This window comes from Adiantum capillus-veneris, chromosome 22, assembly GCF_014529385.1.
Source record: "Adiantum capillus-veneris isolate H3 chromosome 22, ASM1452938v2, whole genome shotgun sequence".
Taxonomy (NCBI): Eukaryota; Viridiplantae; Streptophyta; class Polypodiopsida; order Polypodiales; family Pteridaceae; genus Adiantum; species Adiantum capillus-veneris.
In genome coordinates, this window is record NC_140952.1 from 129,101,735 (window position 1) to 129,173,823 (window position 72,089).

Sequence of the window (72,089 nt, forward strand, 5' to 3'; positions counted from 1 at the left end):
GAAGGAAAATGCAGTTGCAGATGGTCTTAGCCGGAAATCGTTTCTCGGAGCTATCTCTATTCCGAATAACCCTATCTTGGATAGAATCAAATAAGCATCTTTACTAGATCCAGAATACCAGCATATAGTATCTCTAGTCCAGCAGAATAAGATGCCTGAAGCTAAAGATTACTCTCTTATGGGAGGATGTCTTTACTACAGACATAGACTCTGTGTACCCAGAGATCCGGCCTTAAAGAAGGCCATTTTGTATGAAGCTCACGATAGCCCTACATCCGGACATCCAGGCTATGCTAAGACTCTTCACACTATCAGGAGGAGTTATTTTTGGTCTGGGATGAAAGGAGACATACTTCGCTATGTGAGGCAATGTCTTTCTTGTCAGTGGATAAAGGCCGAAAGAATCAAGTTACCAGGGCAACTTCAACCTCTTGACATACCCCAGATGAAATGGGAATGCATCAGTATGGATTTTGTTACAGGATTACCTTCTACAGGAGGTTATGATTCTATTTTCGTGGTTGTTGATATGCTCACAAAAGTGGCTCATCTAATACCCGTATAGACAACCTTTACTACTTTAGATGTTAGTCGGGTATTCATCAAGGAGATTTTTAGGTTACATGGTCTGCCCAAGCGTATCGTCAATGATAGAGATGCCAAGTTTACATCAAAATTTTGGACTTCTCTTTTCCAATCTATTGGGTCACAATTAGCCTTCAGTACAGCGTATCATCCGCAGACAGATGGGCAAACTGAGAGAGTTAATCAAGTCATCGAGGACATTCTCAGAGCCTATTGTTCACAAGAGCCAAAGAAGTGGTTACAATATCTACCTTTGGTGGAGTATGCTTATAATTCTGCCGAACACAGAAGCATTGGAATGTCACCTTTCAAAGCTCTTTATGGACAGGACTGCTTAGCACCACTGAACTTCTTAGATCCAACCATCAGGGGAGAAGCCTCTAGAAAGATGTTAGAAGATATGGAAGCACAGACTAGAGCTATTCGCCAGGACATTCAAGCCGCTCAGGATAGACAGAAGCACTATGCAGATAAGAACCGTTCAGAAAGAACTTTCAAAGAAGGGGATAAGGTTTTTCTACGAGTCCGACCAAAGAAAAGCAACTTTTCACTAGGCAGATATAAGAAGCTAAGCCCAAGGTATTGTGGGCCATTCGAGATCATTAAGGTTGTGAGTGACCAAGCTTACAAGCTAAAGTTACCTGCAAACTTGAAGGTTCATGATGTATTCCACGTCAGCTTACTCAAACCCTATATTCCTAACCCTGATCAATTCTTGGACTCAGATCAGATAGTCATGCCAGCACAAGGAGTTCTCGAGCTCCAACCTGACTACATATTGGAAACAAGGGAAAGAAAGTTACGCAACAGAACTATCACGGAGCATCTGGTAAAGTGGAAGGATTACCCTGAAGAAGATGCAACTTGGGAGGACGAACCAACGCTCATAAAAGATTACCCAAACACATTCTTGAGATGAGGATATCTCAAATTTTTCACTTTGGGGAGGTTGTAAGGTCTCTGACCCCGATCAAAAGAGCACCATTGTACCATGAAATGAACATAATGGAAAAAGTTACTATTTTTAGCAGTTTTCCAACTTCTGTCAGTGCCATGATGTTTAGAATGTTTTAAAGCTTCGAAATATGAATTAAAATAATTTTTGTAAAAAAATTCCAAAAATAGCAAGTTTTTGGTCACCCGACCCGTCCAGTTTTGATCGTCTCGAAAAACTGCACCCATATCCCGAATTCAAAAAAAATGCATTTTCGGACCTCGGGGGTTGCTAAATATGGCAAGTACTCGGTCCAGTACGTCTTAGTTAGAGCTTCGTATAGCAATTTACGGCATCAAAATCTGACTCGTATGACCCGTTTTAGCCAAAAATCAATTTTTCCAAAAATTGAGCAGGGAGGCACCGGAGCCGGGGACTGTGTGGGAACAGGTCCCAGGCCACTCCATATAAGCTTTAGCAGCCAGGGGGCGCCCTCTTGCCTTGTGGGAGTCCTGGGAAAGCTGCCAAGCCAGTAACTAAGTCTCACAGTCAGTTAAACTAGCCAACCTGACACTTGGTGAGTAGGGAACTATGCTTAACTGGAGAAGCTTCCAGATGCATTTAGCAACCTAGATCGATTTTCAGCCTGTAGGAGCCTATTTAAAGACCTGCACACACACACACACACACACACACACACACACACACACTTATGCTCATACACACACACACACACCTACACACACTGGGAAGGTGCTGCCGGTTCACACACCTTTTGAAGGAGAAGCAAGGAGGAAGGTGCTGCCGAATTCTCATCTCAAGAAGCTCGATTAGATCAGAAAATCGAGAAGATTATCAGCCCTTAATCACGATAACCACGGTTTAATTAATGCTATTTGTAAATTCCTTTCTCTACCATCTAAATTCCTTGTCTATTATGCTTATTCTTAGTCGTAATTCTCTATAATTACTCTTTAAATTCTCTTTAACCATATTCTATTATGTAATCATCATTCCATAGCTGAATTATCAGCCATTCATCATTCTCGATTAATGATTAGTGTATAATTATTAGAATTTTCTCTCTCTAGGCGGCATAGAAATTAGTCGATAAGCTAGTAATTGTGTAGATTTAAGAGAATCACTTTTTCTATCACCCATTAATACTATAACTAAATTAAATTCATTTCCTTTATGCATTAAGGTGTAAGTAAGGAAAAATTAATCTATTATTAAGTCTCTACGAGTTGACTTTCCTCACACATATGCATAAGATAAATCTGCATCATCTAGTTGCTAGGAAAGAGATTAATCATACTTAATTCATCTCTTTGATAATTCCATCAGTGAAATCCCACTATTCTTAATCACGTAAGTCGAGTAATCTTTAGAGCAGGTTCCCATAGGAATATGTATCATCCATAATGATTGTTGTATGGAAAAATCTAAACCTCTCATGTAGCAGGCATTGTTTGATGTTGCTAATCTATCACTTGGCTTGTTATGACGCTTGCGAACATTAGCTCTTTTATCCAAGTTAATTATTTAAAGTAGTGAGTTTAAAATGGCCCCGGTTAAGAGGACTCGCTTTGGTGGAGCCCACGACCACAAGGCAGGAACGAGCAAGGTGAACGGGAAGGGAAAAGCTCCCATAGACGACAATTACCGGCCATCTCACGGGCCATCGACGAAGAAATGGAAGAGGTAGGTCATAACTTCATTCAAGTTGTTTAATTTAACATTGCACACGTTTAGTTATGAATGAACATATCCCCAAACATGTTGGAGAAATCCGACGGAAACCTCGGCATTGAATTCATCGTACATTAAGTTCTAAAGTAGGAAGGAAATGATTGATGGGTATGCTGGTTGCAATAGGAAAGAATGTCTGCTAGGGAAAATTTAGCTCGACATGGTCATTTTATTTCCAATGTTGAATCAGTCTTGACCCCCCTACTGATCACAGGGGGCAGAGTTCCTCGTTAAGGACTCTTGAATCCACGACTTGCTTTTTATGCGGTGGATACCCACGACTTGCTTTCTATGCGGTGGGAACCCACGTCTTGCTTTCTATGCGGTGGGAGTGTCCATGACGTGCTTTCTATGCGGTGGACATACCTAGTTGTATGGGCAGCTAGGCGACAACGGGGGGAGTGAACTCTCGCTGGAGGGGGGATGTTGTACCTCCAGAACATTGGAATTTTAATGAATAACTTTGAGTAGAATTTTTACTAGAATTCTGTCTTGGTGCTGTTTGCAATTTTGGTTAAAGGGCTGTCTTAACGAACAATGTGATTCGGAATTAAACAAGGAATGTTTATGTTGAACAACCTTTGTGGTAGTAATTAGGTCACGCATGAAAGTGTGAGTGTGGGGGGTGGAAAGTGGGGACTTGGCTCGGGTTGCCAATGCCTACGAGATGGGTGGTCCCGATTGGTTGGGAACTCTCTGTCCCCATAGTGCTTACTTGATATTAGTAATTACTCATTGCCCCTAGAGCGGTGAAATCTCGAGGATACGTGCCTCTGAAACATGGGGAAAAAGGCACTCGGGGTTTCTCTCCTCTTGGAAGGTGGGTCTTAGGATTTCTAGATAGTTTAAGTAGGACGCGATTTCTGGGCGGGCAATTTCTGGCGAGCAATTTCTGGCGATTTCTGGGCGGGCAATTTCTGGCGAGCGCTTTTTAAGAATCGGGCGAGCGGATTCCCAAAAGAAGGGAAAATCTACCCATCTCTCTCTCTCTCTCTCTCTCTCTCTCTCTCTCTCTCTCTCTCTCTCTCTCTCTCTCACTAAAATTTGATTGTCATTTCACAACCAACTTACATTCAAACAAAAAACACCTTCGAATCATTCAATACACTATTAATAAGAGAAATTTCCTTACACACAATTACGGTCTATTTCAAATAGCAAACCCCAAATCTATGAGTTCCATTGTATCCAAAGTAAATACATATGGGGGTTGATACATCATGGGTGACGTGGAGGAAAGAAGGGCGGTGGGGGGCCATATCCTCTGGGAGGAAACAAAGGTCGTGCCAACGGGGGCAGTGCACCAAATGGTGGGGGAACTACTCCAAATGGCAAAGGGTGTGAAATATTATGGGGGGGGGGGGGGGGGGGGGGGGGGGGGGGGGGGGGCTGCAGGTAGTGAAAGAGGCAATGGATCAACCCCGGGTGGGGGGCCTCAGATGTGGAGGCAATGAATGCACTGGGAGACGGTCCAGTTGCACGCCATGCCAAAAATGGGGCTGTGAAAGTGGGATATGGTGCTGCTACTGCCCCGCCCTGACTGGTGAGTGGTGTCTGGAACGGTGGGTCAAGCGGATGAAGCTGCTTGGACACCTACTACGGTTGCTCAGTTACCTGATCTCTGACACTCCTATGAAACATCAATGTCAAGCCTAAATCGGAAGGTAGACGCTGAGCTGGATCCAAACAAGCACTGAAAACTGCCCAATCCTTCTCACAACTGATGCAATGTCTACGTAGTAGGATACATTGTGCTGCCAATGTCCTAACTCCTGCAAAACAATCCAACACAGCATCTCCCATGTCTGTGAAGGTACCTAGTAGCCATCTACACAAAAAAAGTTACCTTAAGATTTATTATACCTATAATTTTATAGGAACAATAAAAACAGCTAACAAAAAAGTTATACCACCTGGCAAATGCTGGACTCCTCTCAACACCTCTACGAAAAGGCCAGCCCATACGATCAAGCGTCCACTGTGTGGAATATGATCCTGGTAGCTTCTCCCACAACATGTCGTCATCTGCAGAGAAGCCACGTACATTTGCTGCAATCTCTCCATCCGCTCGATCGTACCTCGGAAGCCGACACCCACCAGTTCTAGGGGGTGAAAAAATGGCTAGCAACAAAGTACCAACCTGCGGGGAGCAAGTAAAACATTATTTTTTGACCCACGAACATCGAAGTTACTATTCATTATCAAAACAAAAAAACAACATACCCCCTCTAAATAGTCCTGAACAGTCGTACAACTAGCCTCCGGTAGCCGTAAGTACAATATCCTCAACAGCTGGAAACCAGCTCCCTTGCCTTCGAAGTGACGATGGAAAGATGTTCTGCACAACATGTCGCCACAATCATGCCATCCACCAAAAGAAACTCGGATGCCAGAAGGAATGCAGCATCCACAAGGTCACTATCTCATTGGTTCCATATAGGAACCCCACCCGTGCTAGGTGCATGTGGCCTAGTGTGTAAGGGAAAGGCCATGTACACCAAACGTACGCCACCCAATCTCAAGCTGGGGTTCATCTGCCCTGTGCCTGATAGAGAGCCCAAGAATCTACATAGTGACTGCATAGAACTGCATGCAGTTTTTGTTAGCACTATAAGTGTGCACATAACTATGATTGTAAATAAGCGTGGCTTACCTGTCATTGCACAACACATCTGGAATAGCTTTTGCCAACTCTTTGGCACTAGCATGCACTGCAAGGTGGCATGGCTCTACATGCATATCTGTATATATCAACATAAGATCAAATATATCTTTCAAGCAATGCTAAAGAGAACAACACAACATTAAGCATTTTCACGTACCTGGATGGTTATCTCCCACAACTCTGGCCATGTCTGATAAGTCCTCTGCAGCCCTACCATGTGATGGTGAACATGGAGGGGACTCCTGGATACCCCCCACTGGTCTGGGAGTGAATGATAGTGTCGGTACACTGTGACTCTTAGCACCAAGGCTATGAGCACTATCGCTGACTTCTACAGAATACTCCACAACCACATGCTCGCTCTCACTGTCGCTAGAAACTACAGCCCTCTTCTTTCTCTTCCCACGTTGCTTGTCAGCTTGTTGTGCTTGCGAGTCTTTCCTTGAGATCTGTTTCTTCCTCTCTGGTTTCTTTGATGTGTTTGGAGATAGAGCATCCTCTATCACAACTGCTTTCTTCCGTGACGCACTATGCTCCGCTAATAATTAAAAGAAGAAGAGTTATTGAGCCCATATTCTATTGCTTCATGGCAAAGGTAAAAACTACATAGAGGCATACCTATGTATAGCTCTTCCTCTTCGGGTGGGTACTCCTTGTCCGGGTAGTCCAACCACCAAGGACACTTGAGCCACGCTCCCTTTGGCCGCAAGTCATCTATCCACTCGTCAGGATATAAGCCCGTCTCCTCTCTCTCCGACCTGCACCATGCATCATTGGGGTGCTCGGGAATGGGAAAGACAAGAGCATCTCTCCACCATCTACAAGACAGGCCACAAAGTTTTCATTTGCATAGAACAAGATTATTGTATCCTACTACAGTCTTAATTTGTCATTTAAAGATGTCGAACCTGTACAACAAGCGTCGTGCCATACAAGCAAAATGGGGTTGCTCTTCGGGTTCATGTGTGGATTTGATCCGAGCACTCCACTTCTTGAAGGCCTTCTCAAAGTGCTTGCGTTTGTATGTCAATAATGTGTGGGCAAGCGTGCAACCATGCCTACCTTCAGCCTTCTCATGTTGGATACCAACATCATGATTCTCGGCCTCCATTTTCTCGGCCATCTCAAGCACTCTCCTAGAGCAGTAAATAATAAGTCACAAGTTACATAACAAACTGCTAGCTGGTGCAAATGTTTGAGAAATCTAACCTTTCCAACTGCCACCAGTACACGTGATATCGAAGACACTGGATCCAGGCCTTCTCCGTCAAACCGATGCCCTTCTCCTTCAAGGATGCATCACCGGCTTGGAGCAAATCAAGCAATCGGCACTTCCTATCAAAGGAAACGCGAGACTTATTTTTTATTGTTACATAATAAATAAAGAAATATATCCAATGATTTAAACGACAATTACTTACTCTATTGGGCTAATGCGTGCGCGCGCTACCTCTGCCACTCTCGAGGGTGTCATTTTCGTGGTCTTCTCGCCCCAACCAGTAAATGAAATACATTTTTGGAAGAAATCGCTGCCATTTTCTGGATTTGCAATGGTGGCTATCTCTATCCCTTTGCGCGTAAAGTATTGCTCCGTTTGAGAAAGCGCTAGATTGATGCTTTCCTCGTAAGCGTCAGGTGCCAACTCGTAGTCAAAACTCCCTTTTGATGGCAGCCCTTCCGTTTTACTACTAAACATATGATCGAACTCTTCCTATTATTTTCAAAAGACATATAATAAAATTTCGTAATCAAAACATATTCTCATATACAATTGGTTTGAAGTATACCTTCCAAAGTAGTTGCGCAAGGACAGCCATTGGCAATTTTAGCCACTTAGACTTATTTGGACCTCTAAAATTCAAAGCCCTTTCGGCTGCCCAACGCGCTCTTTCAGGGAATTTTTGCAGAAGTGATGTAGGGTCCGCCAACCCTAGCTTTCTCATCATGAAAATATCATGAGCAGTTGTATGAGGCACTGAAACCCTCGTGGCCCTGTTTAACAATAGATTATAATTTATATAGTTTACAAGTAAGATGCATTTAAATTAGCAAAAAAACAAAGGGCTCACCTATTGATCATATCCAAAACCAATAGAAACTCCGTTGCCTCATGTGGCTAAAAGTCAACTAGAACGCACTCCACCTTTAGCGCTTTCTCAATTGGAATGTCATTCTCGTTCATCCACCGCATCCATGCCTCCAATCGGTGATTACCATCCCAAACCACAAAGTACCTCTCGACCATGTGACTAAGCTCCGGGATTTGGCGAAGCTCTTCGTCCAAATCATATGACATTGCAAGATCCCTCGCAGCGTGACCACGGCGAGTAAATTGTTTGTGATCCTCCCCAGGAATTCGTTCACTAACAATAAATCTTGCCATCGTTGGTTGGTAACTTTTGTTTGCAATAAACATTTGCAAATCGGTCACATGGTCATCATGCGTGCAGATGGCGGGGTTTGAGAGAAGTCGACAAAGAGGCAATCGTGGAAGTTTTCCATCGTATGGTACTCTGTGAGAATCCACCCAACCCAAAGAAATGTGTTTGTCGACAACATTTCCAAACACTTCGTCTTTGACATTCTCAATAGCAGTACCTGTTTCCACAAGATGACTGGGTCCGGCGCTTGATTGTGATGTCCCAGCCACTCCAGTTACAATGGATACAATACGATCCAAAGAACTGAATGCCTGAGATGGTTGGGTATCCTGTGTGCCTAACGGAGGGACTTCTTGTGAGGTAGTAACATCCACCTCATCAATTGCACCAGTATTTTTTGTTTGGTTTCTTGTTCTCATGGTTGCAAGAAAGAAGAATAATGTATAAGAAATAGATATAGGATGATTTATGAGAATTTGTAGGTTGGAAGTTTGAGATGTGAACTTGAGAGAGAGAGAGAGAGAGAGAGAGAGCCAGAGAGAGATCTGTGTAGCACAAGAGAATAGAGAAGAAGAAAAATGAAGAAGAGAAGGTCACTTTATAAAGCTTTTAATTTTTTATTAATTTTAATTTTAATTAAATTTTTTTTATGACTGTGTGTGTGAGAGAAAGAAATGTGTCTCTATGTGTGTGTTTTGCCATGTCCGTGTGTGTGTGTGCGTGTGCTTTTGTGTGTACGTGTAGTGTGTGTGTGTATGTGTATATGTATATGCAGCGTGTGTGCGTGTGTGCAGCGTATGCGCGCGTGCGCGTGCAGTGTGTGTGTGTGCGTGCGTGCGTGTGTGCGTGCAGTGTGTGTGTGCGCGTGCACATGCGTGTGTGCGTGTGTGTGGACGCACACACACACACTGCACGCAGGCGCACGTGTGTGTACGCCACACACACACACGCTGCACTGAGGCGTGTGTGTGTGGTGCACACACGCACGCCAGCGTGTGTGTGCGCGCGCGTTTAAGTTGGTGTGTGTGTTCACACACACACACACGTTTTTTTGCGTGTGTGTGTGTGTGTGGACACACACACACGTGGACACGCAACGCAGGTGGCCGTTGCATGTCCACGTGGTCTGGCCACGTGTACCGTCCCCAACCGACGGTACATGTGGCTCGTCACGTGGTCACCCGCACTGCCACGGAGGCAGTAAGTAACGTGGCCACGTGTACTGTCGCTGGGCGATAGTACACGTGGCACGACACGTGGTGCCATAAGAGGCGCCACGTGTACTGCCACCAACGACAGTACACGTGGCAGGACACGTGGCCACGTTACTGCCTCCGTGGCAGGGCACGTGACCACGTGGAGAGCCACTTGTACCGTCGGTTGGCGACGGTACACGTGGCCAGACCACGTGGACACGCAACGGCCACCTGCGTTGCGTGTCCACGTGGACGCGCGTGGGCCTGCGGGGCCTCTGTCTCTGGCCAACGCGTGGCCAAAGGCAGAGGCGCCCATGGACGCCCACGCGCCCACGGCCAGCGCGTGGGCCATGGGCGAGTCCGCTCCTCCCTTTCCCCCCTCATCCAGCCCCCACCTCCGCTCTGCGCCCACCCCCCCCCCCCCCCCCCCCAACCCAACCTCCGGGCCCCGCCTGTGCCCCCGCCTCCGCTCTTGCGTCCACGCCCCCCCCCCCCCCCCCCCCCCCCCCCCCCCCCCGCCCAAACCCAACCTGCGGCCTCCGCCCGCCCCCACCTCCGCTCTGCGCCCACGGGCCCCCCCGCAACCCATCCTGCGGCCCCATCCCTGCCCCCGCCTCTGCTCCTGCGCCACGGCCCTCCCCCCCCCCAAACATGCGCCCCCCCCCCCCCCCCCCCCCCCCTCCCCCCCCCCCCCCCCCCCCCCCCCCCCCCCCCCCCCCCCCCCCCCCCCCCCCCCCAAACCCAACCTGCGGCCTCCGCCCCCCGCCCCCCAAGTTTTCCAACTAGTAGATGGATTTCATAAATAAAGCTGCCTAACTTTGTCTAGCATACCTAATTAAAATTGGGCTCAAAATTGGAGACACCTACTACATGCCGTTTCCCCTCTTTTCTCCTTCAAAGGCAAAACAAGCATCTCCACATATTCGTATCAAAAGAAATGCAAAAATCGTTTGGGGCACATACTACAGAGAATCATTTTCTCAAATTTTGTAGAGATAAAACAAAGCTTACACTGCGTACTCAATCAAGAGGACATTCACATTGGCAACGGTTAACATGACTTCAACAAACTTTTTTGGGTGGGTTGTAACTCTACTGATTTTGGTGGAATTATGAACCCTTCTCTTCTACGCCTGCCTCTTTCTAGGCGAATGCAACAACAAAAGGACCATCTTGCGTTAGTGCCTTGCTTTCGTCCACGCAAAACGCTCCAGCCCATGATCACATACACAGTCACAAACAATTTTTTTTAAAAAAATTGTCATATTTTTTAATATTAATATTTTAATTTGATAAAATAATATTAATTTTAAATTTATAACGGCTACTTATTAGACGTGAGTATATAATCAATTTGTTTTAGCTTATATAATGTGATCTTGTGCTTAATTATTTGCTTAGCATATTATTATGGCTTGCTCTTTATATTTCTTGGGTAAAGAGTTTTTCTTATCCTTTTTACAATGGTAAATTCATAATATCTGAATATTTCTTTAGAATTAATTTTCCAATGCAATTTACAACTTTAGATGGTGTCATCGAAGTAGGTGATATGAAATGAATTTGCCTCTTGAGAGGACTCTCAACAATTTGGGTGAATTCATCTATGTATTGGATGAGCAGCTTTCACGTAAATACAAAGTCAACGTATCTCATCAAACACAGTATGCCGGCTCACCTAGCATGATTCCTATTTCCATTGTGGATAGTCCGTCAAAGATACAATTCGGTCCCGAAGGAGTTAATAGATCTATGTACCCCCCTCGAGTTTTGCCCTTAAAAGCTTCAAAAGGAGTACAAGACAAAAGCTCTTACAGGCCGAGAAAAGGGCACATTGACAAAGCTGTTAATGCAAATCAAAGTAGTGGAACAAGTTACAGAGATTCCAAGGTCTTACAATGGCGATCTCGTTCCAGAATTTCCACCTACCATGGGAAAGTTGCACATGGATGCAATGGAGCATAAGTATGTCCTCATTTGTGGTCGAAGCCTACTACATCCAATATTGTATTTTCAAGTGTAGTGCGTCTTAGTCATTGCATAGGATCTCTCAAGTGCATGAATGAACAATGTGTCCGCTTGGTTAATTACCATATTCCCAATACAAGTCATTTCAACGGGTACATACAAAAAGCAACTGGACCTGGGGAATATTGTAAGATTGGAGATAAGAGCCTTACATGCCATTTTTGTAAGGCAATTGCTTTTTGTATTGCAACATGTGATTGTGTAGTATACTATGTCATGCCATCCGATGAGATTGCCACTAGAGTCATGATTCATCGTGGCACACATCGACATGATGTGCGCAGCGGCACATCCAAAACACTAACGGACAACACCAAGCTGATGGTGCAAAGGATTTTTACTGTTGACCCACACGCAGGAGCCAGGAAGGTTCAAATGTGTTTGGCAAAAGAAATTATAAGTACAACACTTCTTCGCAACAACACCAATGAAGGTATTTTAGGCGAGCAACAGTTATTTGCAATCGCTGAGGAGTTGGGCCTGTTGGTGTAAGATAACTGGTATGAGCATTTCGTAGATTCTTATTTCGATGCAAAACTCTATGCTAAATTATTTTTTAATTTAAACACTTTTAACATTGGCAGGTTTCGGAGGTCAGTATCTATTTTACGTAGAGGGGTTGACAAAGAATCTTTTGGCATTGATGCACTCCTAAAACTGAAGCGAGACTGTACATATGAGTTTTTCCATGGAAGCCGGTTTCCTGGTCAAGGTATGGAGGGGGAGAAATGTTATGTCTTCAAAACGTCCACAATTGGTCTGGCATCCGATGTGGACCTAGTCAACTGAATGAGACAAGACCGGGATGGTGATCTTCGACGTGCGTGGATCGAATTTGATCACACCAAACGTGTTAACGATTGGGTGACTATGGCCTGTCATGTCTATGATCCAAGGTACATGGCCTATCTTAAGAGCTTTGTGGCTTTCCATTTACTCTCTCTAAAACAATTTGTTTGCAACATGCAAGACCTTTTGACTATTGCAACTTGTGAAATGAAACAAGAAGACATGGAAACGCAATGTTTGTTTTGGGAGTGCCTTAATGATGTAATGATATCATGTGGGTGTGACAAAGAAAATTTCTTTGGCTACATGGCTGATGAAGCTCAAGCAAATTGGAATGCAGTTCGAATTGTTTTCAATGGTGGTGACAAGACCAATACAATGAGCGGTCGAGAGCGTTTTTGTCTTTTCCATTGGAAGCAAAGCTTGAATCAACACACAATAAAGTATGTGGTGCAAGCTTCTCAACACACACACAAAGAAATGTGTGAGAAGTGGAGGGCAAGCACAAAAGAGAGCAGCAGCAGCAGCAGAGGCTCGTCAGATATGCCAATGGTGGCGTAACGGTCATTGCATAGACCGTAACATTCCATACATGGATTCATAGCTTAGTTGGTGGGAAATTCGTATTGCACATTGGGGTTGCATTATGACATGCATAGAAAGTAGCTCTGATGGACCAAACACTCCACGCACTAACCTTGCGGAGAGCAAGCATGGCAGCTGGCTAGCAGGGGAGGGTTTTCGTAAACGCATATCATTATATGATGCATGTACAACCGACCTTGCAAATTCCATCTTACAGAGCACAAAGGCCATTTCATACAGCCATGGAAAACACATTGGGAAGGGTCCATCAATACAAAATCTTATGGAACGCCATGAAAAACGTCCTAGCCAAGTGATTAGAGTAGTGAATGCGGCTACTGAGGGCACTCCAATGTATAAACAACCAACTCCATTAACAAGAGATAAGGAGACATCAAGGCAAAAACGGAAGCCAAATGAGGTTATTAACATGGAAGATGATACATCACATAGGCCTGAGTACAACTCGGTCACCAAAGATCGCAAGAAGTGTGGAAGACCACGTAAGATTAACTTTGCAGAAGAAGGGATATCACAAACCCCAAAACGAAGTATAGGTTCTAGTGAGCAGTATGTAGTTGAGTGCAAGGTCAATGAGGCTATGTGGGCCATACGTCGAACTCCACAAGGTAGTAGGGTCACATGTAGCGGCACACCAAGAGGCGGACGCATGTGTGGATGCAGTATAGCAAGTTCTAGCCTTGGTATACCAGCCCCATCGTTTGAAGGATATCAAAAACATCCAAATGGTGTGGTGCATCAATGGTTTTGGTTTTGTCCGGATCATGTCTTGCATTGTCATATAGTAGACCAGAACATTGAGCCGCAGCCTCTTCATCCCCCACACACTTGGCCCGTGCATGTGGGCACCAACCTATCGGAGGATGAGGTGAAAATATTTCATGAAGGGGGGTATCAAGTGGAGCTAAGCAAAGAAGGAGTATGTAATGTAACGCCAGTTGCTCAAGATCAAAATATGACAAACTCTCCTTTCAAGTCAAAAGATGCATCCACTCCTGAAGGCAGTGCAAGAGCCACAGTGCGACATGGTCTACGTGTACGGTATCGGACTTCCATTTCCGAGGATGCTGCTCGCAAGAGCAGTCTAGCACTAGCCCTGAGAGCGAAGGTCGTAGAAGAGATATGTGCAGCAGATGGTGTTAGTGAGGTCTTCAAACTAGAGACGAACAGTGAAGATGGTCATGTCGGGATGTACAAAGTTTGTATTAGCAACCAGCCATCGTGCACATGCCCAGACTTCATGGAACGTGTGTCAAAGCAAAAACCATATCTTGCATGTAAACATTTGTATTTTGTTTATCTGCGTGTGCTAGGGCTAAGCCAAAATGAGAACATGTTTATCCATCAACCAATCCTGGCAGATGTTGATATCTTCAGGGCACTAAGTCGAAGCCGGACTTATCCAGGCATGGATGCATAGCATTTGACAATTCTCACTTCTTCTTAGTATGCTTTACCTAAACAATTGTACTAGTTTCTAATTTTATCTTTGGATGGTCACATTGGGATACATTCATTTGCAACTTTTTTTCATGTTTGAGTACTGGTTGTTTATGTGTCAAATCGTGTATAAAATAATATAATATTACCACAGTGGCTATAAATTGCCATAACTTGAGTTATTTTTTGTGAAAGCGTCCACTAGCTTCCTAGCACACCTCTCCTTCTTTCACTATGTCCGACGATCTTGCGAGTAAAATAAAGTCTGCCTGGGATGCCATGAAAGCCATTCCAAATGGAGAGGCATTGTATGGAGCCGACTGGTTTCTTCAGGTTCTCAAGGCAACCATCAACGTGTATCGCCTCTATCAATGCCGCAAGGAACTCAATATGCGGAGCTTAATCAATTTGAACGAGACGGGACAACTAGCTTTCTCTTGCTGGAAGAAAATTGGGCTCATCACAGAGGAGGATGAGGAGAAAATGAGGCAGCAGCTAAGCAACGTGGTGAATCTTAATATGCCAATCGACGGTAGCACATCAACTACTAAAACCGGGCCTTCCAACAGATGAACACTTCTTGTTTATGTAATGCAAGTTTAATAAAATGTAACTTTTTTATTTTTAATGGGAGTTCTTGTTTTAAGTACCCCTGTCTATATTGTTTTTGAAACAATTTGTCTAGCTTACATACCTATAGTTCTCTCTCTCTCTCTCTCTCTCTCTCTCTCTCTCTCTCTCTCTCTCTCTCTCTCTCTCTCTCTTTGAGAGAGAGAGAGAGATAGTCCACAAAGAGGAAGGGAGAATCTTTTTAGGAATCTGCTCACCTGATTCCTAAAAAGCGCTTGCCGAAAACTGCTCGCCCAGAAATATCCCCCGTTTAAGTACGCTTCCCCTGCGAGGTGGAGCTAGATCTCCTTGCTAGTAGGCTCGAACTTGACTCACCTTGTGATGAGAGATCGTCCGCTAGTCGAACCCTGAACCATTTTGTTTGCTTCCGCAATAGATCTAGTGGCCACCAGCTTCACCATCAAATCCGATGGTTGATATGGCGGGGTGGGGACCTCACATGGAACAAGGCTTGAACATTGACATCGGTGCATGGAGGGGTGTGTAGCCAGATCCTTGGGGTTTTTTTTGGGGGGGAGGGGGGGATGACCAAAATACCCCTCTAATTTGTAAAACCCCTAAAACTTCCAAAATTCCCAAAATACCCATGTATCTATTTTGGTTAGACTGTTCCAGATTTTCTAACCTTTATTCATTCTTTAGAATTGAGATCCATTTTCGAGTGCTTGGCGAAGAGAGGGAGATCGGTCAATGAAGGGCCTCTTTCTTGGTCATCCACAGAGGCACTCTCTCTCCCTCGCACGTGCTGGCCTGCAGGTCTTCTTATAAAGCTGATAAGGTGAAGGGGGGGGGGGGGGGGGGGCAAGGGCCAGGCGATGACTTCGTACAATCTCTCTTTGTTGATGCACAACCCATGCTTGTCTAGTGATCGTCCACAGGCATCGCTCGTACGGAGGAAGAGTCTCTCTCTCTCTCTCTCTCTCTCTCTCTCTCTCTCTCTCTCTCTCTCTCTCTCTCTCTCTCTCTCTCTCTCTCACAGACAGGCCATGCTTGTCGAGATGCTCGTGTCTAGGGGAGAGCTCGGGTGGAGGCGTCTTCTTGAAAATGGGTAGGTTGCACGGTGCATCGCAGGTGTAGATGGAGGAGCACAAGGAGACATGTGAGGTAGGGGACATCTTCTAGTGCAGATAGGGTCCAGATTAGTCTCGCACGAGAGTCAACCTGGTGGCGGTTTAGGCAAGGAGAGGCATGACGAGGGGGGGAGGGAGCACTCTTCAAGTGAAGGGGATGCATTGGCTTCTATGCTTCTCGCATGGGCAAAGCAAAGCAAACGAAGGAGATGAGCATGGCGAGGTGCACGGAAACGCCTTGTAAGAAAAAACTTTTCCTTTATTGATTAAAGAAGTTAAGTTTTTTTTGGTTTTGGGGGGGGTGGGTTGGGTTTGGGGTGGTTTTGGGTTGTTTCATTGAACAAGAGGCAATTATGTCTAAAAATAATGAAGCAACTCATCTCCAAAGTCTGCATAACCATCTCAAATTCTAGTTTTAGCATCTTATATTTGTAGACAATCAGTCTTCTTATGAAAAGCTATAGATTTTTTTAATCTTGCAAAAATTGATCTCACAACTAGGGGTATTATTGGAATTTTTGTAAAATTTGAAGGCCATTTTGGGAATTTATGACAAAATGTGGGAGGTATTTTGCACTTCTTTTAAGTTTGAGGGGTATTAAAGTAAAAGGGAAGGATGAGAGAGAAGAAAGGAATAGCTTTCTTTTTTTTAATGCTTAAGGCCACCAGAAGCTTGTAGCCTAGTGGTTTAGGTTAACCCTTATACTATCAACGTGATGAGTTCAAAGGTAGAAATTATGAGTGGTTTTGTGTAGCTTTTGAAATGGAGAGTTGGTGTAGTATCTTGTGTAGATTCCTTATAAAGAATTGAGGGGAGAGCAAGTAGTTGTCCGTGTTCTTTATCAACCCAGGCATGAATCACTCTGGGGATGGTCTTAATCTAGGAGGACCATGTTGTAGCCTATGAGAGTCGAATGTTTTTGAGGCCGGAGCAGGTTGCATAGATCTACGAGGATTTGTTAGCAGTAATGCATGCTTTGATTCAATGGAGGCATTTCTTGCTCGAAGCAAACTTTAAAGTGTTTACAGATCATCAGAGTCTCAAATACCCAAAAACAGCTTTCGGATAAGCAAATGAGATGGGCAAACATTTTGTCGCAGTTCCACTTCCAAATTGTTCATGTTACGGGAAAGAAGAATTCACTGGTAGACACATTGTCTCGAAAGCCACGGGTATCGACCATCTTGGCGATACACATCAAAATTTTGAAGATAGGATTGATCAATACACCACAAATCCAGATTTTACTGACATCTTTGACCGGTTGCAAAGTGGAGAGACAATTGCATGCTATGCTCTAAAGGTAGGTTATTTAATGCGAAGACCATGATGTGTGTCGCATAGGAGTTGATGAACAAGGTTAGTGCCATAATCACCATTTGCTAGGTATAGAGGAATCGAGAGTACCTTGAAAGCTGTCGAAAATTATTTCTACTGGCTTAGGCTCAAAAAGGTTTTTGTTTTTGTTTTAAGAGTCAAGGATGGTACCCTTTGCCGTCTCCAAAACAGAACAGAAAAAGATATATACAACAAACCTTATTTTTTTAAGAATTTATGACAAGCAAATAAATCATAATAAGTGAATAAATATATTTACAACTACACCTATAAGAAAATGACTATACATTAAAATATTTTGCCCCTAGTAATGTGAGAGACTCTCTCTCTCTCTCTCTCTCTCTCTCTCTCTCTCTCTCTCTCTCTCTCTCTCTCTCGCTCTCCATCAAAGAAAAGATGAGGAGGAGGAGAGTTTTTAACGTTGTAGGAAACTATCCCAAAAGAAAGAGAGAGAGAGAGAGAGAGAGAGAGAGAGAGAGAGTGAGAGTGAGGAACAACAAGAAGAGGCTCTTATAGGAACAATCCCAAGTAACCTAAAATATTTAACATATTGAAGAATTTTGAACTCAACTTTTGAGAGACTAGAATTGACTACTGTTGTGTCAGAGTTTTTTTAGCAGCTCATGTTTGGAAAAATTCATTTATTAGCTATACACAATTCCTCTCTATAATCAAGAGAATACGAATACTTTTACGCTGGTTGTGTTAAATTTTATGCCTAATTTTTTTCCACACATATGAATGAGTCTCAGCAACTGCGTGAGACTTCCTTACCTTCTCGTTTACACCATTGTTTGCATTTGTGCGAGCCTTATGTAGCTCCTGCACCTGCCTCCTTTCTCAACCCCTCTACTTGGCCAATACCTCCATATTGCTTCTTAGCAAATGATGAATGCTGTGAAACATTGCCTATAATTCATAACCGGGAACCTTTGCATTATTGCAGTGAATCCTTTGGAGAAGTAGTCCTCCTTGCCATTGCTTTTGTGGTGGTGGGCGGGGGGGGGGGGGGTGGGTTGTTGTTTTGATTAAAGACCCTCTTTGCAATCCATTATGGAGTTTGTGCCAAGCTCCCTACCTTTCATAGATAAGTATTTTAGAGTTCAAATTGAGTGTGTGATTACTAAAGAAGCAAATTACATCCTTTTTTTTTTTTTTTTGCCATACTCACAATTTTGAGTTGAGAGATTTTATATTAACTCGAAATGAATACAATTTCCTTCAAGCACTACATGTGTCTTGAGAGGTTGGGTTCCATCAGATGCTTGTACACATAAAAAGATACTCTTACCCTCTTGAGTGTTCTAAGTAGCTCATTGCAGACCTCCATTCTTCACCTTTGTCAGTTGCCCCTCTTTTGCTCCTATACCATACATGAGCTCAGTGCTTTGACGCACAATATCTTCAAAATGAGCTACATCTAGCTTGCCCTCAAAAACTCGAAGGTTCCTAGTCTTCTAGACCTAGTTCATGTAATAATATCTGATAATTTTTGTGCACACCAAAACGGCCTGACTTTGGATATCAGGCCCTCCCAAGATCAGGTCATCCGTATAGAAAATGGTCTTCCAAGTCCTTCTTACCCATTTGCAGACCCTAGCGGCTAGCTCCCACGAACCGTGCACCTTAATCTCAGTAGGCAAGGCTCCCCCTAACACTTTCCAAATGAATGTCTTTATGTATTCTAGCCCTTTAATCTCCCAAATGGTATTAACACTACTTTGCTAGCGTTCTTCTGTCCAGATTCTGTTGAAAGGGGCAAACCAATTCGCTTTGTACACCATCACCTTATAGGTACTCCAGGTCTCGCCTATCTAACGGTTTTTGAGGAGTAAATTACATCTTACCACAGGGGCAGATTACATCGTACCGTTTCCACTTACCTTAAAAATCAAAAATAGATTCTGTATTATTCTACATTCTTTACCTAAAATGGTTCCCCTTTCACCATTTGTAGTCAACTAGTACGTGACCCGCGCATTGCTGCCGCCAGGAAGGAGTATCATTCAATTTTGGGTAACCCCCCCTCCCCCTTTCTTCAAAGAGATAACATGTGTCATTATTCTTTATGCATCCAATTCAAGGTAGTGACATTCATATCTTAAATACTTTATTATGTGCAATAAGGTTTTACATGCTTTATGGTTTTTATAATACAGATAATAGGGGAGGGGATTCCGGCTCCCACCCTGACAAGTGGCGGAAGCAGGATGATCTCGCAGGTGTTCCCTAGCGAGCGGCAGCGGACAGACACTGCACGAAGAGAGAGAGAGAGAGAGAGAGAGAGAGAGAGAGAGAGAGAGAGAGAGAGAGACGGCGCTCCGTAGACCGTACTGGCTTGCGTGAGTCACAGAGAGAGAGAGAGAGAGAGAGAGAGAGAGAGAGAGAGAGAGAGAGAGAGAGAGAGCGCCTGCGTGCACGTGCAGTATGGGGGAGAGAGAGAGCCTCCCTCTCTATCCCGCAGTGTTTGGGAAAAATCATTCTTCCAAACATACAAATTTCCTTTCCTTGAGTTTTTCAAGAGGAAATTTTAGAAAATTAGGGATATTTTTCGGGTTTTTACACTATTTTTCTCTATTTTGGGACGGAAATACTCCTTTTCCCCTTGCCCTCAACCAACATTATTGAAATTGGAAACGGCATGATATTAAGCTGAGACACATTTTTCCCGAGCAGTGCTGTCGCGTCACGGATGCGCACTGCGCACGTGCGGTAGGGGCAGCAGCTTAATACGGTGCCGTTTTCAATTTCGTGGAGTCCAGGGCTAGAAAAAAATAGTTTTCCTACCCGAAGAAAATAAGGGCAAACTTGAAATACTCCCGGTTTTTCGGTCGAAATTTAATGCTTTTGCCGGTAATTACACTAAAACTTATGAAAATTGCCCAGTTTTCTTCAAGGCAAGCTCAAAATCTAATCGGGATTTTAGGATTTCAACTGGTTAAAATACACTGGACCCCGTTTTTTTTCTAACACTGTTGGAGTCCTTGACTCCTTGGGTTTCGTGAAAACTGCGTCTTAGCCTAATACCGTGCCCATTTCAGTTGCCAAAAGGATCACCGATACTTTGGGTACATTAGCTTTCAAGTTGTAGGTTTCATAGGAATGGAGGCATGAACGATCGATGGTGTAGGGGGCATTTCACAGAGAGAGAGAGAGAGAGAGAGAGAGAGAGAGAGAGAGAGAGAGAGAGAGAGAGAGAGAGAGAGAGAGAGAGAGAGAGAGGCTCAGCAAGCTCAAAATCTAATCGGGATTTTAGGATTTCAACTGGTTAAAATACACTGGACCCCAGTTTTTTTCTAACACTGCGGAGTCCTTAACTCCTTGGGTTTCGTGAAAAATGCGTCTCAGCCTAATACCGTGGCCATTTCAGTTCCTAGAAGGATCACCGATACTTTGGGTTCATTAGCTTTCAAGCTGTGGGTTTCATAGGAATGGAGGGGATTCCGGCTCCCCCCCTGACATGTGGCGGAAGCAAGATGATCCAGCAGGTGTTCCCTGGCCCGCGGCTGTGGACAGACACTGCACGAAGAGAGAGAGAGAGAGAGAGAGAGAGAGAGAGAGAGAGAGAGAGAGAGAGAGAGAGAGAGAGAGAGAGAGAGAGAGAGAGAGAGAGAGAGAGAGAGAGAGAGAGAGAGAGAGAGAGAGCCTTCCTCTCTGTCGCGCAGTGTTCGGGAAAATTCATTCTTCCAAACATACAAATTTCCTTTCCTTGAGTTTTTCAAGAGGAGAGCAGTGCCACAACCATGCCAGTGCCGTTTGGAGAATTTGAATTCGACCTCAAACTAAGAAGATGGCCTCTAAAGATAAGGTTGGCACCACTATTCCTCTCTTATCCACTATTCCCCTGGTATCCGGTCCTCTCTCCCCCTGTATAGCCATAGCCTGAAGGCATTGTGCTTCCTTCCACACGGCCTTGCTACATACATTTGATTATTGGGTACTCTCCCCTCCCAAACTGCCATAGATTCTGCAACTCCACCCCCATTATCTAATGTGCCATTCTTAAGAAGTAAGGGTAAGTTGGTACAGTGGTAAGCATGTGATCAAAGCAAGGCGGGGACAGGGTGGTAGCTATGGTGAGCTGCATATGCGGCAGGTACAAAAAGTGGCAGATCTAAAGCATATGAGCAGGTGGATGTTTTCTCAACTAGCAAAGGCTGTGGGCGCAAAGCGAAACTCAGGCAAGGAGGACGTGGAGGCAATATAGGTGTGTTTGAGAGGGTGGACAAGAGATGCTATGATAGCTGGCCAACACTGGAGATGAGGGTGGGGAATGGCATCGACACACAATGTGTGTGCCGCCAGAGTGAGGTAGGGGGTTAATGGATATGTGATCAAAGCAATGCACTCACGGAGACACGGAGCAGTTGTAAGCTCCACTTGAGCAAATCCAAGATCCTCAGCCCCACGTAAGAGGGTAAGAGAGGACATGCCGCCGCCGAAGGCGGCGCCGTTTTACTAGTCAACCTAAAAAACATCGACTTTGTGCAAAAAAACCTCGACTTTGTGCAACAATAGAAATTGCATAGAGAATTGAATGAACATAACAAGTATAGAACATAAATTTAAAAGACTGAACGTTCGGGGGGGGGGGGGAGAGAGAGAGAGAGAGAGAGAGTAGAAGAAGAACATGGCTTTTCTAAATTTAGAGAGAGAGAGAGAGAGGGAAACTAAAAGAAAAGCAACAATCCACTTCCATTATTGTAAGTAGTCTTTGTAAGCATAGCCTAATATTCATCTCTAAAGAAAAAGTTTTTTGAAAGACACTAAATCTTAACTAACAAAACTGTTGCAACTTCAAAACGATAACCTTTGGGATGTTGCATTTGGTACTCGTAGAACCAATGGGCCCAGACAATCAACGTTCCTACCAAAACGACGATGCCCCTCATGCAAGGTGTACAATACAATCCTCCAATTCTCATACCTATCCCTATAAGAGTATCTCAGACCTCGCGAACCCGTATGCGAGTTGAACCTACATTACAATTCAAAGCCACACTAATGTGAAAGTGGATATACTTAGATGTTACCATAGATATGAAATGGTGGATGATGAAGCATCCAACCAAATGTAGATAGTGTCCAATGCCTTCTTTGATGTGGCATCTATAAATAGAACATTCCAACCCCATCCAAGAAACATCATAACATCATCTTTTCATGAAAATCAAAGTGTATAGAGAATTGAATCAACATAACAACTATAGTATGTGTCATAAGATATAATATCTAACTTTACCAAATGATTTTCTCATATTAAACTGATCATTTAATGTGGGAGAATAAACGGGAACAAGAGTTAGAATAGAGACATGTGCTTCTAGAACTGTCTCAACATGGGACCAAAAGGAGAGATGGTTGCATCTCAATAGGGGTCCAAAAGAAGATGGTCTATCAAAGAGCAATGTGCAATAAGTGCTTCTAGACTTACCTCAGCAGGGGACCAAGAGGAGAGATGGTTACATCTCAATAGGGGTCCAAAAGGAGGTAGTCTATCAAAGAGCAATGTGCAACTAATGAAGCTTAAAAGACCTTATGGTTAGCTTCATTAAAGACCTCCAATGGTTAGTGTTAAAAGTCCTTTGACCTTAAGCAAGCTAGGGTTGAGCTTGAGGTGGGAACCCGCCCTAAACTTAAGCAAGCTAGGGTTGTGCTTGAGATGGGAACCTTAAGCAAGCTAAGGCTGTGCTTGAGGTGGGAACCTTAAGCAAGCTAGGGTTGTGCTTGAGGTGGGAACTCGACCTAAACTTAAGCAAGCTAGGGCTGTGCTTGATGTGGGAACTCGACCTAAACTTAAGCAAGCTAAGGCTATGCTTGAGGTGGGAACCCCACCTAAGGTGCTTGTCATGCTTGATGACTAAGGTACTTGTCACATTTAATGAGGAAGTTGCTTGAGAAGCTTCCTATGCATGGGGGTTAAGATGCTTGAGTCAAAAAGAGAACCTACTCACTTAATGAGGAAGTTGCTTGAGAAACGGGAATTCTAAAAGAGCACATGGGACACATATCAGACTCTCACTAAGCTTAACCACACGGTGTGCTTGAATTCTATTGGTTGGGCTAAAGAGGGGTCCAATGAGATTCTACTTCCATCTAACAAATATCTAGATATTTTCAAGCTCTCTCTCTCTAAGAGGTAAGGAGGACACTTGTCAAAAGACTACCCATATGCTTGACTGCATGCTGGAGGTGATTGGCTAAGGGGAGAGGGGTCCAATGAGCTTGTAGCAAGTAGAATTTTCACCCAAAGCAAGAAAGGGGGGTGCTAGGGGGATATACTCCACACACACACTCATTTGCAAGGCTATTCTCACTTGGTGAAAGTTGAGGAACACCACCTCCTTCTCCAAGCTTGTGAGAGTGAAAGCCTACACCAACACTCTTGGCTATGGAATGCAAATCCAACCAAGAGCTATGCTTCGATGCTTAAGCTTGCCATCTTCTCCATCTTCATTATTATGCTATTATATATGCTAGCAAGAAGAGTAATGATAAGTGAGGAACTATTTCTTTCTCCTATGGAATGTTTATTCTTCCTCTTCCTTATCCTCATTCCCTGCCAGCTCTCTCCACCTTCGAAGGTGTTTGAGGCCTTGGGACTGAGGCTTGGGATAGTTAATGCTTTCTTCCAGTTTATGTTATGCGTGTGATGCATGAATCTTTCCATCTTCATTGCATCACTTAGGTTACAAGGAACACAAAGATTGTATTGTACCAAGTCTCTCTTGATGGGAGAAACTATAATACAAATGCCTATTGGAGGGGGGACCAGCTCCATATGAATCCGGTCCTCAACTATTGTCATGTTCTCTAAACTCTCTCTCTTGCAAAAGTAATGTTCATGCCAAGTTAACTAGGTACCATTTTTATGTTGCTACCATCAATTAAGTTCACCTGCTATGCTCACAAAGTAATCTCTCAAAAGTACTTCACCTAATTTCCTAATTCCGCTATTCTCAAAGTTCATAGGCCATTTCCATTACATTAGTATCAGAGCATTAGGTTTCTTTTTTCTTGCTTAAGAAGAGAGGTCCTTAAGTAGCATATTAATGGTTGATTTTGTTAATTATATTAGGGTAAGTAGGACTGGGATCTATTATTGGTTTTGCTAAGCCTACTATGTGGGATATGGTGCACACCTCGGGAGCTTTGGTCTTAATAATGGAGTCTTTTTAGACTTGCCTACGGCTTTACCATTATTGAGCCATAAGAAGTCCAAAAGGAGCTAACCCTCGGCAACTTCGCTATGTTAGACTCACTCCACTACTCTCTATAATTAACCAATTCGAGCCGTGGGTGTAGATACTTAAGTGCCTATTTTCAAAGGCCAAGAGGAGCAGCAACTAAGCTTTTGAATTGCCAAAGCATACACTAAGTAAACACATAAGATCAATTAACATGGCTGACAATAACCAAGAGAGTAGAATGAACATTGATAACTTTGATTTTGCACATGAAGGTGCTAATGATGATGCCCCCATGTTTGTTAATTATCTTGTTACTAGGTTGCAACAAGCTTTGGGCAACCCCTCTTTGCAAGCCGAAGTTACTCAACAACTTCGTGCTTATGGGATTTTCTTTCCTCTCAAAGAGGAGAGAGAGCTTAGGAGGCCTCTTGGTGAGACCCCCAAAAGAAGACTCTCTCCCATACGAGAGGAGGAATCCAAAGAACGAGAAAGTAATGACTCCCTAGGTTCCTCAAAAGATGTAGCTCCATGAAGATGGCGGTGTAGACAATCGCCAACTCCTCCCAAGAGGAAATGGTAAACCCATAGTCCTTCTCATCATCACTCTAAAAGGGTAGAGAGGAAACAAAGGAAGAAAAGGGCAAGAAAGAGGTCACCCTCTTCTCCTTCTTCTTCACCTTCCTCCTCTACCGATGAAATCTATGGCTATTCTCCTAGAGAATACAAGAGGGGAGGACATCGCAAATCTTACCCTGCATGGCGAAGGTCACAAAAGTTAAAGAAGTTCAAAGAGGGAGGAAAGAGTATCTCTTTTCTCACCTATGATGGAACCTTCGGTGCTACCGACAAAGTATTGGCCTTCATCCAACAAGTTGATGCGGCCTTTGGAGACGAGGGCTTCACGGAGTCCTCCAAGCTACACCATGTAGCTATGCACTTCCAAAAATCGGCTCATCAATGGTGGCCTAGCCTTTGTGGCAGCGGCAAAGCCCCAAAGGCATGGAAAACTCTGCGAGTTTCCATCATGAAGCAATTCCTTGTAAGTGATGCAAAGGACAAAGTGCTTACCAAATGGTGAAGTTTAAAGCTTCTCTCTCATGAGTAGCCACAAATATGTGGACAAGTTTGGGATTTACATCTCAAGACTACTATCTTTCAAAAGATATACTTTGCCGTGCAAAAGAAACAATTTTGTGCCAGATTACCCAAAGAGATGGCCGAGTATGTCAACTCTCAACGGCCTAGTTCTATCACCAAAGTAATCTACTACACCATGGTTGCTTCGCGCATCAATTTCCAACAAGGGACTAGACGGAATATCAATCCCATGGAAAATAAAGACGAAAATGATGCCAAGGGGAAAACCAATGCCCAAAATTCTTAGAAGGCTATTCCAATAACAACAACAATTGGTCCAAGGAGAAGGGAGTTTACAAAGGTAAATATAAACTCTCTCCTAAAGAGCTAGAATCTTTTAGTAAGGACTACAAATGTTTTAAGGGTGGGGAGCAAGGCCATGGTTATCGTCCTTGCCCCAAAAGAATTGCCCGCAATGAGCTCCTAGAGTCTCTATGTTTGAAGCTCCAAAAGAGGATGCTCATGGCCAAGGATTTCTCCTTTCCTATGCTTGGGGAAAGATGCAACAGCATGATGCCTTTATTTATTTTTACCCTAGTTCAACTCAATGTCCACGGAGTTGACCGCTAAGCTAGGCATACAAGCCCACAAGATGGGAGATGCATTGAAAGCCAATGGAGCTATCAAGGGGCAAGACGTCTCAGTTACTTCTTTCATTGGAAAATTAAGGCTTCATGTCCAAAGCTATTTGGAAAAAGAGGATTTCTTCATCTCCCCTCTCAAACATGAGAATGTTATAGTCGGGGCACCATGGTTTAAGCATGTATGGCTTCCAACATGAAGTTCCTTGAAAGGAGAATCTACTTCACTACATGGAAAAGAGCATGTACATAGATGCTAATGAGTTGGGGAACACCATATCCCTGCAATAAAGGGAATCAAGAGGAATTAGAGTTGTCTAATTTTCTAAAAGGATTCCAAGATGTTTTCATTGCATGGTCATCATCCCTCATTTTAGAGATAGATCACTAGCAGGACGCCTGATGGAAACGCTCTCGGAAAGCTGAATTTGCCAATGCCGAAGTCGAAACCTTGTTTGCACTCTTGAAAGTGCATGCGCACGGATGCGATTTCGAGAATGAAACTGGCTCTACGCTGTCGTCGTGACTGTGCACACACGCGTTCTTTCCGCACCTACGCTCTGATACCAATTGAAGGGGATTGGGGAGCACCACAGACGGAGAGTGAGAGAGAGAGAAGGAGACACATGACACGATGTGGGTGGGGAAACTCAAAGAGTGAGCAGCCCCCTATACACTTATGCTATGTATAAGGTATACAAGTCAATGGGCGCCCAGATTCTGAACGACCGAACAAGACACAGATGCCTATACCCCAACAACGTGGATACCTTCTTCTGCTTTTAAGCTGCATTATATAAGTATAGATAGATGTCTTACATGGACTACAATGTTGTTGTGGCTTGTTAATAACATGAAGAAAAATGGATTGGATAAGGAGACTTTCTAGTAGCATAAGCAAGAGGAGAACTTTCGAAAATATAATAGAGTGGATCATGATACTCTGAATAGCATAATTTTATTCTCTTTATTTTTTATGCGTCATCGATTGTTACTAAACTTATATCAGTATAGATAGATGCCTTACATGGACTACAATGTTGTTGTGGCTTGTTAATAACATGAAGAAAAATGAATTGGATTTGGAGACTTTAGTAGCATAAGCAAGAGTAGAACTTTCAAAAAGATAATAAAGTGCATCATGATACTCTGAAGAAGAGATAACATAATTTTATTCTCTAGTTTGAAAATAGCTTGACAATCTATACTAATAGATAATGGGGGAGGGAATTCTGGTTCCCCCCCTACACGTGGAGCAACCTCCTCATCCGGTTGACCCTCAAGCGGTGTCCATTGAGCGAAACAGTGAGATAGACGAGGGAAAGAGAGAGTAATCGGAATTTGGACAGTCTGGACTTTCTAAATCCTCTCACAAGTGCGAGAGAGAGAGAGAGAGTCGAACTGGCACAGCCTTTGCATTTATAATCCGCAGCCTCAAAGTCTGGCGCCCCCCCCCCCCCCCCCCCCCCCCCCTCTTGCGCGTGGCGCAACCTCGTCATCCGAGTGAGCCGACTGACCCTCAAGCGGTGCCCTCTGAGAGAGAGAGAGAGAGAGAGAGAGAGAGAGAGAGAGAGTAATTGGACATAGAGATGAGGAAAGCATATGGCTTAAGCCTATTCAGTATTGTGGCAGATTTCATGCCCCTTCGACCCTTCATGCAACTGCCGAGTTTGCCTGCGCGGTAGCTAGGCCATGCTGCGTTCGAGTGGTGGCATCAGAATCGAGGCTTCTTTCTCTCTCATGCGCAGACATGGTGGAGCCTCTCTCTCTTCAGCGACTTGTATTTTGTGGAAATCCCCTGAAATACACCTAAAATTTAAAAAATTCCCAAACCACCCCCAATATTAATTTTGTCGCAAATTCCCAAGATGCCCTGTGGTCGTGGGATTAAAGTTCTTGAAAGACAAAAAAAATTTGTAGCTTTTCATAAGAGGACTTGATTGTCTATCAAATACTGTGTGTGTGTGTGTGTGTGTGTGTGTCACACACACATACACAGATCCGCTCAACCGAGGACTGGAGGTTTGATCTTTGTCACCTCAAGCTCTGCAAGGCAGGGGGATCTCTCTCTCTCTCTCTCTCTCTCTCTCTCTCTCTCTCTCTCTCTCTCTCTCTCGATTTTATGCAGCAAGAAGGCATAGAAGAGGTTAAGATTGGAAATGCGGTGATCATGTTTTTGCTTTATGCCGATGATGTAGTGCTCTTGGCACATACCTTAGAAGATGCACAAAAGCTTATGAGTGTCTTGGAACGCTTTTGCCTACATAGCGGGCTGATCGTGAATGGATCCAAAACCAAGGTTATGCTTGTAAAGACCCTCAATGACGAAAATCCATGCATTGTATACAACAATGAGAAACTTGAAGTGGTAGATCACTTCAAGTACCTTGGCCTTGAGGTTCCATCCAATCATAAATGGAAGGATTGTGCAATGCGTCGCTTGGAAGCCGGAAAGAGGGCTTATTATGCATTTGAGAACATGTGCAATGCAGAAGAGATCAAGTGTTGGGCTCTCAAAAAGTACCTCTTTGACACATTGGTGACACTGGTGCTTCTTTATGGAGTGGAGGTGTGGGGTGGAAGCATTGGGAAGTCTACTTGGAAAGAGTTTGAGAATGTCCAAAAGCGTTTTCTCACCAACTTTCTCCAAGTCAAGACACAAACACCCTACATGCTCTTACTTCTTGAGTCCGGATCGCTTCCCATTGAGGTCTTGGGCATGGAAAGGGTTGTGGAGTACATGCATAAGACACAACGTAGCCCTTTGCATCGACTTCCTAGAATCGCATATGAAGCAAGTCAAAAGGTTCAAAAGACATGCAAGAGCAAAATACTAAGTTCGGGGTGGATGCTTGATATCAAGAAATGGTTTGGAAGATGGGATGCATGTCACTTGGTCAAGGATGCGTCAATCGACTCCGAAGTTAATGAGGCCTTCTTACAACGCCAATGTATCATGGCTTGGGAGAAATCCGGAGGTTCTCGCTTCAGCCATTACACCACACACGTTGCCCCAAACTACAAATCTCTCTTCTTCTCGGAACGAGGTAACCGAACCCATTCCTACATCCTTGAGCCCATCCCGTTGAGTGCGATCCGCACCATTGCCTCCATTCGTCTTAGCTCCCATTCTCTACGCTGCGAGACAGGACGTTGGGGCACTGGCGAGGAGTGTCATCGACTTTGCACCTTATGCCCTCGTCAAGTGCGAGAGAGTGAGTACCAGACACTACTTGAGTGCTCAGCTTTTGACCACATTAGGTCCTCTTTTCCCCATATATTCAGCCATGAGCTCTCCCTACATACCTTCCTCTCCCAACCACGATGTGGACTCTCTATTGCGACGCTCATTTCAGCCATTTTTGAGCATCGAGAGTCACTTATGAACTCCACTCACACCACGTGACATGTTCATTTGGTCCCATAGGTCATATTTGACCTCCCAGGACGATAATAGAACTATCTATCTATCTCTCTACCGGGGACCATATTGGAAGCTGCTTGTAGTGCAAAATTGACAAAATTTTCCAAAGTTGCCTGTAGCGAAACACTGTTCATGTGCTTATAGTCTTGGAAGTTTTGCAGGCACGAGAGCTGCGGAGGCTACGGTGGGAGAGAGAGAAAGAGGCTGGCACTAACACATGGTTACATAGATAGAGAGAGAGAGAGAGAAGCTCGAGGCTAGGCAGTCATATTGCAGCAGTGGTGGTCATGTCTTCCACCTTCGTGAAGTTGTGCCTTCCAGGGTTGGTTGCTTCCAGTGGTTTGACATGTATGATCTTCATTGTTTGCGGGTTTGAAGTAGTGCATATCATTGTGACGATGTACGGCTATTAGTTTTAGGTGTCTTATACGCGATGAAGTTCTCAGTCATGGCATGTAATGATTGTTGGCTCCATGCCTATGCTTATTCATTTTTTTGACAGACTTTGGATTTTGGATGATATCATAGATGAAAATGCCTACGAAGATCGAGAGCTCAAAGTCTCTGTTTTGGATGAGGGTATTGTTGGACAAAGGCTTCGAGAAAGTTTTCTAGATAAAAGGAAATCCATGCTACTGGAAAGGGTGTATAAGTTTGTGAAGGAGATCATGAAGGAGGGGTGGCCTGCAAAAGACGAGCTTGAAGGAAAATTGGTACTAAAAGCTGCTTCTGCTGGAGGTAAAGTTGTGAAGACTGATGAGAATAGATGGAGAGGATTTACTCAAAGCAAAGCCAAGATCAATATTGAAATTGGAGGCCAATTTTCTATCTTTGATGGGGTTGTCACTGGTGTCAACATGAAGCTTGAAGAAGATAAGCTCATAATGCATAAGTGGTCGTTTCAAAACTGGCACGATGGAGAGTACTCTACAATATGTTTGACAATCGAAGAACCTCAGATTGGAATAACGGTTGTGAAGCTGATGCAGACGGATGTTCCCGAAGAGGATAGGTATGGAAATGCCACGGTGGTATGAATACCCCAAAAGGATAGAAAGATCTATTTTTTTTTCGATCATGGCTTTAAAGACTTCTTGGCCTGTTTTGGTGATGACCAGATTTCAAATGGCCATGATGACAATTGAAACTGATCAATTACGTTTCTGATAATTTTCATGCTACGGATGGTGTAACGATAACATGTTCAACCCTTGCTTGAGTTCTCTCTCTCTCTCTCTCTCTCTCTCTCTCTCTCTCTCTCTCTCTCTCTCTCTCTCTCTCTCTCTCTCTCTCTCTCTCTCTCTCTCTCTCTCCTGATGATGAGGAGTACATTGCGAAATCTCGGCGGTGATTTAGGTGCTCATGAAGAGCGCCTGGAAGCAACTTGCTCTACTAAGCCTAGGTCAGTCTCTTGATCGTGTCGAAATCTTATGCATGAAGAGGCCCGGACTATCATGGAGTCTGATGTAGAGAGGAAAAGAGTCAGAGAGAAAATGACAGCATTTAGACACTCAAAGAGCCAACATAGTTAGAGGGCAATAATTAGACACATAGAGAGGGAACATAGATAGAGAGCGATAACTACATATTACAGAGACTTCCACTTACCTTATAATTGCCGGTAAATTGAGAGAAAAATGTAAAAATTTAAAAGACGAAAAAGAAGAGTATTAGCCAAACAAGAAGCAAACCTCCTTCTGCCACGTGTCCCTATGTTCATGAAAAGAAGGAACTCTGACATTTTAAATGTGTCTCAGCTTAATATCGTGTTGTTTTCGATTCCAAAAATGCATGTTGAGGGCAAGGCGAAAAGGAGAAATTCCACCCCAAAATAGAGAAAAATAACCTAATTTTTAAAATTTCCTCTTCACGCAAATTCAAGAAAGGAATTTTGTATGTTTGGAAAAATAATTTTTCTCGAACACTGAGCCCAAGCAAGGGGAAAAGGAGAAATTCCACCCCAAAATAGAGAAAATTAAAAATTTGAGAAAATAACTTTTTTTTTGGGGGGGGGGGGGGGGGGGGGGGGGGGGGGGAGAGCACTGACAGCAGTGTTCGGGAAAAAATCATTTTTCCAAACATACAAAATGCCTTTCCTTGAATTTGCCAAGAGGTTACCTTTTTAGGTTTTTACACTATTTTTCTCTATTTTGGGGCAGAATTTCTCCTTTTCCCCTTGCGTTCAACCGGCATTTTGGAAATTGAAAATGACACGATATTAAGCTGAAACACATTTTTCCCGAACACTGCCCGAGCATGAGGTAGCACGATCATCCCAGCCAGTTACAATTTTTCTCTACTTTGGGGTGGAATTTCTCCTTTTCCCCTTGCCCAACGCCGTGCATCCTTGGGCATTCAGGATGATGATGTTGTTTGGGAAAAATGTGTCTCAACTTAATATCGTGCCGTTTTCAATTTCCAAAATGCTGGTTGAGCGCAAGGGGAAAAGGAGAAATTCTTTCCCAAAATAGAGAAAAATAGTGTAAAAACCTAGAAAAGTAACCTAATTTTCTAAATTTTCCTCTTGGCAAATTCAAGGAAAGGTATATTGTAGGTTTGGAAAAAAATGCATGTTGGGGGCAAGGGGAAAAGGAGAAATTCAACCCCAAAATAGATAAAAATAACCTAAGTTTTAAAATTTCCTCTTATCAGTTTTTGGGAATTTGTACCTCAGCTTAATATCGTGTTGTTTTCCATTCCTAAAATGCATGTTGAGGGCAAGGGAAAAAGGAGAAATTCCACCCCAAAATAGCAAAATATAACCTAATTTTTAAAATTTCCTCTTCGCAAATTCAAGAAAGGGAATTTTGTATGTTTGGAAAAATAGTTTTCTTCGCACATTGGGCCCAGGCTGCTGGGGTCAATCGTCGCAGTGCAGTAGCAGGTTGTGGGGACGCTAGCTAGAGCATGGTGAACCACAGTAGGCCAGCAACTCAACGACAACGAGCCAAGGTGCACGAACCAAAGAGACACACACACACACAGATGTATGGGAGTGACCAGGGTTCAAGAAAAATCCATTTTCAGGAACATACAAAATACCCTTTAGGATAGAAACTTTACAAAATAACTGGCAATTTTAATAGTTTACGCTATTTTTTTGAAATAGTTTATGCCAACAAGTTGAGCAGCACATACGATGGCAACACGGATACTCAACATTGGGGGAGAGAGAGAGAGAGAGAGAGAGAGAGAGAGAGAGAGAGAGAGAAAGAGAGAGAGATTATATTTAGGTTTGGGATGAGGAGAGCATGTGGCGGGGGTGATAGTAGAGCAGTTGCTAGGATGGCAAATGACATCGTCGTGTCATCCTCATTAGTGGAGAAGAGCTTGACCAGCAAGACAATGAGCAGGCACCAACTCCCAACACGCACGAGGAATACAATACGTATATGTTTGTGTGTGTGTGTGCGCGCAGGAGAGAGAGAGACGGAGAGCCATGCCACCGCCGAAGGCAGCGCCGTTTTACTAGTGACATATAACAATTTTCCCTTTTTTTTAGCTTTTTTTTTTCCTTTGCACTCTTTGTGGTGATGGACATGCTATGACTTTATATTGGTTTAAAGATATTAGCCGCTGATAGTATTAAGACGGTAGCCTATGTATCATGTTTCCAAGGCTTTCACCAAATAGTCATAGTTCACTTGGGGTGGCATTTTCAAGGAGTTAAAAGGTACTTTTAGTAGATAATTGAACTAACTTTTGCTTTTGTGATTGAGTTGCTTGATATTGATTAGAATATAATACTCTGTATAGTTGATTTTTGAAGATTGGCATACGCATACCTAGGTAGAGACTGTGATTGATTTTATTGATGAATATCTACTCATTTCTCTTTGCAAGTCCTTCATTCCTTGGAAGGACAAGGAGAGGTAGATTGATGTTGAATACAAGTTGAATACAAATCTAGTTGGAGACTTTTTTAAAGCAAAGGCCTATGCATTAACGATGTTGGCTACATGATGCTTTTGTGATTATTGCATATAGTTTTGTACTGTTCCCAAGGGTCATTTCTCTAATTTAAGTAAGGATGGCTACATATTTGACATGAATTTATGGTGGAGTTGGATAAATAGCGAGGTATCAGGTATGTCCCTATAATCTTTTGTCCATTTGTTTTGAAAGGAATCAAAGGAGATACCCTTGAGTTGAGAGAAAAAAAAAAAGGTGAACACCTTTTACTTTTGCTTATCTTAACGTTGCCTTGGTTCAATCTCTTTTGCATTTGTTGGGTGATGTGTTGGGGCTTGAAGGAGTGAAAAGTTGAAGAACTTTTTATTTTTATTCCTTTTTTATAATTACCTAGCAATCCATCTCCAAAGCTTGCATAACGAGCTCAAATTTTGGTTTTATCATCTTGTATCGATAGACAATCAGTCTTCTTATGAAAAGCACGCATCACACTTGCAAAGGAGAGAGGGGAGAGACAAAGAGAAAGGAAAATCCTAGCAAATGTTGTCAAAGGCTTAAGAGAAGAAAATGAGACATCTGCATGCACGTGGAAAAGAGAGAGAGAGAGAGAGAGAGAGAGAGAGAGAGAGAGAGAGATGGAAATGACTTGTGGTCGGCATTGCAATGGAGTAGGATAGCAGAATGGGCAGTAGTGGTCTGGACGCGTCAAAGAGCTGTGTGTGTGTGTGTGTGTGTGTGTGTGTGTGTGTGTGTGTGGGTTGCGCGTCTAGAGGCGACATTTCTCTCTCGCTTTCCCATGTTGCCCTGCCATCCACATCAGTGTTTCATGGTGGGAAATCTACTGCAGCTAGGACAAGGGTGTTTTTTGAGGGTTGCAGGTGATGGTGATAAGGCTTTGAATGGAGTGTAGGCGAGGTAGGGCCAATGGATGGATCGAGGATATGGCACATAGACGCAGATGCATCACGAAAGTGAACCGAGGGGTGGGGAGCTCACCCTCTCCTTGCTTGCTCTGTTTCGTGAGTGGGAATGCGGACGAGGAAGACGACATGCAAATAGAAGGAATCGTGTGCACCTTCTACAACTAGGAGACTACTGTTCAGAGTTAAGATATTGAGGGAATCTACGTAGGAAATTAATTAATGCATGTAGAATAGACCCAGTACCTGCTAGCGATACCTTTGGTTTACAAAAAGTTATCCACTCGCATCTTTTTCTCCCTCTACTTCCATGTGCTCTCTCTCTCTCTCTCTCTCTCTCTCTCTCTCTCTCTCTCTCTCTCTCTCTCTCTCTCTCTCTCTCTCTCTCGTCTTTTGCCTTGCTCGGAAATCTTTGCTCACCATTCGGTAAGATTTTGCCAAAAAAGGTGGTTTAATAAAGAATGAAAAGATGCTTTAAAGTCCTTGGTAAAGCTTGATGTAACTATCGACAAAGACAACTATCAAAGTCATTTGCATACATACAAGGCATTGATTCAAAAGAAGAGAAGAAGATGGGAAGTAAAGCAACAACTTTCTCAAGTCCAAGAAGAGGCACGTGCATGTGGAAGATTTTTGGAGAAACTTGAGAGGGGGCAAGCGGGTTGAGAATTTCGGTAACTTGAGTCTTGTGGATATGTACACACATTGTAGGCAATTATATGAGCAACCAAATACTAAAAAAATGTCATTTTATGGTTCACTCCCATGTATGCCCTCTTCTTTTACTATTGAGGATGTATGCGGTGGGTTTGAAAAGTTTGCCACTTGCAAAGCGGAAGATCTTCAAGGTGTCAAGCTAGATATGATCAAATGGACGGGAGATTTTACCCATGAGTGAATGTGTGATATGTTCAACCTTGCACTTCAACATGGTATGCCTTATAATTGGAGTACTAATTGGGTTAAGCCTTTGCAAAAAGGAGGGGATGTAAAGAATGTAAACAACTATTGGACTATAATGATTGGGTGCATAATGGAGATGAAATTGAGTGATTGGGTTGAAGAGAATGACAAGCGTCCAAAAGGACAAGCGGGTTTTTGTTGATGCCATAGCACCATTGATCATCTTGTCACTCTTCATGTTAGAAAAGTCGGTTGAAAGGCAAGTGATTGTATTGTTTTTTTGTGGACTTTAAGAAAGCCTTTGATATGATTCCACGTAATAATTTGTGGAGAAGGATGGAAGAACTCCAAGTCCCAAGAGAGTTTATGCTTGCGGTTTCTCAAATCTATGAAAAGGTGATGTGTCAATTGCGCATGGAAAGAGGAATTTCAGAATTTTTTTGTAAGCACTATTGGGGTTAAACAAGGATGTCCATTGTCACCAACTCTCATTTGTTTATGCATTTATCAATTGGAACAAATGGTACTTGACTTTATGCAAGAAGAAGACATTGAAGAGGTCACTATTTGCAATGTGGACTTCCCTCTCTCAGCCACAGTTTGGGCTCTCGATTGCGATTGTCATCACCAAAACTTTGGAGCATCGAGAGTCACTCATTAGCCATACACATACTACATCACATGTAACTTTGGTCCCATAGTTCATATTTGACCTCTGAGGATGAAAATAAAATAAATACATATATTTATTGAGAAACCATTGTCTCTATCATCTCCATGCTCAAAGTTGAACCACTTCTTGATTCATGCTAATGTTTATAATTACTATTCACTATCTTCTTCTCACCACAATGAGAAGAACTTGAATTTAACTATTTTAAAGGGATAATTTTGCAACAAAGGGCTCTCTAAAATCTATTCAAAGTGGTGCTAAGAATAGTGACTGGAGTTTTGTCATTCTATCTCACTAGATTCTACTCATCTAACTATTATGCTTGAAGTTTAGCAACTTGCAAGAATAATGGATGATGAGAAGACGTTGTTAAGAACTCAAATTTTAAGATGTTGCAACAAAGGGCTCTCAAAGGGGTGGTAAGGATAGTGATTGGAGTTTATGTCAACTTCCCTCAACGTATTCTCCCCATCTCAACTATTATGCTTGAAGTTTACCAACTTGTAGGCATATGAGGTAATATGAGAGAGGGAGACAGAGAGAGCGACCAAGAGAGGGATTGACCGGTAATAGTTTGACTGCAACTAATAACACTGCAAGTCCATAAATCTATTTCTTGTTAGTAGTGAGACAGAGAGTGCTAATGAGAAACATATCGCCTGGAGCTACATTGACTTAGCTCAACATTTTCTAACTCCTTATTCTCCCGATCTCAACTATTGCTATTGAAGTATATCAACTTGCATGCATAAGAGACAATGAGAATCTATGTGGCCCTCTCCAGTAATGACTCAAAGGCACTCACCAATCTCTTCAATTGGGACATAAAGATTTTCAACAAAGGGTTCTCTATTTAAAAGGGTGCTCATGTCTATAACTACTATTCAATCTCTATATACGGAGTCTATACTCTCTCTCTCTCTCTCTCTCTCTCTCTCTCTCTCTCTCTCTCTCCACACATAGAAATAACTCACAATGAGAGAGAGAGAGAGAGAGAGAGAGTTAAAATTGTGATTATATTCATTTTAAGTATCTAAAGGTTACTTGGTCTTTGCGAGAGAGAGAGAGAGAGAGAGAGAGTTGCAAAAATGAATTATCAACTATTTACTTCACCTACAATAATCTTTAATTCCATTACAGATATAGAGATATACCAAGAGCTACTACATAACTTGAAATCTACCTGTATGAAAAGAAACCTCTACCGTACCGCCTGAGTCAAACTGCTAAAGAGCTCCACCAAACCAATAAAGCTATACCTGCAAGGAAAGAGACCAGTGATGAGGTCTCTCAAAACTATTCTATCTACACCAAGTCCTATCTCCCTCCCTCCCTCTCTCTCTCTCTCTCTCTCTCTCTCTCTCACCCACCCTCATATAATCTACTCTATAAAAATCGCCCTTGACCATTCAATCTATAATGAAAGTTTCATGAAATCTAACATTCTCTAGTTGCAACTCCTTAACGTTCAAGGTTCTCAAGATTGACCAATAAATCTCTATAATATGGGAATATGTGTCTTTTTTTATGCTAAGTTGCTATAAGGGTGTGCACTATTGCATACATACTAGGACCAAATCCCAAAGCCATCATGACAACTTCAATGTATGAACACGATTTTGTTGTATGCCTTGTGTAGGTTGAGTTGAAGGAGGATGCGTTTTTTCATGCTAAAATTTGCATACTTGATGCCGATCATTGCTACGCTCTGGCCAAAAACATGGTCTTGTTCATCGTTTTGTCTTAATATTAACAAGCACAACCTTGGATTGAGAGTCATGCAATAGCCTATGGCGCATAGCAAGAGATTTGGAGATCAAAGGCAAAGGAGGCCTGTAATCATTAGAAGAGTGGGTCTTCTTCTGAACAATGGAATAGCATAGGCAACAAGGGGGGAGAGAGAGAGAGAGAGAGAGAGAGAGAGAGAGAGAGAGATAGGAATATAAAGAGGTGATGCCGTGATATTGCAATATTACAGGGGGGTGCAAGAAAGAGGACATGAATGCCATCAACAAAAAAGCACGGCAAGGAGTCCATTATCACCTTACATGGGCTTATCTAGAATTCACCCTTACCTTCTTGGGAGAAGGTGGTGAGAGCAAGAGGGTGGTGTGCAAAGCGCAGGGCAAGGAGTGAGAAGGTGGTGTACAAATCGTAGGTGATGTCTTCAGATAAGGTTCGCCATACCCATGCAATTGAGAGTGAAACACGATGCATTATTTCAACTTGCCAACGAGAGAGAGAGAGAGAGAGAGAGGGGGGGGGGGGGGGGGGGGGGGGGGGGGGATTAGCTCGAAAAAATTAGGAACATAGAGTTAAATTTCACAATATGCAGATTATTTTGCAAAGAGTCCTCTTTGAATCTATTTTAAAGGAAATTTTGTATGTTTGTGAAATTGATTTTTCCCAAACACTGCACCCACATGTCATCGAGTGAGGCTATAAAGGCATACCCAACCTATACCCCAAGCTCGTATGCAAAAACAATGGCCGACACCTCATGTTTCCATAAAGTGCAGGCTCTCTCTCACTCTCAAGGCTGACGGCCTTTCAAAATTCACCCAACCAACCGTTCCTTTTTTTAATGTAAGGACTTTATTTTCACTTGTATATTTTGTTAAGAATGAAGAACCTAACACGTGAAGAGAACCTAAGGAAAAAGGTGGATGGAGTAAGAATGAAGAACCCAACACGTGGAGAGAAGCTAAGGGTTAGTGAAGTAAGTAAATACGCATATTCAAATTTTATATATGAGAGGACTAAAGCTTCAAAAGATACTTTATATTATCGCTATTTTCCTCCCCTGTTTTTGCACGCTTACCTACATCTTTTGCATTCAACCCACTGCATCGTGCCTTGCATGCCTGAAGAGCAGTGCTGCCATGGAGTATACTTTGCAGGGAGAGAAACGATAGCATCCTCAGCAGGGGAAGAAACACTTCTTGTTGAGCAAGAGTTCTCTCTCTCTCTCTCTCTCTCTCTCTCTCTCTCCAGCAAGGGAAGACACACACACACACACGCATTTCTTGTTGAGCAAGAGTTCTCTCTCTCTCTCTCTCTCTCTCTCTTCGGGCACTTCGTCTTTCAGGCAGTGATCAATGATATGCGAGCTATTTGAATAGAGGGAATCCAAGTATTGAGTGTCTGTAGAGAAGCCCAACATAGTCTTGGCCATTGGAGCCCCTCTTGGAGCTGTTGATCATATTGAGCCATCAAATGTTAGTCTATTTGCGTCCATTGTTTGCATCCATTGAGCTTGATGTAGATGACTGGAGGCCTCTTGGTCTTTTTATCCCATAGCTTTTGACTACTCGAGCAAGCACTTGTAGCTCGCGCGCTCTCTCTCTCTCTCTCTCTCTCTCCCTCTCTCCCACGTGTCTTCACATCCTAGATGTCAAAGATTCAATGAGATTTTGTAGTCTGTTCAAAGGACAAAATGTTCTAGCATTGCCGGATCTACAAATATTTGCTAGGGCCAAGGTCATAGGCTGTAGCATCATGTGGAATACTGACAAAATTCTACATTTGAGAGCATCAATTGTTAAGACAAAGGCTCCAAAGTTTGAACATTACACCGTGGCCGTGACAATTTTTTGTGTTGCTAATATGTTGCAGAAAAGGGTTCGTGCAGAAACATGCCTCAAGGTCGACGTTGCAGAGTTAAGGGTGAGAAAGCTATTAAGGAGCACCGGTGGGGCTTGACCAAGGACGTTGTGGTGTGGGTTAGTGCAATATTGGAAGGAGGAGGCAGCAAAACACACAGCACAACCGTTATAGATGATTGCTTGCAGCATCGCCCTCGCAGAGCTGTGTGCAAACAGAGTTGCTTGAAAATGCGGGATAGTACTCAATTGCAAGCTAGCGTTTGGACAAAAGTTTGATGACTTTCAACCCCTCTCTCTTTCTATGTCCAAGACCCAGGTGGTCCGTTGTTCAACTGCCCCTTAGGGGCCACCTGTTCATCCTCCACAGGCCAACCATCTGCTTACAAACCCCGTGCATAGGCTTTGATCAGTCAGAGCTGAGTCTTGAACCTGTTGCTACTCCTTCTCCTGCTCCCCTTGATTCTTTGCCTATCAAACATAAGCGTTCAATTCTCCTTCCAAACAGAGTAAACCTGCATGGAAGAAACCATCAGATAGTAATGTTGGGCTCCTCACCTGTCACGCGCGAGAGAGAGAGAGAGAGAGAGGGGGGGGGGGGGGGGGGGAGAGAGAGGGGAGGGGGGGGGGGGGGGGGGGGGCGCTAGAGGGCCTCGAAGCCTGGAAAATGTAGCGACTGTATGCTCTCCTCTTTTCTTTGTAGCAGCTCATGCTCTGCATGCTGGTCAAAAAGTTGAGAGGGCCTCGGTAGTAGCACTAGAAACTTGAAAAGTAATCATTCTACCCCCTTTCTCTCTCTCCACATTGCTTTTTGGGCTATTCACGAATCACTACACTCCTCACTTGCCGCCATCCTCTAGTTGGGTCACGTGGCTTGCTTGAATCTCCATCTCCTTAATAGAGTAATATAGATAATATAGATAAGAGACTAGATGTGTGTGTGTGTGTGTGTGTAGCTATATTAACATAGATAATAAAACATAATTGAACTTTTTACATTCAAAAGACAGTTGGCTTTAGAACAAAGGAAATGACAAGTACAAAACAATTCAGTCTTAGAATTATTTTTGTGCATTGATTGTAAGAATGAAGCACCATTTTAGTATATAGTTTCACAAAAGAACTTTCCAAGCAGTAGGTACATGTGTAATCCAGTGTTGGACAGTTCACTAGCCAAAAACAACTTTCCAAGATAAGATAGAATCCTTACCTGTATGCATCCAAACAAGACAACAGTTATGTTAGCTTTGGATGGACCATACCAGTTGTTATCCATGTCCATCTTACAAACTTTTTTAAAAAAACTTACAAGCTTAGTCCAAAAGTATTATATGTGTTCCACAATGCACTTCTCTTTTTACAAAAATCCCAAAGGTTTTAGCAAAAAATTCCATTATTTTGATTAGAAGGCCATCACCCTTCTATCCAAGTGTCTTAATCCCCATCAATATCTTTTAGTGGTTTATTTAGATTATCTTTCAACATTAGTGAAGCTTCACCACAAGAAGCTATAAAAGAAGCTTTTCTATATAAAAAAATCCTTTAGTAGTTCAAAATATCAAGCTCGTTTTAGTTTAGGTTAAATATAGTTTATGTCCTTCATGGTACAAAAGAATCCAAATAATGCCCCTCTTTGTATATCACTTACCTTAAACCTCTAATAGCATGCCAAGTGGCAAGGAGCCCTTGCAGTGTCAAGCCAATCCATAAGTCAAACCATGAAGGCAAAGGAATATGAGTCCATATGGTTTTAATTTGGAGCATTACATGTCCTTGTGAATGCAAAAGTACTATAGCACCTAATCAAGTTACCCAGTACCGAAATAAGCCTAGTAATTGCAAGCAATCGGGCCAAAACCCCAAAACCAAATAACTAACAACAATCCAATATCTGTAAGCAGCCGAACCAAGCCCCCTAGTTAACCATAAGCCAGAACGGTGCTCATATTGTAACCAGCAACGAGTTTTAACCAAAAGATACCCGGTGTAAACCCCCCTCATTAGAGGTTCCTTAGAATGAAAATAATGTTAACGGAGCAGGGGTAACCACAAAAAACCGCCCAAACCATTGTTTTTTTAACAAAACCCGTAATAGTAAGTATTTAGGGCAAAACCCATATTCGATAGGATTAGCGACTTGTAAAAAGCCAATAAAAAGGGCAAGGAAAACAAACCCATACCATAGATTATACTGCTACAATAGTACGATATTGTCAATCACGGCCCTATATTGCCAAGCCATATGGTAACAACATAACCCAGTAATGTCAGAACATTAAAATGCAGAAGGGTAAACAATCCATGCCAAAAAAAGTATCATCATCATATACACTAATCACCCAACCAGGACCATAACCAGGATCCGTTAATGCAAAGCAAAAACCACATCAAGAACTACCATATCAAAGCAGGCTACAGTGTTAATAACATGGTGCATTAGCACCCCTCTCTTTTTTCAAAAAATATCAGTCTGCAAGAAATATGCAAGGACGGAGAATCCAACCTGAGAAACCTATGTTGCGAGCTCCATACTTCAAAGTAAAACAGCCATACAATTTCTACTTAATGTAAGCAAAACAACAACCAAGGCTAAGTGAGGGATAGAGATGCACCCTCATCTCTTTAAATAGAGGAAGGAGGATGGCCGTCAGGTCGGTGTGATCAGCAGAATGCCATGAATGGAGAGACCCCCTTAGCTATAGCGAGGCCGCCTATAGGCATAATGAGAGAGCTACACAAGGCGCCTTCACGGCAAGTAATATTAGAGGGAGTAAACCGCCCTAATTTGTAAAAAACCACCTTGTCCCCCAGAAGGGTTAATTCCCATGGTGGACTCCTAATGAAGTGGAGCTAAAAAGTGTCCAATAAGCTAATGTTCCTTAAATAATACAATGTGTGTGTGTGTGTGTGTGTGTGTGTGTGTGTGTGTGTGTGTGTACCCGCCCTGTCCCAGGCACCATACACAATGGGTTGATAGTAGGCCCATTATGAATGGGCCTACTACCTTATTAAAGAATTGAGACTAATTCCACGTTTAAAGTGTAACCCAGGACAGTTATGCTGACTAAGAGATTGTATAATTCTATTGACTATTTGGCTTCTATTGAACCCGTTACGGTAATATTTATTTATTAGTAGTTTAATGTCCTCCCAGGCAAGGAGATAGTTGGAGGAAGAGTAGATGATTAAATAGAGTAGGCTCATACAAGTGCTAAGTGATGCTTTGTGAGGTCTATTACTATTCCTCTTAATGAACTCCAAAGGTGGTAATTTAAGAAGATCCCTTTTCCACACAAACCTTAGGTCGTATCCACCAACACAAGGAATGTGAAGGGAGATCGAAAGGTTAAGGAGTTGAACTGAGGTCCAAAAAGCGCCATCAGGAGTTAAGAACTTGTGTAAGGAAGTAGGTTCAATTTTTAAGCAGTGAGGATATATAAGGCAGATTTCCTCAAAGAAAGCCTTATTGTTGATGCTGAGTATGTCATCCATGTACCTGTAAGTATGTCTGAATAGTGAAAGATTACTATTCCTACATTCCATGGTTTTAAGAAACCATTTGTATTTGAAGAAGTCTAGGTAGGTGCTAGACATAAGTGGAGAATAGGAGAACCCCATGGGAATGCCCAGGCATTGGTTAAAACAATGTCCTCCGGAAAGGATAGTACAGTTACAAGCAACCATGAAATGTACTGACAAAGCTTCTCTTCATTGAAGTATAGGGGGTGTATAGAGTGTAGACATGTAGTAGTGTTAGTGTGTATACGCGCTTCACCAGGGGCACTTTTCTCCCACTGGGTTTTTCCCCCTGGACATCTGGTGTGAAAGGACACCTTATCTCTTCGGGTTTCATATAAGCTTTGTAGCTCTGAGTTTGTAGATACACTATTATTCTAATACAGAGAAATAGACTACAGAGATCTCGTACGCAAGCTCTGTGTCTTCTCCTTCTCCATCTTCTTCCTACTCTGAGTTGTTGTCTTCCTTCTGTTTCCTGTTTCATCATCTTCAACAATTGGTATCAAAGAAAGGTGATTTCCAGAGCCTCTACTTGCGTTTTCGCATCCGCGCACGCAATCGCAGTTTTCAGGCAGTTTTCGAAAAATTTGCTCGTGGGAGCATCCTTGACGTTCCGGGAGAATTCATTTAGGTGACCTGGAGTTTTACCCTCCTTTCAGGCCATTCGAGCCCTCAAAATTTTGTTCTGAGCAGCGTAGCAGAAGTTACTTTTCGGAGGCGTTTAGATCAAGAGGGTGTGCTTTTTGACAGATTTTCTTCAGGTAAACAGTTCTTTTGGGAAGCAGCTTGTCTTAGCTTTGTGCTGAGATTTTGTGTAGAGTTTTGCTTGGATTGGAGAGGATATTTGTGAATCTCTTGGAGGTTCTTTTGCTCTCTTGTGTGCATCCACAGTATGGCTCAATCTACGAAGAAAGAGATTTTTGGTGCGTTTACATCCGAAGAAAAATTGGATGGTACCAACTATTCTCTTTGGTCTTTTATGGCCAAAAATGTTTTGGTTGGTAAAGGATTGTGGGATTATGTATCTGGAGATGAAGTTCGTCCAGGTAGCATTGCACCTGCCACGCCTGGTCGTGGTGCAGCTGTTGGTGCAGGACCCTCACGAGTCACTCCAGAGCAAAAGAGATGGGATACTAAAGATGCACAGGCTATGGCTGTGATTGCCTTAACCATAAAGAGGAAAATCACACCACATATCAGATCTTGCAGAACTTCTGAGGATGCTTGGAACACTCTACAAGGTATGTTTGGAGGAAGAAACGCTACCAGAATAGAGTTTTTGAAGAAACAACTTGACAAAATACAGATGGACGAAGGTGACGATATTGGCGAGCATCTTACAAAAATCAGGGATCTTAAAGAGCAATTGCTTAGCATTGATGAAGTGATTCCAGAGAAGGACTTGGTTTCCAAAACACTCAATTCACTACCACCATCTTATTTGACTTTTCAGACTTCTTTGACTCTGTCTTTGCGAGCTAATCCTGAGCCTCTTCATTTTGAAGAGTTAGTGGCTTTGCTATTGCAGGAGGATCAATCACGTAAGAACAAGTCTTTTCAGGTGGATGGTATGGATCATGCTCTTGTTGTACAGAACAAAAACAAGGATAAAGAGAGTGCTCATCACTCCAAGTCTAGTGCAGGACAATCTTCAGAGAAGTCCAAAGGTGATTCTGGCAAGTCCAAGAAGAAAGGTAAATGTCACTACTGCAAAAAACCTGGTCACTACATTAGTGAGTGTAAAAAGCGAATTGCTAAAGAAAAGAAGAAAGAGTCAAGTTTGGTTGTTTTAGCTTCTGGTGATTCTTCTACAGCTAAAGAAGAGTCTGCAAACTTTGTGCAGGATTCTTATGCTTTCGTAGTATGTTCAGATTTTTCTGCTTACAGTGTTGACAAGACACAAATGATTTGGTACTTTGATAGTGGTGCATCCAGGCATATTACTTCAAGGAAGGATTTGTTTTGTTCATTGGATGTAGCTCCAGCAAGAAAGAAGGTGACATGTGCAAATAATGCTTCTTATCCAATCAAAGGCGTTGGTAAGATTTTGATTACCATTTCAGATGGTTCAGATTTATGCTTGCCAGATGTCTTATATGTTCCAGGGATCAAGAAGAATTTGTTGTCTGTATCCTCTCTTGCAAAAAATGGTCTTCGGGTCATTTTTGAGGATGACAGATGTGTTGTACGAGATCGAGAGAATGGTTATTCTCTTATCACTACAGGTACACTGGAAAATGGACTATTTGTACTAGATTGTTATGAAAAGTAAATTCAGGTATGTATTGCAGAAACAAAGACTCGGGCCATGCAGGATGCTAAGTTGTGGCATGCTAGATTTGGGCATGTTAGTTATGGCAGTTTGATGACTTTACAACGTCATAATATGGTGCATGATTTGTCTTTATTGGAGATGCCACCAAGACATGTATGTGAAGGTTGCGTTCTTGGAAAGATGCACAGATTTTCATTTTCGCAGGATGGTTCAGTTAGAGCAACATGAAAGTTGCAACTTGTACACAGTGATGTATGTGGTCCTATGAGGACGCCATCTATAGGAAACAGCCTTTATTTTGTGACCTTCATTGATGACTTTTCCAGGTTTTGTTGGGTGTATCCACTCAAAGCAAAGTCAGATGTGTTTGCAGTTTTTCAACATTATGTCGCCATGGTTGAAAATGAAACAGGTTGCAAAGTACAGACTCTTTGTACCGATCGAGGAGGTGAATACATGTCAGGTGCATTTAAGGATTTTTTGGGAAAGAAAGGCATTAAACACCAATGCACTATGCCATACACACCACAACAGAATGGTGTTGCAAAAAGGAAGAACGGGTCTTTATTGGAGACGGCTAGATGTATGCTCAAGGCTAAGAGTTTGCCTCATAAGCTATGGATGGAGGCAGTTGCTTGTGCAGCACATGTTTTAAACAGGTGTCCTACTCATGCCTTGAAGACCATTACTCCATATGAAGCTTGGTATGACAGAAAACCTTCAGTCAGTTATCTTTGTGTTTTTGGTTGTCTTGCTTATGCTCACATCCCTCAGCAGTTACGTGGGAAGCTTGATGATATGGCAATCAAATGTATATTTGTGGGGTACAGTAGTGGAAGTAAAGGTTATAGACTTTACAATCCTGCTACAAACAATATTTTTGAAAGTCGTGATGTAATTTTTACGGAAACTACTGCTCAACCTATGGTTGCTTTTGATGTACCGCATATGCAGACACATGATGTATTTGAAGATTTGCTTCCTTCTTTTGTGGAGAATCAAGAATCACAACAGGTTGATAATCTTGATCAATCTTTTGATCAGCATGTGACACCTCATGATGCAGAGGAAATTGTGCGTGAAGAGCAAGAAGTTCTCAGGGAAGAAAGAACCTTGCCTAAATGGGTTCAAAAAACTTTGCAGGATAGCAAGTTGGATGCACCGTTGCCACGAAAAACACGTGCTGGTACTACTTTTGGCAGAGAGCAAGTAGATTTGGCTTGCTTTAGCATTCTTTGTGATGCAGATGAGCCTGATTCATTTGAACAAGCTTTAGAGTGTGTTCAGTGGAAAGATGCTATGCAGCAAGAAATTGATTCTATTCATAAGAATCATACATGGGATCTAGTGGACTTGCCTACAGGTAAAAAACCTATTGGTACAAAGTGGGTTTTTAAGGTAAAAAGGAAACAAGATGGTACTGTTGACAGGTACAAAGCAAGGCTTGTGGCAAAAGGCTATGCGCAACAGAAAGGCATAGATTATGATGAAACCTTTGCTCCCACTTCTCGTGCGTCCACAGTTAGATCACTAGTTGTAATTGTTGCTCATCATGGTTGGAAAGTGCATCAGTTGCATATCAAAACTGCTTTTTTGAATGGTGATTTGTAGGAAGAAGTTTATGTAATTCAACCAAGTGGTTTTGTTGTAAAAGGTCAAGAGCAAAAGGTATGTAGATTGCGTAATGCTTTGTATGGTCTCAAATAGGCTCCAAGAGCATGGTATGAGAAGATACATACTTATTTGATTGGCTAGGGATTTCAGGATAGTCTAGCAGAAAGTACTTTGTATGTCAAAAAGAGAGATGGAGTTCTCAATATGCTAACACTTTATGTGGATGATATGCTTCTTACAGGCAATAATGCAAATGAAATTGAAGCGTTTAAAGATGCTTTGAGAAAAACCTTTGAGATGTCTGATCTTGGTTTGCTACATTATTACTTGGGTATTCAGTTTGTGCAATCAGAGGATGGCATATACATGTTGCAGACAAAATATTTGCATAAAATTTTGGACAAGTTTGGTATGCAAAATTGTAAGCCAATCTCTACACCGTAGAAACTGGATGAAAGTTGAGCATGCATGATGATGGAGAACCTTTTGATGTACATACTTATGCAGCAGCCGTTGGTTGCTTGATATATTTGGCAGGCAACACTCGTCCAGACATTCAATTTGGGGTTTCACAAGCAAGCAGATTTATGCACAGCCCAGGTATGCATCATTGGCAGGCTGTGAAGTGCATACTTCGTTACCTTTCAGGTACCCCTAATCTTGCCATGTTCTTTCCAAGGGGGGATATGTATGGAAAGCACAGTTCTATGCAGCTTCTTGGTTACAACGATTCAGATTGGGCTGGTGATTTTGACACACAACATTCCACAAGTGGCAATTGTTTTTTCTTGGGAAATGTATGTATATCTTGGCTAAGCAAGAAGCAACCCACAGTGGCTACATCAACTTGTGAAGCTGAGTACAGGACAGCTTTCACAGCAACAGTTGATTGTGTATGGATACGCAGGTTATTGGCAGATCTTTGTGAGTGTCAACAGGCACCCACTACCATTTTCACTGACAGTCAGAGTGCTATGGCAGTTGCAAGGAATCCAGTATTTCATGCAGGAACAAAGCACATAGAGGTTCACTACCACTATGTCAGGGAAAGGCTACATGCAGGGGAGATCACACTAACTTACTGTCCTACACAGGATAACATTGCAGATCTATTTACAAAGGCATTATCACGAGAAACGTTTGAAGCTTTCCGAAAAGCTTTGGGCTTACTCTCATACACATGATGATCTGCTACCTTGTACGGATTCACACTATCACTAAAGGGGGGATTTGTAGACATGTAGTAGTGTTAGTGTGTATACGCGCTTCACCAGGGGCACTTTTCTCCCACTGGGTTTTTCCCCCTGGACATCTGGTGTGAAAGGACACCTTATCTCTTAGGGTTTCATATAAGCTTTGTAGCTCTGAGTTTGTAGATACACTATTATTCTAATACAGAGAAATAGACTACAGAGATCTCGTACGCAAGCTCTGTGTCTTCTCCTTCTCCGTCTTCTTCCTACTCTGAGTTGTTGTCTTCCTTCTGTTTCCTGTTTCATTATCTTCAACATAGAGTACATTTTTTTAATCCACTTTGGTTTTTTGGAAAGTGATATGTAAAAAAGATTGCATTGGAGAACGCCATTCCAATTACCTTGGATAGAACGTTTTTAAGGCCAAGATCCCCATCAATGGGAATGTTTTTGTAACATTGTGTGATATGTACAAAAAAAATATGGAAGATATGTTTAGGGAGGTTAAGAGAGACTTCAGTGGAGTTTTTTGTTATCCAGAAGGGGTTGTATTGTATTTGAATGACAGATTTTTTGTTTAGAGGCACAAATAAGTTCAAACTCAGCTAATATTAGGTTAAGGCATAAAGTGATATCTTTGGTGATATCGATAAAGATACTATTAGAAGCGTCAGATATCCATCTGAATTTGTGTTTATGTATTTTATAGGTGGGAAAAAGTATTGGCAGTTTAGTGTCCTGTACAATATAGCTTAAATTCTCCAAGTGCTTTAAGATGCTATTTGTGTCAGTCTGTATGGAAGAGTTAATTCTAAAGAATTCATGCCCAAAAACCCGATCACGAGAAGCATTCCAAGCAAGGTTTTTGCAGATAAGATTAGGATAGGTAGAGATTTTATCTAGCCCGACTATGAACCATATGAACCAATTATTAGATATCTTTTGGAAATCAAGAGCAAGTTCCGGTGTTAACCAGGAGTTATTAGTGGATAACCATTTTCTAGGGATTTGTGATATTTTAGAAGCATTCCTTCATAACTTCCGTTAAGTCCAATAGGACTGTCTTCTCCAGTTGGAGAGAACTACCAAGGTCAGTTAAACAGCTAAGTAAAGCTGATAAAGCCAGGTAAGGGTTTTTGGGAAAGTTAGGTATGTGATTGAGTCCATTGGCCAAGATTTTTTGAACTTTGATATTATCAATGATACTAAGATCACAAGTACAAGCATGAAAACAATGTGTATCAAACTTTTTGCAATATGTGGTAAATTGATTGCATGTACATCGGGAACAGATTCATGCCGAAGAAAATCATTACTATAAACCAAGTTTTTCATGGGTTGTTGATATAACCAACCAATGAGAACATTATCGAGCAGTTTGTGATTGCCAAAAAGAAGGTCAAAGCACTCAAAAAAGTGCTTTAGGTTGTATCCAATTGAGAAGTACATTATGGAAAAGACAGTGCATGTAGATAGAGCCTTGGTTTGGAGATACTTTCTTGAGAATCCTTCATCCGCAAGGATTCGCAGTAACCTGGAATTCCACCAAGGGTTACATTTTAAGAAAATTCCTGATAGGAGAATTTTTGCCTCTACCCCTAGTGAAGCTACAAGACTTTCCTCGGTTGGAGGAAGAGCTAGGTGTTTAAAAAAAAGTAAAAGAGTTGGGAGTAGTGAGAGAATTGGGTCTTTTCAAAGCAGGAGAATCATCCTCATCAATACATGGTTTTAGTAAGCTGGTGATAATTTTTACACCTTTGTAGTTAGCATAAGTGGTTAGGTAGATTCCAGGTTCATCAGATTTCAATTTCCTCAAGATATCTAGCATTAATCCACAAAAGATGTTAAAGGCAATCTGAGCAATTACTATCTATTTAGCTTGGCCGCCCAACAAGGAGCAAATAAGGGAGAGGTGAAAATCAACTGGTTTTTCTGGGAAGAGTAGGTCAAGTTGGTTGAGTATAAACCAAATGGCATCATCAAACCACATGATGTTGGATTTGCAAGACGCTTTAGGGTCAAGAAATCTGCAGGCACATTTTACATAGGGTCAAAATACATTCCAAATGGATTCTGTGTAGAAGTCCGGGTTGCTTAAGTAGTTCAAAATATCAAGCTCATTTTAGTTTAGGTTAAATATAGTTAATGCCCTTCATGGTACAAAAGAATCCAAATAATTCCCCTCTTTGTTGTTGAAATTAGGGCTGCAGAGAAACACACACGGCTTGGGGAAGACGAAGGAAGCTCAAGGCATACACTATAGAGTGTGTTACTTAGTGCGCAATGGAAAGATAGATAGACCTAGAGTGATAGGCGTATATACAATGCTCCGGGGAAAAAACCTCCTAAAGAGGGAAAAAATGCCCCGGCAGTCCTAGTGTGTTCACACACATCACTACCACATGCATATGGTAACAAATCCCCCCTGGAGTGATGCGGTGAATGAGAGCTGGCACATGAGTAAAGGGAAGTGCCATGCCGTAAGGACATGATCAGTCCACAAAGGGGAGTAAGCCCAAAGCTTTGCGGAAAGCTTCAAGCTTCTCACGAGACAATGCCTTTGTGAAAAGATCTGCAAGGTTGTCCTGTGTTGGCACATAAGCCAAGCTGATCTCTCCTGCTGAGAGCCTCTCCCTGACATAGTGGTAATGCACCTCAATGTGCTTTGTGCGAGCATGAAAAACTGGGTTCCTCGCAACTGCCAATGTGCTATGATTGTCAGTGTAGATAGTGTTGGCAGTCTCCTGTCCAACACCCAAATCAGCCATAAGGCGTCTGAGCCATACACACTCAACCGTAGCTATGAATACTGCCCTGTACTCAGCCTCACAACTCAAAGTGGCCACAATAGGTTGCTTCTTGCTCAACCATGATATACATGAACTGCCAAGCATGAAACAAAAACCACTTGTGGACACTCTCGTGTCAAAACAACCAGCCCAATCTGAGTCCGAAAAAGCATGTAAGTATGGCAGCAATGATCCCCCCTTGGGATAAAACAAGCCAAGATGTAAAGTGCCACTAAGGTAGCGGAAAATTCTCTTGACAGCCTGCCAATGCTTAGACCCTCGGCTATGCAGAAATCTGCTCACCTGTGAGACTGCAAACTGAATATCCGGCCTCGTGTTGCATACATAAATGAGGCAGCCAACAGTAGTTTGATAAAGAGTGACATTAGCAGGATCGCCAGCATCATGTAGACTCAACTTCAAACCTGTTTCCATGGGAGTGGCAATAGGTTTGCAATCCTCAAGTCCAAACTTACATATCAATGTCTCTATGTAACTTTTCTGACACAAGGCAATACCACCATCACATTGCTTAAACTGTATACCCAAGTAATGATGCAATAGCCCCAAATCTTTCATCTTGCCGAAGTAACATTCAAATCAGCCTTACATTCAGCAATATGTCTCTCATTTGGTCCAGTGATCAACAAATCATCAACATAAAGAACTACAATGAGAAGTACATCACCCTCACGCTTTACATACAATGTGCTTTCTGTTGGACTATTACGAAAGCCTTGTTTGACCAAATGAGTGTCAGCTTTCTCATACCAAGCACAAGGAGATTGCTTCAACCCATACAAATCCTTGTTACATTTGCACACTTTGTCCTCTTGTCCTTTTATGACAAAACCACGAGGCTGCGTTACGTAAACTTCCTCAAATATGTCACCATTCAAGAAAGCAGTAACAATGTCTGATTGATGTACATCCCAACCAAAATGAGCTGCCAATGGACATAGAAAATGCACAATAGTCATACGACAAGTAGGAACAAAAGTATCTTCATAATCTATGCCTTTTTGCTGTACATAACCCTTTGCAATAAGTCGAGCCTTATGGCGATCAATCTCACCATCCGGTTTGCCTTTCAACTTGTAAACCCACTTCGTACCAATGGCCTTTTTGCACAGAGGCAAATCACATAAATTCCACGTGTCATTTTCTATGAGTGCATCATATTCTGATTGCATGGAAGCCATCCAATTTTGTGAATTCTGTGCTTCATCAAAAGACAGAGGCTCCTCAACATCATGTAAGCTAGACACAGCCAAATCATAACAATCTGATGCATAAGATGCATGGCGAGAGCCTGAACGAGTACGACTAGACAAAGGTGCATCCAATTTATTGTCACACAAAGTGTGCACCAGCCATTGTGGCATACCTCTAGCCTGCTCATTTTCAGTCCTTTCCTCATCAAGTACATCATGTACATCTGCATCAGTAATAGGCTGATCTAGAACATTTTCAAAAACCCCCATAGGCTATACATTTGCCTCATTGGAACTTACATTCGTATTTCCACCACTGAAAACAGGCAACAAAGTGTCATAAATGTCTTGTGAGCTTACATTATTGTCCCTAGTACATGACAGCAAGGGCTGAACAGAATCTTCCACAAACACTATATCCCGAGAAACCAGAATACGTTTTTTTTGTGGATGATACAAACTGTAACCTTTGCTTTCAGCACTATAACCAACAAAAATACATTTGACAGCCTTATCATTCAATCTTGTGCGCTGCACTTGTGGCACCAAAGCATATGCCAAACAGCCAAAAACATGCATGTGCTCAATAGAAGGCTTTCTATCATGCCATGCTTCATATGGAGTAATAGACTGCAAAGCTTTCGTAGGACACCTGTTAAGTACATAAGTGGCACACATGATGGCCTCAAGCCAAAAACAATGCGGCAAAGCTTGACTTTTGACCATAGATCGTGCCATTTCAGTCAGTGAACTGTTTTTCCTCTCAGCAACACCATTTTGCTGAGGTGTATAAGGCACTGTACATTGGTGTTTTATCTCACCACTAGCCAGAAATGCATTAAATTCATGAGACATATACTCCCCCCCTCAATCGGAATGGAGGGTGCCCATAGTACATTTCTATACATTTTCAGCCATAGCCAGAAATTGTTCGAAGCACATAAAAACTTCGGACTTCACTTTAAGCGGAAATACCCATGCATGCCTCGAGTAATCATCAATGGAAGTCACGAAGTACAAGTAATTGCCCAAGGACAGAGTTTGCATGGGCCCACAAACATCACTATGCACAAGCTGCAACCTCCATGTGGCCCGAACTGAATTATCCTTTGGAAACTTAGAACGCTACATCTTACCCAAAATAAAGCCTTCACAAACATGTTTGACAGGTGCTTCAAGCGGCGGCAAAGAAGCAACCATATCAGATTTCTGCAAACGTAGCAAACTGGCAAAATTTAGATGACCAAAACGTGCATGCCAATGTTTTGCATCTGAAATAGCCCTTGAATCTGCAGCAGCATTTGCAAAATTCTGTCCACACTTGTCATACAAAGTGAGCTTATACAGCCCACGGCACAAAAGGCCAGATGCAACAATTTCATCACCAAAACTGAGATCATGAACTGTACATCTGTCATCCACAAATTTGACTACAAGTCCAAGTCTAGCAAGTGCGGATACATACAAGAGATTCTTCTTGATCCAAGGTACATAAAGTGCATCAACAAGTGTGAAAGAACTTCCATTAGCAGCAGCAGCAAGCACAATCTTTTCAACTCTCTAAACTGGATAAGAGGCATTGTTGGCACAAGTGACTGAATTCCCATGAGGGACAGACTTGAGAGAGGTAAACAATTCACGATGTGAGGTAATGTGCTTTCTAAATACCACACATTTGAATCTGCAGCAACTGACAAGCATGCATCATGGACAACAGGATTGTAAGTGCATTCTGCACTAAAAGCCCATTCTGCATCAACATCAGCATTACAGTCTCCTTTCACAGAAGACTCAACAATGGCTGCATTTTTAGTGGAACCAACATTTGCAGTGGAACCACCCTCTTTCTTCTTAGCCTCTTTGGCCTTCAACTTAGGACACGACTTGATTAAGTGATCATTAGCTTTACAATAATGGCAACGCATCTTCTTTTTGCCCTTATCACCAGAATTTTTAGACAAATTTCTGCCAGCAGAAGCATTAGGAACAAAAATTTTGCCACTTGCAGCAGAACCATAAGAAGTGGCTGCATTACTGTTACCACCCTTTCTTTGAGAAGCAATAAAAGCATGTTCAACTGCACGCTGCCTAGTCCTGTTTTTTTCTAGAAAGTGACTCTTACAACAGCAATGTGCATAATGCATCAAACTTGACAACTTCAGGATTTCCTTGGGTCATCAGTCTCCAAGTACTAGCAAAAGTCTGGTAGGAATCTGGTAAGGCATTAAGAACAATCTGCACAAGGGAACTGTCTGAAATGACTTCACCTGTAGAAATAAGTTGCTCATTGATATCCTTGGCACTAGCAAGGAAAGTGTCCATATCATGTTCCTCATGCATAATCTTCGACTCCAGCTCTTTACGCAGCAATGCAATTTTAGCCTCATTGCGACTTGCATAAAGACCAGCTTGAATATCCCAAGCCTGTTTTGTAGATGTTGCTAAATGGATGTGAGGAACAATTGTGCTCTTCACAGACAACGCAATTAATGCATGAGCCTGCGCATCCTTAACATCCCAACGAGCTTGTTTTGCCATAGGCAAAACAACTCTAACAGCGCAACAAGACCTGCAACATCCTCAACATCGCCTACATCCTCAGAACCAGGACGTACATCAGTGCCCTGCACAATGTTCTAGACGTCCTTTGACACAAGAACATGTTGCATCATATAAGCCCACATAGGGTATTTTCCCCACCCAACCTGTCCTCAGCAGCAAACATCTTGAACACATCTGTGTTGTTGTTGTCAACCATGGTAAATGTTGCACCTGATGTGAAAACTGCTCAAAAATAGGAGAAACGGAGCGCGAACAACATGTGCTATATAGCACAAACCATAGAAGACTATAAGGCACCTGTTATGCAGAAAACGGCACTGACAGATATTCTGCACAAAATGACTAAATAGCCTGTGCAGTACTGCCTGTAGTGGAAACGGAGGACAAGTGAGCCCAAATCAAAAATCTGAGTAGACCGAGCTCTACGAGATACATAGCCCTAGAGTGATGGGCATATATACAATGCTCGGGGGAAAAAACCTCCTAAAGAGGGAAAAAATGCCCCGGCGGTGCTAGTGTGTTCACACACATCACTACCAAATGTATATGGTATCATTTGTATATCACTTACCTTAAACCTCTAATAGCATGCCAAGTGTCAAGGAGCCCTTGCGGTGTCAAGCCAATCCTTAAGTCAAACTATGAAGGCAAAGGAATATGAGCCCATATGATTTTAGTTTGCAACCTTCCCTGTCATTGTGAATGCGAAAGTATTGTAGCACCTAATCAAGATACCCAATACCAAAATAAGCCCAATAATTGCACGCAATTGGGCCAAAACCCCAAAATCAAATAACTAACAACAATCCAATATATGTAAGCAGCCGGACCAAGCCCCCTAGCTAACCATAAGCCAGAACGGTGCTCGTATTGTAACCAGCAGCGAGTTTTAACCAAAAGATGCTCGGTGTAAACCCCCCTCATTAGAGTTTCCTTAGAATGAAAATAATGTTAATGCAGCAGGGGTAACCACAAAAAACCGCCCTAACCATTGTTTTTTTAACAAAACCCCTAATAGTAAGCACTTAGGGCAAAACCCATATTTGATAGGATTAATACCGTGCGACCTGTAAAAAGCCAGTAAAAAGCGCAAGGAAAACTAGCACGTACCATAGATTATACTGCTACAATAATACGTTATTGTCAATCAGGGCCCTATATTGCCAAGCCATGTGGTAACAACATAACTCAGTAATGTCAGAACAGTAAAACGCAGAAGGGTAAACAATCCATGCCAAAAAAAGTATCATCATCATATACACTCATCACCCAACCAGGACCATAACCAGGATCCGTTAATGCAGAGCAGAAACCACATCAAGAACTACCATATAAAAACAAGCTATAGCGTTAATTACATGGTGCATTAGCACCCCTCTCTTTTTTTAAAAAAAAATCAATCCGCAAGAAATAAGCAAGGGCAGAGAAGCCGACCTGAGAAACTTGTGTTGCGAGCTTCATACTTCAAAGTAAAACAGCCACACAATTTCTACTTAATGTAAGCGGAACAACAACCAAAACTACGTGTGCGGCAGAGATGCACCCTCACCGCTTTAAATGGAGGAAGGAGGACGGTCGTCAGGTCGGTGTGATGAGCAGAGCTCCATGAATGGAGAGACACCCTCAGTGTGTGTGTGTGTGTGTGTGTGTGTGTGTGTGTGTGTGTGTGTGTGCGTGTTTGAGAGAGAGAGAGAGAGAGAGAGAGAGAGAGAGAGAGAGAGAGAGAGAGAATGAGACAGAGAGAGAGAGGGGATTGATATTACGTGAGTAAGTGAATAGCAAACACATGTGTGTGTGTATGAGCGTGTCTCTGTGTGTGTGTGTGTGTGTGTGTGTGTGTGTGTGTGTGTGTGTGTGTGTGTGTGTGTGTTTGTAAGTGCACACGTGCACGCTTGTGTGCGTTTATGTTGGAACCTATTACATGAGAGAGAAAAACTTTTCATCACATATGGGTCAACCCATGTACATAGTACAAGTTTGTGACTCATTCTCTTGACCATTATGGGGGGGGGGGGGGAGAGAGAGAGAGAGAGAGAGAGAGAGAGAGAGAGAGAGAGAGTTCACACACAACTATTTGTGAGTTGTGAGATTTTAGATTTTGTCAAATTTTGGTGTTTCTAAGTATGATCTCTCAATATATTTTTTTTGTGTTGAATGTCGTTATTATACGGAACTTGTTATTTGTTGGCAAGTGCTCCGCCATGCTTATGTCTTGTGACATACCCTACAATTTGAGTAGTCCAAGAGATAATGTATCATCAAAGAGTTGTACTCTCATAAGTGGGCCACCCTCAGCAAATATATTAAAATAGACTAGAGATTTTTTGTGCTACCCTTTTTGGAAATACATGGCATTAATTGTCATAAACTATAATATCTAACTTTACCAAATGATTTTCTCATATAAAAGTGAACATTTAATATGGGAAGATAAAAGGGGAGCAAGAGTTAGGATATAGATATGTGCTTCTATACCTATCTCAACTGGGGACCAAAAGGAGAAATGGTTGCATCTCAATAGGGGTCCAAAAGGAGACGGTCTACCAAAGAGCAATGTGCAATAAGTGCTTCTAGATTTACCTCAGCAAGGGACCAAGAGAAGAGCTGGTTACATTTTAATAGGGGTCCAAAAGGAGGTAGTCTATCAAAGAGCAATGTGTATCTAATGGAGCTTAAAATACCTTAGGGTTAGCTTCATTAAAGACCTCCAAAAGTTAGTGTTAAAAAGTCCTTTGACCTTAGGCAAGCTAGGGCTGACCTTGAGATGGGAATCCTACCCAAGCATGAGGTGTTTGTCGTGTTTGCTAATTAAGGTGCTTAAGGTGGTTGTGGGAACCTTACCAAAGCTTGAGGTGATTTTTATGCTTAAATGACTAAGGTTCTTGAAGTGTTCAATTCAAATATGATCTCTCAAGAGGCATAACTAGTTTTCATGCTTAAATGACTAAGGTGCTTGAAGTGTTCAATTCAAACATGATATCTTAAGAAGCATAAAAGACACATGTCAAGATCCTCCCCATGTGGCCCTCATGATATGCTTGAATCCTATTGGATAGGCTTTAAAGGGGTCCAATGAGAATTTAGATGCATAAAATAATTAATTAAGTTCTTTATCTCAAAGAGGAAAAAGAGGACACATGTCCAAATGATAAAATTAAATAATACAAGAGAGAGAGAGAGAGAGAAATGAAATGAAATGTTATATTAATGTCTTCAAAAGGCCAAAATGACCTATGAGACCAGAGATTTACAATGTGGTGGATCTGATACAAAGTCAAAGTAATAGAATGAAATGAAATGACAAAATGATGGAATATAAATATTGTGAAATCCTAAGCAAGTAGGTGTGAACAAAACAAATAGTCGGGATAGCTAAACCAAAAAAAAAACGTTTGATCTAGCATTGGTCGCTGGCGGATCTCATCAATCTCCTCCATGGTCATCAGCCTGACTGGGTGTTGTGCATGTCGGCCCAAAGTGACCAGGATCCTCTGATGTAGCCTCCATCGATGTTGTGTACTGCTCCACAATCGTGGATGTTTGGATCTCCCCATTTCAGTCGCTCGGTCGATCAGTGTGCCTCTATTGTGAGGCGGCAAGATCTGCTCTGGTTGTAACTCCTTCGGGTGTCCATTGTCTGTCTGTGATGTGTTTCTGAGATGGGCTAGCCTCTCCTCTCAGTAGGCTCTCTCTGTGTCTGCACAGCTCGAGCAGAAACAAACCCAGGCATCTTTGATCTTCGTACCTCCTTTCTGAACAAGCAGTGCTATCGGCCTTGTATCTTGTAGTAGACGGGGCAGTGTGGCATGTGTAGTGTAACTCTGTCTCAGGCTCCATGTTACAAAAGGAGCATGTCATGGCCTCTGTTGGTACTCCACTGTATCTCCCAATCTCGATCCGCAGTCGGTGTGAAGATGTGCGTATCTAGCCAATAGCACACTTGTATCCCATGGGACAAGTGGGTGTCCATGAATCTGGGCCTCCTCACAAAACCGTCCACCGTAGGTTGGAGAAGATGTTCTCTATAGAAATCCATCTTCGTGCCCAGCTCCTGTGCTAGCTGTATCCATGTCCTTCTAGTGTCTAGCTTAGTCACGTCCTGGTGGATGAGCTTGGTGATCCCAGACTGTGTAAGAGTTATGGAGGGTGTGTTTAGTGAGTACTGGAAGGGGGGCAATCTATCTATACTAAATCCATGCATCTCGAACCATGATGTCATCTCCCCATACCAACATGATGCATCTCCCTGCATGGCTAACTGTTGATAGGACTCAAGTGCAAGGCGGGCATATCTTTCTCTGGGAAGTTCCCACATGCGTTGTATGAAGGAGACAGATCTGGTGAGCGCCTCAACCACTAGTGGGGGGCCAGCTAGCTCTATTCGGATAATGGCACGTGTACTCAAGCCTTGGCTCTAATGAGCGGTGAAATCATAGAGACTAGGAGCTTCTCCATGTTCCCCCATCCATCAATGCCACTTGTTCTCCTGTGATGGTCCAATGAAGGCCCCCAAATCTCAGCTCCATAGAGCACTGCAGAAGCCACTAATGTGTCAAAGAGCCAGAGCTTTATCCAAGGCTCTTGAAATTGAACCTATGAACACATCCTTTCCAATCTACCCAATGTTGAATGGGCTTTGGTCAATCTAGTCTCTGTCGCTCTTCTTAATGAGAATATTGGTCCACTAAAAACCACTCCAAGGTAAGTGTAAGCATCTCTATACTCCACCATCTCCTGGCCATATGCGAATGCGGGCGCTGACCTCTTGATCCACTTTGGGGTGGTATTAAATACCATGACCTTGGTTTTACCAAGGTTAACGGACAAACTACTATCATGGGCCAACCTATGCAAATCATCCAGGTGACTTTGCATCCCCTCCGAGGAGTCTAAAATCAACATGATATCATCAGCGTATAACAATAGCGGGATACGTGTCCCCGCCACCAGTGGTGCACCTTTATCCCCATCTCTCCCAATGTAGTCAGAAACCTCATCCACATACATACCGAATAGAGTAGGAGAGAGCGGGCAGCCCTGCTTCACCCCAATAGTGGAGTGAACTGGGGTAGATAGACCCTAGTGAGTGCGTACGTGCCTTATTACTAATATGTACAATGCCATGATCCCCCAACTGAGTTCTGTGGGTATCTCCATCTCCTGTAATCTGCGCATCAGACTAGCTCTGGGTACTATGTCAAATGCTTTTTGGAAGTCCACAAAGCTACAACAGATCCGTTTCCCACGGGATCTGCCCTCCTCGATGACGGCCCTGAGTGTCAAGATATGGTTAAGAGTAGAAAAACCTCTCCTAAACCCTACCTGCCCGGGCTGCACACATTTCCTCCCTCTCTACCCATCTACTCAGCTGCTGCTGCTCAAGAATGGATGTATACAGCCGTGCCAGTGTGTGTCCAATCATGATAGTGCAATAATTCCTAAGCTCCATAGGGTCTCTATATTTGAAAATAGGTACGATCATAGATAGGCTCCAAGTATCAGGCAAGCCCTCGTACATGGCATAGTTAAACATGACTACTAGAAGCTCTGCTACTAGATCTCTGGCATGCATCATAATGCTTAGCTACCAAGCCTCATGAGCATATGCTCTCCCAGTCCCTCATCCTATCAATAGCCTTCTTCACCATCTCAGCACGGTGAAAAAATTACATATGTGTGGGCATGTGTCGGGGGGGTCGGGAGGGGGCGGCTGTCCAGAGACTATGTACAGAGATGATGCGTACTAACCACAAGTCTCTATAGAGGTAATAGCCGGGGGGGGGGGGGGGGGGGGGGGGGGGGGGGGACAACTCATGAAAGAGCCACCATGCCTCACGCAAGTCCTGACTCAAGAATAGATGGTAGAGATCCTCCTCTAGTTGAGCCCGAAATACCCTCTTTTTTTGCCACACTAGGTGTCAAAAGTCAATGTGTGACTCTCTATGAGTGATGTCTCCCAAAAGCACCTCTCTCTGAAGTCTACCTCTAGTTTGGCGGCATTCCTCATCATACCAGCTATTCTGAAGCATGCTCCTAGAACGGCATCTATGCGTGGGCTGGGTGTGTGGGTATGCCTCTGCTACTGCATCACGTAATGTTTGTGACATTATAGTAGTAAGCTCCTCCAGAGGTCGCCCTGGGTCCTCAGTGCATAGGCGTTTGTAGAACTCGTCTCTTTATACAGAATCCGTCTCCCGTGTGAAGGTATAGCGATTAGGGTTGCCACCCATGGATTGTGTGCTACAATGAACTAGAAAGAGATGGTCAGCAACACAATAGCATGATTCACTGCCACCCCAACAGGTCTAGGCCCAGCTATGAGATCGTGGATACTAGGGATGAGGCTTGGTTGTGCCATGACATAATCCACTGTGCTAGCTCCGTGTCTGTGTGAAAAGCATGTGAAGCCTCCCGTAGCGGGAAATCTTTGTATGCCATTCAAGATGGCCAATCCATGTGCGATCCCCATGTCTATCAAGTGTCGTCAATACTCAGTCTGTTTTCCATCCTGTGATAGTCTGGTTAGGCCCATCTCTACAACATCCAGCTCTCTCAGCATCTCCTCTGAAGTATCATAAAATACTATCTGATGATGGGCAGTCCTAGCATTGAAGTCCCCTAGAATGATAATGTCACCATCTCTAGATAATTCCCATATGTCATCATCCAAAATAGAGAAGAAGGATTGTCCTCTGGGTGGTGCATATACTGATGTACTCGGGGGAAAGTAGCAAATAGCAATGTAGAGATGTCTACCAGTCTCTGCTCTCAGTCTCACCCACATGTACCTGGCTTGCTTGTCCCTGCGAGCTATATGTATCAATGGTTGTAAACCCTCCCTAAATAACACTTCCACTCATTCTGAGCCCCGCCCTCTGTGCTCTGATTGTGTCTCCTGTCTCTGTCTCCCATCTGTATCCACTAATGTGGGGCATAGACTGCACAGGGGCTTGATGCATCTCAAAGTAGAAGATGATGTCTCTCTCGTTAAAAATATCTTCAAAGGCACCCACATCAAGGCACATAGATCCATTACATTTCCACACAGAAACTTTTACTGTGGTCCCATAGGTCTTGCACCGTCATGTGGCACGTGGCTCCAGTATTACCACTCTTCCATCTCGGTAGAAGGCAATCTTGCCTTTTTCCCTTGCCACTCTAATCCCCGGCATTACCTCCTGCATATGAGCAATCTGCGAGAGGGTAAGATCATCCCCGAGAAAGATGTCCATCTTCTTAAGAGTTTCCTTTTCTTCAAAAATTCCTTCGCTTCCATGAAGGGAAAACAAAGAATGAGTGCTTTTTCCTTCGAGGTTTTCCCATTGCTTCCATTTTTCTTGTTGCCTACTCTCCAAGCTCTTGTGTGCATTGGTTCATGAACCCCCATTAGGGCCATGAGTTCTTTTACTTCTTTTTCCACATTATCTTTGTCTTTAAGGCCGCAAATTCTCACATGTAAGCGTGCACCCATCTTCTTTGCTCCTCCTCTAGTGTCCGATTAATGATAATGGGTGTGGGAGTGGACGTGATTTCTTTGTCTTTTCCTTTCTTGGCAACCTCAATCCATTTTCTGGCTTCATCTACCTTCTGTTGCGTCTTTGTGGTAACATCCACCCAGGAAGTCATCATTTCTTTGTGCTGCTCTTCTCCCTCTTTGGTGGCCGGTACTTGCTCTTTGATCGTCTTTAGTTCTTCTATTATTGAGGGTTGCAATTCTCCTTCTTCAAGTGTGTTTCCTGATCATGTGTCAGTGAGATCCTTCTTGAGTGACATAATTTCTTCATCTTGAGCCATCACACAGTCTGCCAGTGCACTTATTTTACTTTCTTAGATCAACACGCATCCTTCAAGCATTTTTATCATGCTCAGCAGGTTGCGGTTCATCTTGGTAATGGTTTTTGTCATCTCTTCTTTGCACTTTGAATGGCATCCTCTAAGGGGTCTCCTTTGTCACTCTGCTTCCTCATGGTTACTTGTCGCCAATAGGACCCACACTATGCACACCTTTTTTTCCTCTCTTTCTCTCTCTACGTGGGCAAAAACTCTCTCTCTACCCTTTCTCTCTCTATGCTATTCATCTGTCTCTCTCTCTCTATATTTTTTTCCCTCTCCCTCTTTCTACGCCACTTTTTTTTCTCTTTCTCTCTCTACACCACTTTTTTCCCTCTTTCTCTCTCTACACCACTTTTTTCCTCTTTCTCTCTCTATGCCACTTTTCCCTCTTTCTCTCTCTCTATGCTCGCAACTCTCTCTCACTACGCAACAGGTGGGGGACTTGGGGGGGGGGGGGGGGGCAATGGAGCACGAGGAAGCAGGGGAGGGTAGTGGGAGCGGGGTGCAAAGCAGGGCAAGGCGCGAGTGGGACAAGGCAGTGGGAGTGAGGTGCAGGACAGAGTAAGCAGAGCAAGCAGGGGTCGGGGTGTAGAGTGCAAGCGAGTACAGGTGGGTGCAGAGCAAGCGCTGATAGCCGTTTTTTTGCTCTCCGTAATTGCCATAGTGAGTTACCTCACCTACTAAAATCACCTAAACACTGTGGCTATTCCTACCTTTTCATTGTACATAGGTGTGTGTGAATTAGGGGACTTTTCCCATATCTTCTTAAAATCCTCAGCTAGCTAGTCACTGGGCTAGTTGAGCCAAAAAAATAAATAAAATCAAAAAAATTAAATATATTATGGCCCATTTGTGTGTATATATTTCATTGTACATAGGGCCTGAATATAGGGAATTTTCATAATTATTTTGGTATTTATTTAAATATTTCTACATAGGTGTGTGTTATTTTCCTATGTATGCTATGTACATTGACTCATCATTACCACAATTTTTCTTACCATTTTACATACTCTTAAGTCCATATAAATATATTTTCATGCAAGCTTATCTTATTTTTGGCAAGAATCCACTCTAAGGAGAAACCTCAAAAACACACCATGAGTCACTGTCTTTCACTAATTCCTATTTCCTAGAGGTATTTTTTCGTATCTCTTGTAAATAAATAAACTTCAATAAAAACAAATGAGGGTCCCCTCATTTGATTCCTCATATTTTCATATATCTCTCTTTTCCATTTTATATTTATATATAGCTGACACTATTTTAGATTCCATGAATAGTTTATATACTAGCCTGTTTTTTCCCATCATATCCATGTATTATATTTATGCATAATCCACAACCATGCATATTTTAATATCCCTAAGCATCAATTAGGTCATGCTCTCATGTAAAGAGGGGCTCACCTTTGGAGCCATATGCAAATTCAACAAAAGGGGGACCACTGAAGATTTTTTTGTGAAGAAAAACAGGTATTTTGGTGGGATTTTTAATATCCATCTCCACTCCGAATTTGAAGCGGTGGTCAAAAAAGAAAATGTGGACCAAGAGCTGAATAATCACCTCAAAAATTTTTGTGATTTTTGGAGCAACCACCAGTGAGCTTTGAGTGGACCTCAGTCTGCCCACTTTTCTCACAAGTAGCTCATAGTCTTCTCTCACCTCTTTCCACACTTCTACACACACACACACACACACACACACTCATTTCTCTCAATCACTCACTCAAACATGCACCTTTCATGGTTTCTCTCATCTTCTTCACCATTAACCTCCCCTCTTACTTCCATAGCTCTCATAGGAGCTCTACATGTACATACACCATCTCTATGCTTCTCTCTATTACTTCCAAAGTACAATCCCATCTTACCCCTTCTCTATATACATAAAATTCAGCATGTAAACCATGCTTAACCTCTGCAAATTAAGAGACCTCATCAACCAAATTACCATTTTCATTACGATAATCAACCTTGGTGGCGGTGGCGTAAAGAAGAGAAGACAAAGAAGAAGATCGATAGTCATTTTGAGAACATACACAAGTAAGTCAAAAACTTCTTCAAGCTTCACCATCACAAGGATTTCCTCACTTCATTCAACCATCTTACTTCAACTATCCACCTCATTCTACCCATTCTAAATACATCATTAACTTTCTAGTGATTACTAACACTAACCACTAACATACTAACACAAAATAGTCATTGACCTAACCATAAAAGACACCTCACCTCAAGACATGTGCATAGTAACTCTCTCTCTCTCTCTCTCTCTCTCTCTCTCTCCTTCCTTAAAAATCTACTTTCACCTTATCTACCATCAATAATGCTCTCTTTTGAGCCCACATCCATGACTCAAGTAGAAAAAGAAGGCCCGCAATGTTTTGATATTCATAAAAAATCATAATCCTGATTTGTTAGCTTGTAAATTAGGATTTTCAATAATCTTAATGAGGGGTCTCCAACCTATAAATAGGCCTCTCTCCTTCTTGTAAAACAACTTCCAATATCTCATATAGCACCCCAATACTCTATGTGTGAGGAGAGACTTAGGTGTAGCAACCACTTTGTGAGCTTCACTTTTGGTGTGAGAAGCTTTCAAGCTACACATTGCAAGTGAGAGAGGGTGAGTTCAAAATCTCAAAACCACTATTGTATATGTTCCTCCATCATCAATTAATTGAGTTTTGGTGCATCAAAGACGTGATTCAACGTTCAAATCTTCGTCCTTCCATTTGTGCAATACGGTTTGGTGAATTCAAGGTGACTTGTAAATTTTGAGTTTCTATCGATTGATCTTGTTTTTAGAAAGTGTTTTAGTGTGTTTTCATTGCCAATTTTGTGTCCATTGTAAGAGGTTATTGTGGTGAGAGGTCTCCCACACCCTAAGACAGTGTGTGTGTTTTGGCAATGTTTAGCAATCACTAAGCATTGAGTGAGTTTTTTACAAGCTCTACGATAGCATCATAACAAACCATCTCCATTTGCAAATCACAAATAAGGTATTACGCAAAATCCATTCCTCTCTCTCTTCCCTTTTCTCTATCTCTCTCTTGTCCATTTTGTGTGTGTCTTGGTGTGAGGTTGTTTATGTGTGTTTTGTGGTGCATCTTCTTGGTTGTGAAAAAATCTCTCTTGCGTCCTAGTTCGCATACCATAACTAGGTGGTGCCCCTATCTTGTTTGGGTTTGGCTATGGGTTTGTTGTTTTGTTGTGCTTGTGGTTGCCCCAGCCCCAATTGAGCAACACGGGAGCCTTGAGGGGTGTTTAGAGGCCGCCTCTCTTGTTGCCCGCCCCGGACCGCCTCAGCGTGAGTAGGGGGCAGCAAGTGACCGAGAAAGAGAGGGCACGAGCGAGCAGGGGTGGGTGCAGAGCAGAGCGAGCAGGGGTCCAGGGAGAGAGAAGCTGAGGGCCGTGAGGAGGGGTCCGAGAGAGAGAGAGAGAGAGAGAGAGAGAGAGAGAGAGAGAGGGGTGGACCAAGCATGAGAGGGGGTATACTCTCCCACACACACACACACACACTCTCATTATGTGAAGTGCAAAGTGCAAGAGCTCCATCTCCTTCTCCAAGCTTGTTGAGAAGTTGAGAGCCTACACCAACACTCTTGACTAATGAATGTAAATCCAACCAAGATCCATGCTTCAATGCTGAAGCTTTCCATCTTCTTCATCTTCATTACTAAGCTATTATGCTATGCTAGCAAGAAGAGTGGTGATAAGTGAGGAATTATTTCTTTCTCCTATGATGATTCTTCTTCCTCTTCCCTACCCTCATTCCCTACCCTCATTCCCCGCTAGATCTCTCCACTTTCGAAGGTGTTTGAGTCCTTGGGACTGAGTCTTGGGATAGTTAATGCTTTTTGCAAAGTTTATGTTATGCTTGTGATGCATGAAGCTTCCCATCTTCATTGCATCACCTAGGTCACAAGGAACACAAAGATTGTATTGTACCAAGTTTCTCTTGATGGGAGAATATATAATACAAACGCCTTTTGAAAGGGGGACCGGCTCCAAGTAAATCCGGTCCTCAACTATTGTCATATTCTCTAATACTCTCTCTTTTGAAAAATTATTTTCCATGCCAAGTTAATTAAGTACTATTTTTATGTTGCTACCATCAATTAAGTTCACCTCTATGTTCTCAAAGTAATCTCACAAAAATGCTCACTCTAATTCTCTTAATTCCGTTGTTCTCAAATTTCATAGGCCATTTCCATTACATTGGTATCAGAGCATTTGGTTTCTCTTTTCTTGCTTAAGAAGAGAGGTCCTTAAGTAGCCTATTAATGGTTGATTTTGTTAATTATATTAGGGTAAGTGGGACTGGGATCTATTATCGATTTTGTTGAGCCCACTATGTGAATATGGTGCACACCTCAATAATGGGGTCTTTTTAGACTTGCCTGACGGCTTTACCATTATTGAGCCATAAGAAGTCCGAAAGGAGCTATCCCTCGGCAATTGTGCTATGTTAAACCCACTCCACTACCCCCTATAATTAACCAATCCGAGTCATGGGTGTAGATACTTAAGTGCCGATTTTCAAAGGCTAAGAGGAGTATCAACTAAGGTTTTGAATTGCCAAAGAATACACTAAGTAAACACATAAGTATAATTAGCATGGCTGACAATAACCAAGAGAGTAGAACGAACATTGATAACTTTGATTTTTCACATGAAGGTGCTAATGATGATGCCCCCATGTTTATCAATTATCTTGTTACTAGGTTGCATCAAGTTATGGGAAACCCTACTTTGCAAGCCGAAGTTACCCAGCAACTTCGTGCTTATGGGATTTCCCTTCCTCTCTAAGAGGAGAGAGAATTTAGGAGGCCTCTTGATGAGACTCCCAAAAGAAGACTCTCTCCCATAAGAGAGGAGGAATCCAAAGAACGAGAAATAAGCAAATCCCTACGTTTCTCTAAAGATGTGGCTCCACGAAGATGGTGGTCTAGACTATCACAACTCCTCCCAAGAGGAAATGATCAACAACCCATAGTCCTTGTCCTTGTCATTCTAAAAGGGAAGAGAGGAAACAAAGGAAGAAAAATGCAAGAAAGAGGTCACCCTCTTGTCCTTCTTCTTCACCTTCCTCCTATTTTGACAAAAGCAACAACTATTCTCCTAGAGAATACAAGAGGAGAGGACATTGCAAAAATTACCTTGTATGGCGAAGGTCCCAAAAGCTCAAGAGATTCAAAGAGGGATAAAAGAGTTTCTCTTTTCTCACCTATGATGGCACCTTTGGTGCCACCAACAAAGTATTGGCCTTCATCCAACAATTTGATGCATCCGTTGGAGACGAGGGCTTCACAGAGTCCTCCAAGCTACACCATGTAGCTCTGCACTTCTAGGAATCGTCTCTTCAATGGTGGGTTAGCCTTCATAGCAATGGCAAAGCCCCAAAGACATGGAAAACTCTACAAGTTTCCATATTGAAGTAATTCCTTGCAAGCAATGCCAAGGACAAAGTGCTCAACGAATGGAGAAGTTTGAAGCTACTCTTCAACAAGTCTATCCACAAATATGTAGACAAGTTTTGGGATTTACATCTCAAAGCTACAGTCTTTCAAAGTATAGACTTTGCCAAACAAAAGCAACAATTTTGTGTGGGATTACCTGATGAAATGGCCGAGTATCTCAACTCACAACGGCCTAGCACTATCATCGAAGTCATCCACCACACTATTGTTGCTTCAAGGATCAATTTCCAATAAGGGGCAAGAAGAAATTTCAAGCGGATGGAAAACAAGGATCGAAATGAAGCTAAAAGGAACAACAATGCTCAAAACTCTTCCCAAGGCAACACCAACAACAACAACAACAAGGCCAAGGAGAAAGGAGCTTACAAAGGTAAAGATAAGCTCTCATCCGAAAGAATTAGAGGCCTTTCGTAAAGACCATAAATGCTTTAAGTGTGGGGAGCAAGGACATGGTTATCGTTCTTGGTCAAAACTCTTCCCAAGGCAACACCAACAACAACAACAACAACAAGGCCAAGGAGAAAGGAGCTTACAAAGTTAAATATAAGCTTTCATCCGAAAGAATTAGAGGCCTTTCATAAAGACCGTAAATGCTTTAAGTGTGGGGAGCAAGGACATGATTATCGTTCTTGCCCCAAAAGAAATGTACGCAATGACACTCCTACAGCTTCCATGGTTGAAGCTCCAAAAGAGGATACTCATTGCAAAGGCTCATTCCTTTCCTATGCTTGGGGAAATGTAAGGGAATATGATGCCTTCATCTTGTTTGACCTTGGCTCTATTCACAACCTCATATCATTGGAGTTGGCCACCAAGTTGGGCATTCAAGCTTTTGAGATGGGAGATTCTGTAACTATTGACACAGCTTTCAAGGGATAGCAGGCCTTTGTTACTCCTTTGATTGGGAAGTTGAGGCTTCGTGTCCAAAGCTACGTCGACAAAGAAGACTTTTTTTTATCTCTCCTCTCCAACATGAGGATGTTATCCTAGGGGCACCATGGTTCAACCGCATGGCTTCCAACATGAAGTTCCCCCAAAAGAGAATCTATTTCACCTACAGGGAAAAGTGCATGTACATGGATACTAATGAGTCGCGAAACACCATATCCCTGGTAAATATGCTTGCTTTTGATAAGTCAATGAAAAGCTCTATTTTTGCGTATATGGATTTTGTTAGAGAATCTGTAAATGATTATAATATTTTTACAAGTAGCAATAAAGGGAATCAAAAGAAATTAGAGTTGTCTAATTTCCTAAATGGATTCCAAGATGTTTTCATTGATGACATCCCTAGTGAGCTACCTCCAAAACAAGGGGACGATGACCATGCAATAGAGTTTCTACTAGGAAGCTCACCGCCTAATAAACCTCCTTATTGAGTTTCACAAGCTCAACAAGAGGACATCATGAGGCAAGTGCATAAACTGGTGGAAAAAGGGATGGTGAGGCCTAGCTCCTCCCCATTCTGTTCTTCAGTACTTTTAGCGCAAAAAAAATATGGTACATATCACATGTGTGTCGACTATAGAGCACTAAATAGGATCACTATAAAAAAAAGATTTCCCGTGCCACAGGTAGAAGATCTATTTGATAAGTTAGAAGTTTTGGTATGACAAATGCTCCAGCCGCATTCAAACTCACGATGGACAAAAATCTTCAGGCCAATTAAATTCTCTTGAGGAGTACAAGTGACACCTCCAGGTAATCTTTCAAGTTGTGAGAGAGAATGAGCTTTTTAGTAATAAAAAACAAAATGAATTTTTCCTACAAGAGATTCAATATTTAGGTCACATTATCTCTCAAGATGGTATCTATATGGATCCATCAAAGTTGGAGGTAATAAAAGCATGGCCTAATCTAAGGAATCTACATGAGCTAAGAAGCTTTATTGGTATGTGTGCATACTATAGATGCTTCATAGCAAAATTCTCTCAAATAGCAAGACCATTACATGACTTAACAAAGAAGAACATTAAGTATTCATGAATTTCTAAGGAGCAAAATTCTTTTGACAAGCTCAAAGAGAAGCTTACCTCTCAACTAGTCCTCGTGCTTTTGGATCTCTCAAATCCATTTGAGGTCCAAGTGATGCTTGTGGTGATTGCCTTGGATCAGTTTTGTTTTAAGAAGGACATGCCATAGCATATGAGATCCGAAGGCTCAATGCCAATGAACGGGTCTTGGGTATATACGATAAAGACTTTTTAGCTATTGTACATGCCCTGGACACTTGAAAGCACTATCTCGTAGGGGCTCCATTCATCCTATGAATGGATCACAAAGCCTCAAGAACTTTATGACGCAAACCAAGCTTTCCGACAAACAAATGAAGTTGGCAAATTTTCTTTTGCAATTTAATTTTCATATTGCTCACATTGCTAGCAAGCACAATCAAGTGGTCGATGCACTTTCACAACGGCCAAGGGTAAGTGTGGTGTCTATAGCAACTCACAATGAGTATTTTATGATAGATGAGTATTTTACTGACCAAGACTTTAAGTACGTAATTGCAACCTTTGCATTAGGGAAGGAAAAAGAACCTTTCACCTTAGAGGATGGTTATCTTCAAAACGGCAATAGGCTATGTGTTACTCACCCACTCTCTTCGTGTGATAAAGTCATGTATGAATCCCATGCTCCTCCCTATGTGAGGCATAGAGGCATTCAACCTACTCTTTAAGGAGTAGAGACGTACTTCTATTGGCCTACCATGAAAGTGGACACACAAGAGTATGTTTGAAAATGCGTGGTATACCAAAAATTGAAATTTGATCAAGGGAAGTAACTTGAATTGTTTCAGCCGATAGGCTTAGCAAGAAAACACACTCTATATCTTTGCTACTGATGAATATAGCCGAGACTCACAAGAATCTTTTCCAATCCATCTCAAAGCAAAGGCAAAAAGGGATGCTACTAATAAGCACAAAAGAGCCTTATACTTTAAGGAAAATGATTGGGTCTTGCTAAAGTTTCTCAAGGCTTGTCTAAGGCATACTACGGGCAAGAATTCTACGGGCCATCAAGACTATTATGCTAAACAAAAAGATACTATGGTCCTTTTTAAATTCTTAAGCCAATCAATGAGATGTCTTACCAATTAAAGTTTCCCACAATCATTGGCTCATGCACAATGTTTTCCATGAGAGCTTACTTAAGCCTTACAAAGGAACCAAAAGAAACAATAGTTGTAAAACCTCCAAAAAATCGAAGATCAAGAAGAAGTACTTCAATATGAGTCCATCCTACGACATTAAGACAAGGTATAAAGAAATGGTAAGATTATCCGATGATATCTTATTAAATTTAAGGATTATCCTTTTGAAGATGCTAGAGGGATGCAAGGAACCTAGCTTAAGTATAATATGAACCTTATCAATGCTTACAATGCTACACTAGAGTAAGCAAATGAAAATGCATTTTAAATGAACAATGTTTTTGTCATATAAGAACTCGTTTTCTTTCTTTTATTGTGCACAAAATTTAAGAAGTATGTATGCGTAGGATCATGTTTATGGTGACAACGTCTCCCAAACCCCAAGTAGAACTTGTCACTCTATTTTGGAACTATGATATGGAATAAAGAGCTAACAGGCTTGCGGCCGGCAGTTAAGTCTCTCGAGCACCAAATGGATTAGTCATCCATTCTAGAATGATGTCGTAGGGTAAAAAGGGATCCTCTACCCGCTAAGAAACATGGACTAATGATTAAGCTTTATCTTCTCTACCTCATAGATAGTCGAGGATAACTATAACTTCAAGAGAGAGGTAACGTCATAAAATATAATATCTAACTTTACCAAATGATTTTCTCATATTAAACCGATCATTTAATATGAGAAGATAAAAGG

The 72,089-nt window shown here is 42.4% G+C and overlaps 1 protein-coding gene across 1 annotated transcript; it reads left to right on the forward strand.

Moving 5' to 3' along the window:
* The first annotated feature begins 30,376 nt into the window (after window positions 1–30,376).
* Window positions 30,377–30,895, forward strand: LOC147430209 (uncharacterized). Its single transcript, XM_086496059.1, has one exon. It carries the CDS (start codon window positions 30,377–30,379, stop codon window positions 30,782–30,784), a length of 408 nt encoding a protein of 135 aa, XP_086352185.1. The 3' UTR covers window positions 30,785–30,895.
* Window positions 30,896–72,089: the final 41,194 nt, after the last annotated feature.

Bases quoted from the DNA above. Each gene is read 5' to 3' on its own strand.
- LOC147430209 (XM_086496059.1), top strand. From the start codon at position 30,377: ATGCTACTGGAAAGGGTGTATAAGTTTGTGAAGGAGATCATGAAGGAG.